At 41.9% G+C, this 72,089-nt stretch overlaps 2 protein-coding genes across 2 annotated transcripts in view; both read left to right on the forward strand.

The window, feature by feature from the left end:
• The window catches only part of CISD1 (CDGSH iron sulfur domain 1), a 6,665-nt gene extending 4,902 nt beyond the window's left edge, over positions 1 to 1,763 (forward strand). The window contains exons 2-3 of the mRNA XM_053388593.1: positions 1 to 68; positions 1,354 to 1,763. The exon at positions 1 to 68 is cut by the window's left edge and continues 138 nt beyond it. Coding sequence (XP_053244568.1) covers positions 1 to 68; positions 1,354 to 1,443 — 158 coding nt within the window. The 3' untranslated portion in view covers positions 1,444 to 1,763. The remainder of the gene's footprint in view (positions 69 to 1,353) is intronic.
• A 5,201-nt stretch (positions 1,764 to 6,964) lies between these two features.
• Positions 6,965 to 28,655, forward strand: IPMK (inositol polyphosphate multikinase). Its single transcript, XM_053388574.1, has 6 exons — positions 6,965 to 7,466; positions 13,093 to 13,178; positions 15,955 to 16,051; positions 17,195 to 17,367; positions 20,402 to 20,483; positions 21,868 to 28,655. Exons 1-6 carry the CDS (start codon positions 7,256 to 7,258, stop codon positions 22,485 to 22,487), a joined length of 1,269 nt encoding a protein of 422 aa, XP_053244549.1. The 5' UTR covers positions 6,965 to 7,255; the 3' UTR covers positions 22,488 to 28,655.
• Positions 28,656 to 72,089: the final 43,434 nt, after the last annotated feature.

A 72,089-nucleotide genomic window follows, 5' to 3' on the forward strand; every position in this document is an offset into this window, starting at 1 on the left:
TTCATGCATTTGATATGGAAGATTTGGGGGAGAAAGCTGTGTACTGCCGGTGTTGGAGGTCTAAGAAGGTAAGAGAAGAAAATGGCAAATATCTTGTAACTTTTAAATTACAAATTAGCTGAACCCTCCACAGCCAAAGTACTTACTTTTAGTTCATCACGAAGAATCAGAAGGAATAACTGAATTAGAAGCAGCCATTGAAGGAAAGTCCAATAATCGGCTATTTCTAGAATCAAAGCAATTTTCCATATGAGGAAGGTTTCCTCCTGAGAGCATGTAACATAAGAGTAAACACCATTGAATATTGATGTTTAAGCATTCATATTTTAAAAGACAACTGAGAGGGGTAGGTTATAGTGGGAAAAGAAATATTGCAACAGGAGAATAGGTTGTTCAATGTTAGAAGCAAAAAAGAATTATTATAGTGTAAATTGTAGAAGTGGTTGTATAATAAAGCAGAAATATTGATCAAATATGTTGAAATACTTTGATCCTGTCCTTGTTTTCAAGGCCAAATGTTGATACTAGTCCTCAGACAAATGTATTTTATTTATAATGGCAGGAATTGAAAATTGCACTTTTTTGATGGTCCTGTGAATGTAAGCATTTTTGCAAGCCAGGCAGAATGACCCTGCTCTCCCCCCCCGCCCCCCCACCCCAATGTGCTGTTTTTGGGATTCTCCTGACTCTCCAGAATAGATTTTGGGGGAGGAGAGGGTAGAAGCCCCATTGCTGGCTTCTGCTAGTGCAGTGGGTTAGTTGAATCTAGGTCTAAGTTTAGTACGGACAAGTCTTCTGTCATATCAGCACAGGAACTGTGATACCTTCTGATGGCCTACTAAATTACTAGATGGTAGCATAGCCAAATTTCTTCAGCATTGGCTGTAAACAGCATTTAACTCTCGACCATGGTTTGTATTAATCATGGTTTGCTTAGCCAACCGTGTGTTGGTTTCACACTTAATACACTGTGACTTGGTTCTCCAAAGTGCAACTTGTTTTCCACCTGTGCTGATCTTGTGGGCCTGTAGTTTGGCAGGTACCTGGGAAGGAATAGTCAAACAAACCATGGTTAAGCAAGGCCGTTGGGTTGAGAAATAATGCCAACCATAGTTTTTAAAATCAGTGATTTATAAGCCAACTACAAACCATAGCATTACATTCTGATTTTCTTGCCAGAAAATAAATTATGGCTATCCACTGGGCTGCATTCAGATTTTCAAGTCAACAACACTTAAGCTAAACAAACCATGACTTGGTATAAATCAGGCCACTCTTAGGTTTCCTTGTTGTTTGTGAATTGCTATTTGCTGTATATAAAAAAGTAAATTTAAGGCATTTTTTCCTCCCTAGTTTCCATTATGTGATGGGTCTCATACAAACCATAATGATGAAACGGGAGACAATGTGGGACCTCTGATCATCAAGAGAAAAGATGCATAAATGATGAATGATCTGGACACCGCACAAACAACCATATTGCAGTGTTTTCTGCTCACTTGTAATTGGTGTAAAAATGAGGTCTTAAGTCATTTCACTGAAGATTTTTAGATGTGTGGTATACAGTATGCTGCAACTGATGTAATTCATGGTGTTTGCCTTGCTTAAACACTACAATGTATGTTAGGAATGAATACTTGTGACCTTGCTTTTGTTTTGTCTTGTAAAATGTACATTCTCATTAAGTGTATTAAAAAAAAGACCTTTAGAATGTACTCGGAACTATGTATGGGAAGATAATACATTAAATTATTTTCAAATAAGCTGTTGTAAGCTGTCTTTATTGTTCACATCCACAAGCAATATAACAATGAAATGACTCATTTTAGTTGTTATTTTTTAACCAAGTGGCATATTTCTTCACCTACTTCAAACATGGTGCGCTAGGAATAGGGCTTCAAAATGTAATGAAAGCATTAAAAAAAACTGAATTTATTTTAAGGAAGCATTTTTGACCTACTAATAGTTGGTATAATTACTTATGCTTTTGCGTAAGACATAAATAATATGAGAGCATTTTCCCCCATGCAAAATTATGTCAGCTTAAAGCATAATCCTATACACGTCTACTAAGAAATTCATTGATTAATTGCATCTTATTTCCCAATGGGTGGGTATAACATTGGATCCATAATGCAGAGTAATCCTACAGTGGTAGTGGTGGGAAATTGCATGCCAGAAGAACTATCATTTCAAAGCCCTTCTGCTTGCTTTTACAGCAGAAGGTGAAGGAGGTGCTTTTCCTGTGCCCCCCAGGTTGTTGTTTTTCAACAGGAAGGGAAATTACACTGGCTCCAGGGCTGGCATAGATTTTGCCCCCTTTCAGGGGTGTGTTGGGGAAATGAAGTGGCTTTTCATTCTGCCCCTGGCACACTTATTTTTGGCCTCTTTGCCAACAAAAGATATTTCCTCTGCCACACTGCAGAAGCCTCCACTTAGGGAGCATAAAACGCCAATCCTGGCCCGACTGCACTGACTGCCAATTTCTGGGCCCAATTCAAAATGCTGGTTTTGACCTATAAAGCCTTAAATGGCCCAGGAATACAATACCCCAAGAACCGCCTCTCCCCGTATGAACTGACCCCACAATCATCATCTGAGACCCTTCTTCATGTGTCACCTACATAAGACGTCTGGAGGGTGGCAACAAGGGAATGGGTTTTAACTGTAGTGGCTCCCCACTTGTGGAATACTCTCCCTAGGGAGGCTCACGTGGCATTTTCATTATATATGAAAAACATTCCTCTTCACCCAGGTCTTTGGCTAATTAAACAATCTATGGCTTTTGAAATGTGTGTGTGGCAGGGGAATTATTTTTGGTTGTTGCTATGGTATGCATTTTTGTGTTTTTATATTGCAAACCGTCCTGTGATCCTCTGATAAAGGGCAATGTAGAAATTTAATAAAAACGAATAAACTGATAACTGTACCCCTAGGCAGAGGTCAATTAAATGTGCTACACAAGAATGACGATGATGTACAGATGTATTACAAAAAGCAGGTTGAGTAAAACAAGGTCGCTTGCAGGATTTTTACATTTAAGTCTAGAAAAGTTGCAGACCATTCCAGGCGAGAGAATTCTGTTTGCACAAGGTGGCATTATTTGGTATGCAGTTTTTAAAGTTATCCGTTCCGCATTGAGAAGGTGGCTACCCAGCCTAATGGGAAACACCCACTGCCCATTTACCTAACAGTTGCTCTAGGGCTCCAACCAGATTCCTTGGACTCTGAACTATTGCTCTCAGTCCTACCTGTGACTATTAGGTTTCAACAGCAAGAAAGCTTCACTCCCAACATACAGCAGACCATTAACAAAAAGTATTCTGTTTAGTAAAAAAATTTTTTTCTGGGACTGAGCTCTTGTTTTGCCCTGACTCTAACCCTTTATTTAGTTGTGGGCCCCTCTATGCTCTGGAGGAAATAGTAAAGGCATTTTTTTTTTTGAGTGCATAAGAGGAAGGCATTAAACACTGAGAACTCTGAGTACCACAGATAGTGTGCGTCAGTATGAGACTGCTGACTCTACAGCACAATTTGTTCACTGCTATTGGGCAGATATTACATGCAGCCTTTTCTTGCCAGTGTGTGACTCCTTTAACAACCTTGAGTTAAATTTATGAAGCTGAATAATTAAATCACTTCTAGTACTGCAAACCTTGTGAATAAATGGTTGCAGGCAGTCATTACTATTTGGCAGCAGCCAGGGTTTCAGCATTGTAGCAACTTACGTTTGTGATAGTCCTTGTTGGCTGTTAGTAACGCTGCAGCTTCTACTGTATTTCAGATATTTTACATGCAGAAGCATTTGTGTCCTGTCTTTTTGTTATGTAGCATCCTGGGGCGCTTACAGAAAACTTTAAAAGACATTGAAACTGTTATTATACAAATGCAATCAAATAAAGTCGAGAGAGAATCAAGAAAAGAGCAAAAAGTAAAAATTGGTTTACCTAACAAAACAATTGCCTAAACAAGGCTTGGGGAACAATTCTAAGGCTAGATCTGCCAGTGAACCAGAGCAGCGCACAGAAATGCCGTTTACCTTCCCCCAGAGCGGTACCTATTTATCTACTTGCACTTCGATGTGCTTTCGAATTGCGAGGTTGGCAGGAGCAGGGACCGAGCAACGGGAGTTAACCCCGTCGCGGGGATTCGGACCGCCGACCTTCTGATCGGCAAGTCCTAGGCTCTGTGGTTTAACCCACAGCGCCACCCGTGTCCATGTAAACTCTGAAAAAGAGGTGGGGGGCAGGACAGAAGGGAGTGAAACCTAGGCTGAATCCTAATCACATCCATGTTGGTTATGTAACCTGGAGTAAATTAAGGCAACGAAAAGAGTGGTGTAACTCAGTTTAAATGCTTGTTTCCCCTCTTCCAGGTTAGGGCAGTTCAGCCTAGTCCTGAATGGCATTTGGATCCGGTGTACGTTTGCTGACTTAGTTTATGTTGGTTCAATTTATACCAGCTTCTTGTGTTTTAAGATTGCTCTCAGTGGTGAAAAGATGGTAAGGTGGAGTCCAGGCAGGGAGTTCCACAGCTTGGGTGCAGTTAAAGGGAAGGGCAGTATTCCTGTCAAATACACCACCTTGATAGGACAGGTTCTTTATGTATTTTGGTCCTAAGCCATTTATGGTTTTAAACATAATATGTAGCATGTTGACTTATGCAAATAAACTAATCGGTAGTCATTGCAACTGGAGCAACAAAGTTATTGACATTAACCCTATAAAGATCCTGCTGGGCTAAGCCTCTCACAAAACAGGAAATTGTTAATTAGGAAAATATGAAGATTTTAATCTGTTGACAGTCAAATTTTTTTTTTTTGGGTGGGGGCGTGGTTCCTTCTCAAACTGAGAGGAGATAATGCCCTTTTCTCTTCCTGTCTTCTGCTCAGGGTGTCCTGTTCAGTTTCCTAGCTACAAAGTCTCTGAATTTTATAGTGTCAGACTTGTGAACTGAACTCTTTATTAGGAAATGGAGATATATTACACATATGGAGCAAAAGCTGGTGGAAGAAACTACCCATATTTCAATTGCCATATTTTAAATGCATACTTGTGGCATAGTTTCACATATCATTCAAACTGATTTTACTTGCTATATTTCTGTCCCTGTTCCTCCAAGGAGCTAAGTGAAACACACAGGTTCCCCTCCCCTTTATCAGATCAACAACCCTGTGAAGGAGATTAGATGGAGATGAAGTGATTGGCCCAAGGTTATCTAGTGAGTTTCAAAGCTGAGTGGGGATTTTAATCACTCCTAGTTCAACACTCTGAACTGTTCTCTCAGAGTGTCCCTTGGTCTGTTGTGTGAACCTTTCCTTCATCTTGCCATCCCACCTGCAGAATCCCTGCTCTCTTGCTATATCACGGTGCTTAATGGGTCAAGTAGGAAATGGTGAATTCAGGACTGTGACTTGGATGCTCTGTGTTACTAAACATATTTACTCAAAGTAAGTCCAATGGGGCATTTACAGCTTAGTAAGTGTGCTTACAGGGACGCGGGTGGCGCTGTGGGTTAAACCACAGAGCCTAGGACTTGCCAATCAGAAGGTCGGTGGTTCGAATCCGCGCAACGGGGTGAGCTCCCGTTGCTTGGTCCCTGCTCCTGCCAACCTAGCCGTTTGAAAGCATGTCAAAGTGCAAGTAGATAAATAGGTACCGCTCCGTGTGCTGCTCTGGTTCGCCAGAAGTGACTTGGTCATGCTGGCCACATGACCCGGAAGCTGTACGCCGGCTTCCTTGGCCAATAAAGCGAGATGAGTGCTGCAACCCCAGAGTCAGTCACGACTGGACCTAATGATCAGGGGCCCCTTTACCTTTACCTTTAAGTGTGCTTACCAGAAATGTATCCTCTAGCTATCTAGCAGAAGTCTAAAGGCTAAAAAAAGGCTACCAGTGTGAGGAGAGCAACTTTGCTCACAGTGAGACTTCACTCATGGCCTTCACTTTGAGCCTTGTTTAAAATTTATTTATTTTAAAACTGAGCTTTGTCAGACCAGGGGTGGGGAACCTTTGATCCTCGATGTTGCTGAACTTCAATTTCCATTATATCTAACAATTGACCATGATAGGCTTGGGCTGATGAGAGCGGAGTTGGAGTCCACTGTGGCAGAGTTTAGTTTGTAGCACAACTTGTGGTTTATTACTAGAGCTCAGTCCCGTAAAAATAATATGTACTGGGACCTCTCTTCCACAGAGCACATACAGAGTGCTTTCTCCCTCTCACCACTCCCTAGACAACAGTAGGACTGGCGCACTCATGGGGTGCATGCCCTCCAACATTTCTCCGATGAAAACATGGACATCTTAACGAAAAGTGGGACATTCTGGGATCAAATCAGAAACTGAGACAGCTTCTGTAAATCCGGGACTGTCCCTGGAAAACAGGGACACTTGGAAGGTCTGCTAATCAGTAGATCCTGGTTGAGAGCTTTATCTCTCCATTGTTCCCATAGGAACCAACTCCCAGGGGCCAAGGTCCCTTTGCCCCCAATAAAATATTGGAGAGGGCCGGGCACCCCCAAAGTTGATGGGCTTTGCCATTCAGATGCTGTGTGTGCACCGCATCAGATGTGGGGCAGAGCTTACCTGTGCCAATATTTTATTCAATATTCAATCGACTACCAATTCAATTCAATATCCAATTATTCAATACCAATATTTTATCCAAGTTGGCACCTCTGATTGCTCCTGATGTAGTAGATCTTCCCTGGCGGAGAAGGGGGCACCATTCTCAGGTGCCAAAAGGTCTTGGGTCGGCCCTGGACCCCTGAGCTTAGAGGGAAAGTCTACCACCGCACAGAAGGGCGCGGCTGTCAGGTAGCGCTGTGCCCTTGATAACAGCAGCGCTGCCTCTTCCTCGCGTTCCGAATAGCCGCGTAGGGAAAACCATTCAGAAGCCGCCCCCCGCACCAGGGACAAGCGGCTTCAGTCGCCGCTACTGCGCAGGCTCGCTGCGAGCCGCGCAGGCCCAGTAACACCGAGGTGCTGCCTATCTCTCTCTCGCTCTCTCTCTCTCCTCAGTGCCGCTTAGTCAGTCGACCCGAGCGGTTGAGGTGGCCGAGGGAAGCCTCCGCTCCGCTCGCCTGAGGGAGTGGAAGCACTGCGGGCGGGGGCGCACGCCATGGAGCCGCGGGCCTGGTCTGGGCTGCGAACGGCGAGCGGCGGCAGCGGAGGCAACGGCGGAGGAGGCCCTTGAAGGCGAGGAGGAGGAGGAGGAGGAGGACGTGGCGGCGGCGGCGGGAGCCTCCGAGGAAATGGCCACCGAGCCCCCGCGCTGTGCGGCGAGCAGGGAGCCCGAGCGGCTTCTTCGGGGCGCCAAGGCGGACGTGCCTCCGCGCTCCGCGGCGTCGTCGTCGGCGGAGGGAGAAGAGGAAGGAGGAGGAGGGAGGAGCGCCCGGCTGCTCAACGGCTGCGTGCCGCTGTCTCACCAGGTGGCTGGGCACATGTACGGCAAGGATAAGGGCGGTAAGTGGCAGGCCTGGGGTGGGTGGGTGGCTGGGTGCGTGTGGGGGGGGGCGGGTCCTAAGGGGAGGCAGGAAGCCGGGACCCACGCCCCGGGCACCCCTTCGGCAGGGAGTCGGAAGTGGGGCTGCTCAGGTACCCCCCAACCCAACCCAAGTCCCTTGGGTCCGCGCTCAGGAATTAGAGTTTGGATCTGGATACAAAGCAACCAAAGTCCGTTTTTTTCTGCCTTGGGTGTTATTCCCCTCAACGTTTCCAAGTGTGTGTGTGTTTATGCACGTTTATGCACGCGCGTGCGTGTTTTTGGTGTGTGGGATCCAGTGCCCTAGTGTTAAATAATAATACCAGGGCGAGTTTTGTTTTTACTTACGACATCGGTGTGTCCTTAATGTTGTGGGTTGCTTGTGTCTCTCTTTCTGACAGCCCTCTCTCTGAGCCGTGTGAGTAATATTCAAGACGTCCCTTGCATGCGTGGGGTTGCTTAATTTTGTCGTCCCCATCGTCCGTCCCCCCCGCCCCAATTCGGCGAGAGACTGCTTTGAGGTCTTCTAGTGACTTTTTTATGGCTGAATGGTCTTTCCAGGCTCCCCCAATCCAGCCCCTGAACCCAGCTGAGAAAGACTACTGGCTGTGGCTCCATGCAACAATAGTATTAATTAAAAATAGGCATGTTAATTGTAAGCCATCTTGAGCAATATGTGTAGGAAGGATAGGGTGTGTTACAGTATATGACAGCTGAAAATGATGCTCTGAAATGGGTTTTCAAAAGTAGAATTTGCAGGTTTTTGAAATCCACGCAGAACTTCAGTTTGCTTTTTTCCTTACAAAATAACATAGTGGTATTCTACTGTCGCTGTTGTATACACCTTGGTGGTTTACAGTAAAAAAAATTTTTTTTCTTTGTTGGGAATGTACTAATGGAGCAATAATGAAATGACACATTCTCCTGCCTAATAAGCTGTTTAAAGCGCTTTCTTTTATGGTGTCTTTGTTGTGTTTGCTGCTGCACGTTTTTGTGTGTTAATTTGGTTTTCTAATATGACCTCCCTGCTCTTTCTAAATCTCCAGGGGTATCTACCTACAAGGTCCCTGCTTTTCTTGTTGATACCTAAGCATGTAGTCTTCATCTGAGGTGTTTTGTAGGTTTAATGTCTATGAATAGGAAGTTTTGAAGCTGGGGATATAACCTGATTCTCTCTTCACCACCCCACCCCAAAGAAAAAAGGAAATTGGATTGGTAGGTTTGGAAAATAATGCCTGCGATTCTGCTCCAGAAATCCCAAAAGCAGTTACTTTAATTGTGAAATCTTGTTTTGGATTTCTACAGGAAACAAATTGCATGAAGAATAAACACACTGATGTACTCCTGTTTTGAGTAAACAGAAGATTTGGCATTCATTAGGGAGAAATTTCATCACTGCAGAAAATGTGTTTATCCTTGTATTCACATTGTGTTTTGTGGCAAATGGACATGAATACAATGAAGAACTTAAAGAGATTGTGCCATTTAAATTGATTTATGTGGCAACTAGAGGGGCTTTACATGTGCATATATAAGATGCCATTACAAGAGACAGATTCTGGTTGTTCTATTTTTCTTTCCTAGCTAGGTTCTTCTAGTCTTTGTATTAAACAAATCAGACATGATCAGCCAGTATTAGACAAATACATCTGCACTAAGATGAAGTGGAAAAGTGCCTGATCACTTAACCATGGTTAGGTTTTTCAGCATACTGGTTGCTTCTCCTCCCATGCCTCTTCTTCCCCTTCTTTGGCAGGTATTTGTAAAGTTGCTTGATACCACCCAAAGACCCTACCCGGGTGGGAGAGAGGAAGGAGAATGGATAATGTTTTTGTTTATATGATAATATATTGACCGAGATGGAGGTGAGTGAATGAGCTGGCTGTAACCTGTGCTTAATGCTTCTGGGGATGTTTTGCAAACCAGAGTTCTGGTTGGCAACAATTAGTTGGGTGGGGATTAGCTGTGTTATGAGTATAGTTAGTGGGAATACAGTGGTACCTCGGGTTACCTTCGCTTCAGGTTACAGACTCTGCTAACCCAGAAATAGTACCTTGGGTTAAGAACTTTGCTTCAGGGTGAGAACAGAAATTGCATGGCAGCGGCGCGGCAGCAGCAGCAGGCCCCATTAGCTAAAGTGGTGCTTCAGGTTAAGAACAGTTTCAGGTTAAGAATGGACCTCCGGAACGAATTAAGTACTTAACCTGAAGAACCACTGTACTTGAGAGTGAGGTTCTTATGTAGAGGAGTGCTAAGGCTGTGTCTGGGGCATGTTACTGTGGAGGTGGAAGTGTGGATACAGTTTCTATCTCATTTTAATTTGGCTAAAACTTTCTAAGTGGAATTGTTATTGTATTTAATTTTTACTTGCATTTTTAAAAATTAGGAACATATTTTGTTTTCCTCTTAATTATGCTGCTTTAATGTCTTTATCGTATTTTTGTACTTAAATTGTCAGTTGTAATATTTATTGAGATTTTGGAATTTGATGTTTTAAGATGGGTTGTAATCCACTTAGAGAACTTTTCAAAAATATAATGTGATATAGAAATGATTTGAATAAATAACCTGGGTGCTGTTGCTGAGAAGGCCCTTTAGCAAGTTGTAGTTCACCTGATTGATGTATGCCCCCTTTTCTTCAGTAAACGCACTAGATGGTTTCTCTTAACTCATTCACACTTGTAGAGTACTCGTACTGAGTTCAAAAAGTGGTGAAAATCAACATTTCTTGTATTTGCACCTTATCCTTTCTTCCAGGAAGCTCATAGCAATGTGTTTTAGCACCAAAACAATGTCATGATTCAGGTTAAACTGATAGAGGGTGATTTGCCCAAGGCTGTGCAATAAATTTTGAAGCTGAGCAGGAATTTGAAACTGGGTCTGACACATGTTCAAGCTCAACATGTAAATATTCATCCCCATCATATTCTTGCATATGCATCTTTATATTTTTATAAGATGTAATTATTCATTTTTATAACATTGTTTACCCATGAAATGCAGATAGTTACAAAAGCATAGGTTCAAATGGAACAACTGAAAGCAAGGATTTCACAAGAAAACTGGTTTGTTCCTGAAAGGAGAGGATTTTTAAGTGAGAACATAGATTGTTTAGCTGCAGTTTTCATGATTAACCTTCCTCACTGACTTCTGCTTAAGCCAACATCCTTCTAAGGTCATAATGTGTGTCTCTTCTCTGGGGGGGGGGGGGGACCATGATTGAGAGCTATCCCTGTTGCAGTCAACTTCAGGAATAACAAATTTGCACGGATTATAAGAAGTTGAAGTTCAGGGCTCTGGCATGTACATGGTAGTGGTTACAGAATTTAGCTTCCAGATTTTTTTAAAAAAGTGTTTCTAGCCCTTGTTGACTACAAATATAGGTATGAAAATGCATGGTTAATGTCTTCTGGAATCTCAGAACCTAAAGTGGTGACTGAATGATATTTAAAACAAGAAAATAAGCAACTTTCACACACTTGCGTAACTCACACAGATCACAAGATATTTTTGCGTGTGTTCTGGGGTTACCTTGGTGCAGATTTTCAGGGTTCTCCCAACTCCTCCTCACTGCTGAAATTTAGATTATAAGCTCTTTGATTTTGTATTGTTACTGTGGAGTGTCATGTATATTAGAGTTCTGTGAATGAAAGATACTTTTTAAACACTTCACATATTCATAAGGAGAAATCTACTATATCATTCTATATTATATTTATACTTTACCTATTCCATAGGTTTTCTTGGGATATAAGAATATCAATGGCTTTTTGTTGTGCTGGCTATATTTCCTCCAGTATCAGAGTTAGTATGTATGCTTCTGAATGCCAGCTGGGTATAATAATAGGATTGAATCATAGAATCATAAAATTGTAGAGTTGGAAGATAGTGCTACTGCAGTTATGTCCTACTCATGGGCTTCCCATAGGCATCTGATAGCCACTGTGGGAAGCATAATGCTGAACTGGAGTCCTTTGATCAGATCCAGCAGAGCTTTATGTATGGTTTCCATACATAAAATCATAGAATCACAAATACAAAAAAGTAAACATGACAGCCTATATATTCCACTATTAAACTGTTGAAACAGTGGAGCACATTAAAATACCCCTTTAAGTTTCCCAGTTAAAAATTTGTTGTAGTAAAACTTTGCTTTCAAAAAATAAACAAACTTGGGCTGAAGTAGTCTTTCATGAGCAAATAATTATGAAGTATTGGGGTCATCACTGAGAAGATCTTACTTCTCTTATCACTGTCCCAGCTTCTTACCTTAAATTTCCTTTCCCTAGTTGCTAGCACACACAGAATTTCAAAAAGTGGAGAGACTCCTATGAGAGTTGCTCTTTTCACTATACTAGAAAAAGGCTGTTCTGACATGTGCTCTGACTACTTAAAATTCTTAATAAAGGGAATTTATAATAGAGGTGGGAAGGGGTAAACACTCACATTTTGCTTGCCTGACAAAGTGGTTTTGATTGTGGCTTCACTCAGGGTTGCATAATGTGACCGTGATAAGAACAAAGATTTATTGCTGAAAATAACATGTTCAATTTTACCTAGAAGCTAAAGTTTTACTTTTACTAATAATAAAGTCCAAAGGCTGATTTTTATAACTATAACCATTACTAAATAGAAACCTTGGTTATTTTTCAACTAGTGGAGATAACATTTATTGTAGTCTGTTGTCCTAATGGTAATACTGCAGCCTAGAATGAGTCTCAATTTTAATTTGTGACGTTGTGGTTGTATTAATATTGCCTGTCTTGAATAACATCATTAGAAAGAAAGAAAAAGACATGATACTGAAGTTTCATTTGGATCCAAAGGGCTTATTCCAGTAGTTGCAAATGAATGTTTAAGGATTAAATTTTAAGTTACCACTGCTGTGAAGAAACTTCAGTGAGATGAAACCGTTCAGAACTAACACTGTTTTGGTGATTGAAAAATAGCAGAGAGGTTAGCTGCAAAATAACAAAACTCTTGCTCCACATTCATCCTGGTTCTTGTATAGCTAGGCCATGGCTCAGCATTACGTGTGAACCCTTCCCAGCAGCTTGTCTATTGTTTCCTTATTGCCAGTCATCCATGATTTGAAGCCATGGCTTGTTGCTTATGAGCCTGTCTTCGTTTAAGCTATGGCTTGGCATTACATGTGAGCTCAGCACTTTCCTTAGCCATAGTTTGCTTGGCTACTCCACTCTAGATGTTCACCAGGGTACAAATGCATGAGACTATAGCAGATGGGAAACAGACCAAACTTTGGAGAAACAAACCATAGTTTGACAAATATGTAGGATAATTTATGGTTAACTACTGATTTGTTAAACAAATCATGGCTTAGCATTACATGCAAACCAGGCCAATGTGTGAAAGATTTGCCTGGTCTTCAGGATAAGTACCAGACTCTAAGGGTAAGGTGTATTTTCTCTGTTTTATTAATTTCATTTAAAGAAAGCTGCTTCCTAACACGAACTCTTACTTTTCCCCCTAACAAGAACTCTTGGGTTTTTTAGAACATTTAGTGTATATACTAGATTATGTTATCATAGTTGGACTCAAAGGCATGCTGAAGTTAAGATGTGAACAAATGTATTTGTTGTTTCCCAGGCATCCTGCAGCATCCTGATGGCACAGTCCTCAAACAATTGCAGCCACCACCTCGAGGGCCCAGAGAACTAGAATTCTATAATAAGGTAATTGTTTTCTAATTCATCCTCTAACTGAAGTTATGCTTTTTTTTGTGCTGAATTGAAGCACCCCTCTGTTTAATTATCATTGGGAACCTCTGTGCATAACCTTACTGTCTCAACTTAGCACATACAGTAAATGGCAAACTCAATATGGTAGTCTTGATCAGTGTCAGAGACTGATTATATGGGAGGAAGATGACATACTTTGGAGCTTTTGACATCAGTGGGTCTTGATTATGACTAGTGTTTGATGTCTTCCACTGTCAGTAATGTTGGTGTGCATCCCTTTATTGACAGTCTCAGAGGTCATCAGCAGACACACTGGTAGTTTCATCATGTGCCTGTCTGGTTGTTGGGCATCTATCCATAACTTTCTCCTTGTTTTTCTATACAGTCATACCTCGGGTTGCGAACGTGATCCATGCGGGAGACATGTTCACAACCCGCAGCGCCGTGTCTTCACACGCACATGACGCGATTTGGTGCTTATGAGCAAAGTGTGATTTAGCGACTTTGCACATGTGCGAGCGCCAAAACCCGGAAATAACCCGTTCCGGTACTTCCGGGTTCGGCGCGGTCTGTAACCCGAAAACACACAACCTGCAGCGTTCACAACCCAAGGTATGACTGTATTCCATAAGTGAGCTTCATGCTAGCTGTGATGTCGCCCCATTGGCAACTGCTTATTTGATTATCTAGGGGACTATTTAGGCATGGAGCCTCTGGAGGAACGAAGACTGGTTTATGCATTGAAGAGGGAGTGGTACATTGCACCAAATAAAGTGTGATATTGGAGTAAAAGCCAGTTTGGTTAAGGGGGTGCTAGAATGCTCCTGCTACCCTGTTTCCTTGAAATCACTGTACAGGAACCTGGGGCTATGTAGCTAGTTACTGGATCTCATGGCATAGGTGGCACATCTTTGAAGTTAAATTTTGGTTGTCAGTAGAACAAACTAATATTGCAAATAAATGTTGAAACCATTCTTGGGGAATGAAATTACAACATATGTTTGGTTGAGTCAGAGTGAATTATGTACTTTCTACCAGAGTTGCCTAAAGTAACATTAGTGTGCACGTGGAGAGAAAATGTAAATAGTTCATTAATATATGAGCTCTTGGAACAGTTTGTGCTGAAACATTTGGTTGCAAATGATTCCATTCCCTATTAAAGCCAAAGACAGTGTGATCCTCATTTAGGAAATGTCTCCTATAACAAAGTATTTTTTTCTGCTAATCAGACCTTATAACTTCTTCAGTATAAGTAATTTGATTATTTTACTATTCCTATAGCTGGATGCCTATATTGACTTGGTTTTTAGGGGGTGGGGGATTTGGAAAAGGAATAAACAATAATAATTTAGAGTCCTAAAATTAACCTGTTAGCAAGCTTCAGCTTTTTCCTGACCTACATAGGAGACAGGCAAGGCAGCCTGTGATCTGTCACCTGGTTTCTCTTGGTGACAGAAAATCCAATAGTTCAGGCAGACAAAAGTTTGAAGGGATTTTTTCCTTTATAAGTATATATAATGGACAACAGTAATTTGTAAATCCAGCAACTCAGTTGTATGGTCTTGTTCATTTCCTTTTTAAGTGTAACTAGAATAACAGGACTGACTGTCATTCTGTCTCTGAAAAGTATTTGCTCAGCATTTTGCCTCTGCAGTTGTTATTGCCAACTAAGGGTCAAAATTTAATATTGAATAAAAAAATTTAAAATTGCATTGGTGTCACATTAGGAATTAGCTGTTGAGTTGCATGTTTTAATATTCTTTCTGTTCGTCACTGATGGTGTGGCTTTGCTGCAATTGAATGACAAGTCATGAACAAAATAAATAATTGCATCCCTCTAACAAAAGCCAGGTATCTTATGGCAGTAGAAACAATGCACTTTAACTGTTTTACAAATTCAGTCAATGATAAAGCTGCTAATGTTACAGTACACAAGTTTTGCAGTCCACTCTACTTCTCCTTCCCCTCCTCCTCCTCCCCTACTTGGAAGCGTAAACCCACAGTTGGTAGGCTATGTTAAGAGTTCCTGTATTTACTGGATGCTTTCTAGGGTTATACCAATCCAATATAATCTTTTAAGGGCCATTTAGTTTAGGAATTTGGGGAGGGAGAATGCAATTGATTAATTCATCACTGAAAGATTATCCTCCTCATACTTGATTTTGCCATAACTGAAGGTGAAAGGGAGACCAGACCTGTCTCCCTGTGCCCCATCCTGCCACTAGTGCACCTAAGAATGTTTTGATTAGATTAGACTCATGCTGCACAGGAACCCTAAGCACACATTTGTGTGCTTTAGTGCTGTCAAACTCTGAATTTCAATTTGGGGTGGGGGTTTTTTTGATAGCAAAATACTTTTTTTTTAATAAAAGACTTAACAGTAGTCAAACGTTCTGGCACAATTTACAGCATTTATTCTGAGAGACACTTTGTTTCCTTTCTAAATGGATATTTCTCATTGAGTGTGAGGTTTTAAACATACAGAGGGTAAGATTCAACTAACAAGTCCTGTTAGTGGAAGCCCTGGGCAAGGTCTTTAGGTTGTGTACCCCTGAAACTGGTTGGGTGCTGGTGGTTGGAAGAAGCGCTGGGACAGCATGCAGGGGTACGAGAATGAATTGTTCCATCTGGCAAGCCGAAATGCTTGTGCTGAAGATTACCTTAGCATGATTTTGAATTCCCCCCCTAAGTTCTAAATATCCAAATGTAGTCTGCCACAAGAGGGAATTGAGTGGTTTGTTGCAGCTCAAACATATTTCTTTTATTTCAGGTGTATGCTGCTGACTGTGAAGACTCTGTGTTTCTAGAACTCCAAAAATATTTGCCAAAATATTATGGAACCTGGTCATCACCTACTGCACCCAATGGTAATGCTGTTAGACAGTGCAACAAGCACTAATTTTTTGGCAACTGCTTGGGAGATGGTTCTGAAAATGCCAGAAACTAAGTACCCGAGCACAGCGTGATAAATCACTATCATGTAGAACATCATGAAACAATATATTGCTATGCTTTGTAGATGGAAAAATGTCATGTAAATAAGGGCTGTTTTCTGCAAACTCAATTGATTCTTCAGTAAGATCCAGTTTAGCATATTTAGGTCTATTGCAGAATTTGTATGTCAAAATACACCTCCTACTGCTCACAGCAACAGGGGTACCACTAGTAGGGTACAGTAGTCTTGCAGGAAGATAATAAGATGACCACCGCCAAGAATTAACGTTGGCAATTTAAAGCATGCTAAAGGGCTTATTTTGGGACGCGGGTGGTGCTGTGGGTAAAACCTCAGTGTCTAGGACTTGCCGATCGTATGGTTGGCGGTTCGAATCCCCGCGGCGGGGTGAGCTCCCGTCGTTCGGTCCCAGCTCCTGCCCACCTAGCAGTTCGAAAGCACCCCTAAGTGCAAGTAGATAAATAGGTACCACTTTATAGTGGGAAGGTAAACGGTGTTTCCGTGCGCTGCGCTGGTGCTGGCTCGCCAGAGCAGCTTCGCCATGCTGGCCACGTGACCTGGAAGTGTCTTCGGACAGCGCTGGCTCCCGGACTCTTAAGCGAGATGAGCACGCAACCCCAGAGTCGGTCACGACTGGCCCGTACGGGCAGGGGTACCTTTACCTTTAAAGAGCTTATTATTATCTTTTAACATTATATGCTTTCTCAGAATGTTAGTTACAATTTGCTTCATTGAAAGGATGGTTACTGTAATTACTTACGTTCTTACACAGGAGGCTGAAGCTGACCTGGACAGCAGATTTCATAATAAAAATAATTTATAAAACACTACTATTATATTAACTTACACAACACTGTCTGATAGTGAGAAGGAATATAAAAATAGACACAATGAAATAAAATCACAAGATGGTTAATATAATGTTTGTTGTAATATACCACCACCAGGAGGACGCCATCTTCGAGCCACTCCTGTGCTTGTGTACTTTCCACTGACCTCTAATGATTAGGTTGGTTAGATTATGACATTGATCTAGTTTATTCTGAATTGTTAACAGATTTGTACCTGAAACTGGAAGATGTGACACACAGATTTAAAAAGCCATGTATAATGGATGTAAAAATAGGCCAGAAAAGCTATGATCCATATGCTTCCGCTGAGAAGATTAAGCAACAAGTCAGCAAGTACCCATTAATGGAAGAGATTGGGTTCTTGGTGCTAGGCATGAGGGTAAGATGCAGTTCTTCATTGGATTTTAAATCTTTTTATGTTCTTGACAACATGGGGGCAACTAAAATCATGTTTAGATGATATTTTCAACAAAACAACACCACCACAAAGTGGTTTATAAGTATAAAACCAAATTTACTAGAATAATAGCTAGAATAGAGATAGACTTATAACCATTCAAACAACAAACATACTAAGGTGCCATGTGCAAGACAAAGCCTGGAGATACTGTAAACATGGAGTGGATAAATGTACAACTCGATCTTAACAAGTTACATGTACAGTAAACTTTATACAGACTGGATAAATGAACCGTTCAACTAGTAGCATAAGTCCAATCACGGAATGGCAACCCCGTGCTGCCACAACGGCATGGGTAGCATCCAGTGCCAGATAACGAACGAGACTCTGGCATGCTAACTAGTTATGCGACCCTAAGCTCCTTTTGCCTACTTGCGTTATTCTCACTGGGGTGGTGGCTTTGATTTTCCTTCCCGTGATTGATCCATGTACACGGCTTTGTGTTTCCAACTCAAGACCCATTGAAGAACATCTCATCCAGTTCAATCTTTGAAAAACAGCTTTGAAAAACCTTTTCATATTCTCCAGTGTGCTACCCTTCCCCTTGTGGCAACATGGGGTTGCCGTTCCATGATTGGACTTATGCTACTTGTTGAACAGTTCATTTATCCAGTCTGTATAACGTTTACTGTACATGTAACTTGTTAAGATCGAGTTGTACATTTATCCACTCCATGTTTACGGTATCTCCAGGCTTTGTCTTGCACATGGCACCTTATGATGTTTGTTGTTTGAATGGTTATAAGTCTATCTCTATTCTAGCTATTTTAGTAAATTTGGTTTTATACTTATAAGCCGGTTTGTGGTGTTGTTGTTTTGTTGTATTATTATCACTGTCACCACATTTGATACTTTGTGTATATAGATGATATTTTCCCCACGGAAAGATGTTACGAGTCAGCATGCTTTGGGTTTGAATGTTTTCTGTCATGCCGTATTCCCTGCTTCCCTTATTGCAGGGAGATGTAGGGGACTGAATTGAGACAATCTGCATCAACTTCTCATTAATAATAATAATGAGAAAAGAAGTGGGTAGGGTTGGCGATCCAAAGGAAGACCTATTATTGATTTCTCTTTTGAGTACAATAATCTGAACAGCATCTTCAAGATTTTCTTTTTTCTTTTTATAAAGAAGATTGTACTTAGTCTAGATGTGGACTTCGATAACATATTTCTTTTTATCTCCCTGGTTTTCTCATACAGCTCTATCCTTCCTCCTTTATCATATTATATTCTCAGTAGTTCCGCCTCTTGCACCCCATACTTACGTTCCATTTTATTGTTCTACTCAATAACACCAGCAAATAGCTGGATTTGTTAACTTGGTTATGATGGGTTGCATTCATAAATTTAAGCTGTTCACAGCAGTCCTCCAGAGAGCTAACATGTTGTGTTGATAGCTTGGCTATCCCTTCAGGCCTTTGGTGCAGCATGGTGATAAACTGCAACAGTCTTGCATAGCATTGTGTTAGTGAAGCATTAATTGACTTTTAATTTGAAAGATTTGGCTTTTAACTGTATAAACTGAATTCTGATGCTGAAGCGCATTCAAAACCTTAAAAATTAGCCTTCAGGCAATAGATTATAATTGTAATTTCCCTAGCCAAGTAGAAGAAAAGAAACAACATGTTTTCTGTTTGGTCCCCATAGAGACCTCAATGAGACTCTAGTTATTAACATATTTTATCAGTATATTACTGAAGGTGGATGATGTTGTTTGGCACTTGAATTTGACAGGCATTTTTGGTCTGTGTTCATAGATGTTTAAGGAGCTATTAATGTTCTGTACTGTATGTGATGTTCAAGTTCTTTAGTATTATTTTGCTGTCCAGTTGCTTTCTTATAGTGCCAAACACATGTTCATTAACATTTGGTGGGAGAAGTGTATTATTCCTTTATCATGCTGACTTCAGTCAAGTGGATTCCAACCATTCCCAGACTCCCTGTTAAAGCAGCCCTATATCTGTGCTTAACTTTCAGATCTGGTGTAGCAGAATAAATGTCCTATGTACATTCTGGATTGGCATAAAATATGTCAGCAAAAAATCTGTTCCTTTAATATAATGAAAATGGGCAGATTTGGATAGAGACATAGATTGCAAAAATATATATGCTGTATTTCCTATGTCTGTATGCATCTCTCTGAGATTTTAATTGGAACACCATGGTCTGAAGCCTGTATAATAATAATAATAATTTTATTATTTATACCCTGCCCATTTAGCTGGGTTTCTGGTGGACCTTGCTGGATGCACTGTCAACTGCTTCTGTTTGTGTAGTTGCTGAGAATGAAAAATAAGTATCAGTTCATTTGCTGTCCCATGTAACAGATATAATTTAAATGTTGGTTTAGTGATCTTATTCTAGATAATTTTTATTTTGTTTCTAAACGTGCTGCTGTTAGTGGTTATATGCACACATATTTTTATATTCATTTGATTTCTATTTTTATGCAGCATGTTTATTGTTTTCCAGACAGACTTGTTTTGCAATGATGTGTGGTCATAAACTTATATGTCTGAGTTTAGATCCCCTGTAGAATACTAAGCTATCCTCTATCACTGGCCTATATCCGAAGACTACATAGGCCAGTTGATTCTGGGGCATCGGAGTAGACATTCTGAACACCCATAACTTTATTTGCACTGGTTTCTTGTTATTGGACTGTAAAGTATAGAGAGGTATATAACATAACATCTCACTGATGTATTATTCCATTGAAAAAGCTATATCTGAATATACAAAGTTTATGATGTTTTCAAGGTGAACTTGCTGAGTTTGGATTGCTAGATAGATCCAGCTCATGAAATAGTTTCAGAGATGTGTGGATAAAGCATTTTGAAAAAAAGCCTTCTTTCGTATGCTGAAGAGTACAGTGGAACTAGTCCTAGGACAAAGACATTTTTTCAGAAATCAGATGGCAAAATTACATTATTATTTTGTGTGTTTTAAGGTTTATCGCGCCCATTCTGACAGCTATGAGACGCAAAACCAGCACTATGGAAGAGGCTTAACGAAAGAGACAGTAAAAGATGGTAATGTTTGGATTTAGACCAGGTTGTAGTACTACTATTTTAGGCCTTTATTACGAGACTGTGTGCTTATAAACTACGTGTAGCTTGTCTCATAGTGAAGAAAATTGAGGACAATATTCTAAAACCCTCTAGCATGCAGGATTGCCAGGGAAGGGAAGGAAGTGGGATCATTCTGACTTGGGGTTAAAGGTGGGAGAGCTCAGATGGGGGAAATATGTGTATCTCTGACTTAGCTTCGGATGAAGGAATTAAGGCAGCATAACCTGCCTATGCCAAGAACCTCCTAACTCACATGGAGATGCACTAGATCCTAACCTGCTCATCCTAACTTGAGATCCTGCTATAGGATTGCTCCCCATGAATATTTTATAGTGCAGTCCCAGCTCTTTAGTTATAAGTTCTGAGCATTGATAGTATGTTTTGAGGGTTTAAAGTGATTCCCATAAACTCTCACAATAATCCTGGAAACTAGGTCACTTGTACAGTGCAATCACAACTCAAGGGTTCTGTTCCAGAAGCAGCACACGCATGCAGAATTGTGCATAGTCAAAAGCTGCCTGCTGGAAGGGGGGCAGGGATCTCACAGAGGAGCTCCCTGCATCCCCACTGCCAGGGGAAGAAGAAATCTTGCCTTGGCAGCAAGACGCGTGGGGAAGCAGTAGAAACAGATGGAGGAGGAAGAAACCTGGTTCCTTCAGCTGCAGAAGGGAGGAGAAAGGCAGACAGGGAAAGAGGCAGGCAGAAGCTGCAACTCTGTTCCAGCCTTTTGCTTCTGCCTGTATGTCTCCGGGTTGGCCTCTCTCTTCCCTTCTGCAGCTGGAATTTTTTTCATCCTCACTTCCCTGCTCACCATGCAGCTGAGAGAGGTGGGTTTCTTCTTCCTCTGTCTGCCTCTCACCTTCTTTCTGTCTCAGTCTCCCCCCACTCGTCTGCTGTAACTGTTACCCAGAAGGCAACTGCTGCCTGAGCTGAGTGTGTATAATTGAATTTGCGCAAGTAAAATGTGTGGAAGATGTGATCATGCTATAGTATTCCCATAGTGCATTGGGTGGATAAAACTGAAAGATGAGGGCTTGCTTAAGTGCATGTAAGAAGTGAGACTTGAGCCAGAGAACACCAGAATAAATCGGACACACTTGCTCTGAAACCTTTAACATTGCAATTAATATTTTGATGATGGGAAATCTGAATTGGGGCATTTGTCTTAATTTTTGGGGGCATATTATCAGCTGACTGTGAATAGCAACTTAAACCTGAATTCTGTTATATGAATAGCTGAGAATTTGTTGTCAGTTTTGCTTTTTGGAAGCTAGGCACCATTGCTATACTGCAGTTTGAACTTTCCAGTCAGTGGCTATTAATTTTACTGGTTTCTTTCTTGCAGGTGTGGCTCAGTTTTTCCATAATGGATTCTGCCTGAGAAAAGATGCTGTAGCTGCCAGTATTCAAAAGATTAAAGAAATACTGCAGTGGTTTGAGAAGCAGAAGCAGCTTAACTTTTATGCAAGTTCTTTACTATTTGTCTATGATGGCTTGTATCCGATGACAGCTACATGGTTAAATGATGGCAGTCTGGTCGAGAAGGGAAGAGTGTCCAAGAGTCAAGTGCCAAGTGGTGGTACATTGGAATATAATAATAACATTCGTGTCATCAGTTCTACAGAGAATGGCAAGGTAGAGACCTCTGTAGGCAAAGGCTTCTCTAAAATGTATGCACTTCACAAAAGGCACCAGAGTCAAATTTCCCTTCAAGTTGAAACTGTGGAACAAGACAACATATGGAAGAGCAGTGCTTGCCTTTCACAAGAACATCTGAATGGAAATGTTATACCTCAGCTGGAAAAAGTTTTCTGCCACATGCCTACTACGCTGCCAGAAAGCATGGAGGTTGAAGTCAGGATGATAGATTTTGCGCATGTGTTCCCCAGCAACACACACGATGAGGGCTATATTCATGGTCTGAAGAATTTAATTACCGTCCTTCAAAATATTTTAGATACTTAAACTTTTTGCTATGATTTCTACTGGGGGCCAATTATAATGAAAAGCAACAACATTTCTGCACTTGTGATTCTGTTCTATGTTGGTTTGTATTGTTCTACATTTTACTTGTCTTTGTACTTTTGGTAGGATGATCAAGTATTTTATAATCTTACTCAGGAAAATTATTCTGTAGTTTCTTATAGTTTAGTAAGAGAGAAGCTAATGAGATTTAACTGGTAATCGTAGGAACCTGCATTTAACTTGTGAAGCTTAGCTAAAATTGGGGGATGATTTGTGTCAGATAAAATGGTAGAGCTTTCTCATACCCTTAAATATTTTTAGCTTAATCAGAGTCCGTCCATGCAGCCAGAACACTGAGCCATATCTCTAAATAACGGGTTATTAGGAGAATATTAGAATATTATCCTTAGGTGTTTACTACATCTTTAGAACTGGAGCATTTCTGAGGGATAAATACTTAGAAATCTATATTCTAAATGAACCAGCATTTTAGTGTGAGGTGATCATACTGCTTCATTCTTAAAACTGGGTAGGTATGTTCCTCTTTTCATGGCTAAACTTAAAAGTATACTCGAACAGTGTAATTTATTATGAGTGCTATTGAAAAGTTTTTCAAAACTTATGAAATAGGAGTTGTTTGCCATGTAAAGATGTTAAATGCTGTTTTGAAACATTTGTGTCAGATTTTGTGCCCTATTTTGTTTATAAGCTTTATATTTAGATATTCAACTAGGAGTTGCTTTGGACATTGCAGAAAAACAGCAAAATAATATATCCTAGTGAGTCTACAATGTCTAAAGTCAGTTATAAAAATAAGGTAGTACTATGGCCATTCATTGTGTGGGCAGTTTTGTAAAATTGCACAACCAGTGGTTAAGATAGTTTTAAGAGGTTGCAGTTGGAGAGAGTATTTAAAGAGCTCTCCAGTCTCTTAAGTTGCATCCTCTTGAAATCCTCTCATCCAAGGAATGTATGAACACTAGAAATAAGTCCATGTTGAAAAATGGCCATTATAAGCCAGGGTCTTCAAAATTATTAAATTGCCTATGGTGAGAATAAAGACTGCTTTATCAGACATAATACTACACATTGATAAATACAAGCAGATGGAAGCCAGAGACTCAAGTAGAGGATGTTTAAAGCTTACACCCACATTTTGGAACAAACCACAGTTTCTGTTAATTCCAAATACAGGATTTTCATTTTTTTTTTTTAAAGCTGAGTTAGTTCAGTCGAACCAAAATTGCACTGCGGCTTAATGTTGTAGTTTCAATAAGCCACAGTTTACTTATATTACAGTATAATGGGAAACTGCATTTTGGAACAAACCATAAACAGTAGCTATAAATGCTTTCTTGTGCTCAAACCGGAGGGGAGAATTTGTTAGTCCGAGGCTTGTGTCTGCTTTCTCTCTTAGCGTTACATTTGAAATGGGCCTTATCGTGCAAACATTGGGCTGATACAAGAGGGCTTCCTTCTGGCAGCATGTGCATCTCCATAAACATAAAAAAGGCAGAAAGGAGAGTATGGACCTCATTCAACTAATGTGTCCTGGTAGTGGAAGCCTGTGCAAGTACTTTTGTTAGCTCCTATGGCTCTATATTGTCAGGAGACCCCCCAAAGCAGTAGGAGGTAGAGTGTGGATGTTTTGTCTGGCAAGCTTAAGTACTTGTGCTAATCAATGATTGGCATAGCTCTACAATGAATTTCTCCCTGGGTGACATAGCATGACACCCCACAGCAATTCTCATGGGCATGTTTCAGAATCTGTCTAGCATGGAAATGGTTGCAGTCAAATCCAGTGATACAAGATGGAAAATTGTACAAATCAGAAAATTTTCTGGAAAATCTTTCAGTGCTTTATTTTTTTTCATGGAATTTTTTCCCCTTTTTGTAAGTTTATTAATAACTAGATGCCAGCTGCAAATACAGTATAAGGCAAGCTTGGCAGTTTTGACATTTTTAGCTTTGTTTATGAAACACAGGTAAATTAGATCACTTTTTATAAGCCATCAGAAAAAAATTCTAGCACAAATTATGCTGTGTAAATTAAGTTTACTTAATTTGCATAGGAAAAAATATCCTCTACCACCTCCTGAAATTCACGTCGCTGGAAAATACTTTTTAACCAAATGTCCATTTTCTAGTTGTGCCGTTAAGGAGAACACTTTGCTTGACTTCAAAACTACCAAGAACCAGAGGCTTCTGTCACTGAGCAGGCCCCACTTGGAAGCACCTTACAGCAGTGCTGTAAGGGAATTATGCAAACAGACACTTTCTCCTGAATTTGATCACCCTCCCCCGAACTTTTTAGAAGGAAAGCTACAATTTTAGGATTAATTTCAATGTTCTGCTAATACTGTTTCATTGTATGGTGTTTTGTAGGCTAATTGGACATAAGAATTTATCAGAGTTTTGTGTTTTCACTTTCTAAGGTTCACTAGAATACTGATTTTAATTGGAAGCAACGTGGTAAATATACATGGACTTTTTATTTCCTGTCAAAACAATTCTGCATCGATAAACAGTTTTCACATAGGTTATAAAGTGAGCCTTAATTAATAAAAGCCTATGTCATACTACCATCTTTAAGACTGATTAGAAGAATTCAGTGTTCTGTGAAGTAATTTAAAGCATATTCTGGAAAAAGTTACACTATTCTGCCCTGTTGAGCTACGTTTGTAACAATTAGCTTATTCTATAGTAGCTTATGTTATCTGTGTGTTTTCTGTTCAACAAAGAATCTTTACACTCACACACACACATATTGGTATGTCTAATGTAGGCAGGTATTCTTGTCCTGTACCATTTCACATCTGTAGGGCAGTAATCTGTGTGCTCTGTAATATTAGTATTATAATTGTTCATTGCTGTGCTGCTTACACTATTTAATGTAACTAGAACATTGTAGGATCACCTTACAGAAAGCACTCCTATCTAATTTTCAGTTTTTATAGTTGCAATTGTAACAGAATTATACTTATTTTTATTCAGTTGGAAGTTAATAGTACTTTAAATTAAAAACTGGGTACAGCTAAAGGTAACCCATTCAAATGTAGACTGCAGAAATGGTGAATTCAGAACTTATGTGACTTTCACGGGAGGACAGAAAAGAGAATAAAAACTCAGAATGGGATAGTATGCTTTCCTTTATGTTAGTATACTCTCACCATTGTTTATGGACTAATTTCCTCGTTTCCATTTCTTGTTCATAGGAAGCCTTGTAGAGTGATGCTTTAATAGCATAAGCTTGGGTACGTAATTGTGAAAGTTCTTATTTCATAGATTTCCTGATTCTGTAGCTTATTGTGTATGTTGGAACTTGGATGTACACAGGAATGCCTGGTACACGCAGGGCCTTCCCTATTCACCTAATGAAGGAGGCAAGTTGATTTTATGTGCAAAAAACAGATATGCCCACCTCTAATTGAAGTGGATATGAAAACCTGTGTATTATGATAACTTTGTGTATATATCAGAGCACCTACAGGGCTTGAAATTGGAGCCCTTGTGTAGCATAAGGAGTATTTAAATGTGTCTCTTTGGAAGGAAGAATGACTGATGTAAACACTAATGAAGATGACTCCACAGCTACAGCCTCTGTAAATGACATTGATTTTGAAAAATTGGCTCTTGTCACAAGGACACTTCTTAGTATTGCTTCTGATGTGTTTGTGAAAATACTCCTTTTAAATGTATTTTGTGGGAAATTATGTACAATCTTACCTGATAAGAATTTAAATTATATAATTTTTTAATAGCAAAACATTTTCATTCTTGGTATTTTTGGATATTAGTGGTTCCTGGTGCATATATTCAAATGAAATTTAAAATAATGGTATTATGAAATGTTAAAATATTTTAACTAACTAGTTTTACAGAACTATGAAATTGTGTATAATTGTGTTTTCACATGGAGGCTGTATTTTCAAACTGAAATTATTTTTGTTCTATTGTACAGGAGAACTATTTTTGCGTATCCCATACATTACATACCATTCCATTTGAGATGCTTAAATTTTAGGAAGAGACTATTTTCACTTAAATTGTGGATTGAATGAACAATTTGGCAGGTTACAAGTAGGTCCTATGCATGCTTACCTGGAAATAAGTCCCTCTGCGTTTTGTGGCATTTCTTAAGCGTGCATAGCACCGTGGCCATAGTTTGCCATAGCAGAACTGAATAAGGGTCACTTAGGAATGTGACTGGTTGTCACTAAGGGTGCAAAATACTGCACGGATTTTGAGGGAAACATATTTCAGTATTAAATACTAATCTAGAGAGAGAGGAGGGCACAACCACTATAGACCATGAGCCGAAACCCTTCTAAATTCCTTTATATTACGGCCCTTTTAAAGGACTGCAACTGATACAAAACACTCCTTTCGACCTGTCCATATTAGCTATTTTAATTTTTCTTTATATAGTTTACACTATTTGCAATAACCGTCCCTGCTGAGTGCCTTCTGCTTCAGGTTTGGTACCTTTTAAATGACCTCACGTAGCATCTATTGTGATGTAATGGAATGCTTTAAGGGAGAGTTGAATGACTGTATTGATTATGTCCCACTAATGTTGGAGAGTATGGTTTCAATAGTTAGCTTCTTTTGATCCAAAACAAATTCGGAAAACTGCCACGCTTTGTGCTTAATTCCACAATAATAGTAAATTGTGAGCCATGCTTAAAAACCTATGAGTGAATCACATAATGAATTACTGAAGCCCCTGCCCCCCCAGTTATGTTGTCTGGCTCGCATGTTACCAAATAAGAAGCCAGAAAGGTTGAGGAGGCATCTGTAGCAACAGGACTTGGGAACGGGGCATTCTGTAGGGGTGGGAACTGTGGCTTTGGCTCACCCACCCCATATCCCTTCTCAAGTGGCCCTACCTCAAAACTTTGCTTTCTGTGGACATACTGCCTTTACTCAACAATGACAAAACCCCGGGGGCTTAATACACAATCATATGCATCCATGTGCCTTGCCGGTACTCAAAAGAAGCATTGGATTTCAATTCCTGAAAAGAGGCGACCTCATCTGTGTGGTTGTGAACCAGTCCTTAGGGTGCTTGAATCTGGCCATATGTGAATCTTTTTGAAGAGAGCCTTCTGTAGCATATTGTGTGGAAAGGAATTTGAATAAGAGTTTAGGTGGGAGATGCTGAAGAAGGCAGCAGTAAATAATTTATTCACTCAACGTGTAGCTTTTTGCAGATCGTATCCATCCAAAAGCCTTACATTCAGTTTTGTTTTGCCTGTTTTCTATGTACTGTTCATGCTGGTAAACCATTGAATTGGAGCATAGAGTGATGAACTCATTCAGCTGTGAAATATTATTACATTATATATCCAGGAGCTAAATACTGCACATTTGTAATTGTTTATTGTGGTTTTGTTAGCTGAAGTTGATGCACACTTTAAAAAATGAAAACTTTCATACTATGAATATTTCTACTAATCTTCCCTAGGTAGCAACTCTGAGTAGTTTTGTATGTAGGTATAGAAAATTAATTTTTGTTTGCCATTTAGAGAAGTGACGCCTGTACATTTAGAGTTTGTTGGAGATTAATCTTTACGTGAAATCCAGCAACAGGAAAGAGAAAGCAACAGTGGTTTTGGGAACAAACGAACATTTACACACATTGTCTAAATCATTGTCTAAATATGCTTTTGAAACATGTATAAATGTTGGCACTGGAAAAAAAAATCTGAACTGGCTGAACTGACTTTGAACTAAAATGTCCAAATATGATTAATATTGCACATCTGCATATGAATGATACCAGAGTGCACATAAGCACTTTAATATTCTGAGAACTGTACTGGAAAATATATGGAAGCATGTGAAATTGCACCTGGAGCTGGATTAACTGGTGGGGGTGGGAGGGGGGATTTTACAGTTTAAATGTACATGAATGAATGAATGTAATCTGGCCTCATTTTCTCTAGCTCAAAAAGTTGAAATTGTGTTGTGCGATGTCCTTTTTTGGTGTTTGACTGTAACTGATATTTTGGGAGGATTGTTGTTGGACTGCAGAGGTATGTGTTTTATAGTTAAAAAAATCTATTATGCTATATACCAATTCTTTTGTAATTTATGTGATATTTAGGTGATTCTAATAGCTGTATATTAGGCTGACTATTAAATTGTCTTTTAAGTTACCTTGAATGCATTGTCCTTGACTTCTTAAGCAATGTATTGCTTCAATTGTGAGAAAACATTCTCCCACTTTTGTAGTTTCTGTTGCCAGGTGAGTTCTTCCCCTCTTAGCTGTTTAGTTCCTCCAAGATACTGATGAAGGTGTGTACTATCAAGCCCCTCATACTTTTGTTACTAAGTTACAAGTATTAATGCACTTCACACTTATTAATGTACATCACACTTAGGCAGTATTATTAAGCAAAAAAAGCCTTTGGCCTGAGGAGCTTACTGTCTAAAACTGTGTGTTAGAGACAGAGGTATGTAGAAGTAGATTGGTTCTCTGTTCCAGCATTAGCAAAGATCTGACTGATGGGCACTAGAAACAGGAGGAGATTTTTTGTAGTGATACTATAGTTGTGGAATTCTTTCTCCAGGGAAGTCTGGCGAGCCCCTCTGAGGGCACTTGAATTTTTATTATCATTATGTAAGGGAATTTACGATTGACATTATTATGTTTCTACTGCGTGCTTGCTGTGTTTCGCTGGCTTTTAATCTTGGTGTGTATTTGTATTCGTGGTGCTTTGTTTGATTTTTAACACTGTCTTTTCTTCTAATGTTTCCTTTGAGCTGTTTTAATTACCGTATTTTTCGCACCATTGGACGCACTTTTTTCCCCTTAAAAAGTAAGGGGAAATGTCTGTGCGTCTTATGGAGCGAAGCCAGCAAGAGCCGCTGCTGCCGACAAGCTCTGCGCAGCTCTCCCTTTAAAGCAAGAGCTGCATAGAGTGTGTCTGCGGCTCTGGCTGGGTTTACAGGGAGGCGGGAGGAGGGACTGCCGTCTGTCCCTCCTTCCGGCTCATTGTAAACCCAGCAAGAGCTGCGGCTGCTGAGCTGAGCCGGGGAGGAGGGAGGGAAGGGGATTCCGTTGGTCCCTCCCTCCTCCGTGGCTCGCTTTGAAGCAGCAAAGTGGGAGGGAAGCCGCTTACACCCGTGTAAGCAGCTCCTCTCCCACTTTCCTGCTTCAAAGCAACCACGGAGGAGGGAAGGAGGGGACCCATGGATCCTTCTCGCTGCTCGCGGATTCCCTCCTCCCGGGCTCCCTTTGAAGCAGGAAAGTGGGAGGGGAGCAGCTTACACTCGTGTAAGCAGCTCCTCTTCCACTTTCCTGCTTCAAAGCGGAGGGAATCCCTTCTGTGGCTTGCTTTGAAGCAGGGTTCGGGGGTTCAGTGGGGAAAGAGGGCAGGAAATAGATGCTGGGCAGGAAGACTTTGACCACTGGAAAGTCCACCTCAGCCTCCCCAGATTTCTACTGAGACAGCCAGGCATGGCCATAAGAGCTGGAAACTTGCATGGGCTGTTTATTTAAAGACGAAAACATGCATTCATGTGAAGGAAATCCTCCCAGGTTCCTGGACACAACCCACACTTGATATTCACACAAGGTTACATGGATGGCATTGGCAACTGGAGGAGCAGCATGGTTAAAGAGCAAGTCCTGGTTTCAAGTTTAAGATCAGCTCTTTCGTGGTGGCCTCAAACAACCCTTTGGCTGCAAGGGGAATCCCTCCCTTAATTCAGGATGCTACAGTCTACACATGCTGTGGCTGCCTGCCCTTTTCCCTGAGCTGTAAAAGCACCTTCAAGAGGGTGATGGGAGGTGACACGGTCATCTTCCAGATGTGCAAAGAACCACCCTCGCCACACTAAACGTGACAGCAAGCCTCACACCCAGATCTGAAGCATTAATGGGAACCTAGGAAGCTGCCTTATAAGGAGTCGGATCCACTACTCCATCTAGCTTAGTAATGTCAACACTGACTGGTAGCAGTTTGCCAGAGTTTCAGGCCTGGAGAGGCTGGGGATTGAATGTGTGGTGTTCTGCATGCAAAGCCACTGAGGTTACAGCTGTTCCCTTTAAAAACAAACTAAGATTGTAGTCCCCATGGTTCTGAAGAAAGGGCTAATTTAAACAGGAACAGAGGGACCTTCCCTGTACCATGTCAGGACCCCTGAGCCCATTTAGCTCAGTTTTGTCTTCACTGATGGGCAGAGGCTCACCTGGGTTTCAGGAGACACACCTTCAGTCCTACCTGGAGAAGCTTTCAAGGACTGAACTTGGGATCTTCTCCATGCTCTCCCTATTGAGCTATGATGGCTCCCTCTCTTCTCCTCCCCTCCTCCTATGCAGGAGGCCTATCTCGGCTTGTCATTATAATGTATATATGTCAAGGGCTTTGAGATGCATATAAAATCAGGCTCAGCATTATTAACTGGACTTAGATAAGCCATGGTTTCCCTTCCTTCCCTCCTCTGAGGCTCGCTTTAAAGCAGCAAAGCGGACAAGAGCCACCCGCTTTGCTGCTTTAAGTAGTTTAGTACAACATTTGATTCAGAATATTTTTTTTCATGTTTTCCTCCTCTAAAAACTAGGTGCGCCTTATGGTCAGGTGCGCCCTATGGAGCGAAAAATACGGTAGTTCTGAAAAGCAGCCTGTATATAAATGCATAAATAAGAGTAACAGGAAGAATATGTTCAAAGGCAACTAGATGTGCTTGGGTTTCACCTTTGTAGGAAGAGAGAGCCAAAGGTGGTATCCAGTAGCGATTTCCTATTATGGAAGGAATGTGTCTGCAAGACTGGGAAGGAGGGAATTCATCCTCCTCCTTGAAGTGCCCAGCACCCCCTAAAATCTTCTCTGGAAGGGCTCCCAACTCTCTGGAGCAGATATACAGGGGTGAAGGGGACTGCACTGTGGAGGGGGAATTGCCAAAAAATACCTGCTTCTCAGTTTTACTGACAGATTCCTTCTGTCAGTGAATAGTCACCCTTAAGGAAGTAAGCCGTATGCCTGGTAAAGAATTACGAGAGGTGATTTTTGAGGCAGTTTTGGTTTTCATTTATTACATATACATCCCTACTTGTAATCTGGTGAACCGGGTTCGCGTCTTCGCTCCTCCACATGCAGCTGCTGGGTGACCTTGGGCCAGTCACACTTCTCTGAAGTCTCTCAGCCCCACTCACCTCACAGAGTGTTTGTTGTGGGGGAGGAAGGGAAAGGAGACTGTTAGCCGCTTTGAGACTCCTTCGGGTAGTGATAAAGCAGGATATCAAATCCAAACTCTTCTTCTTCTTCCAAGCACTGACCAGACCCACTTAACTTTAGCAAGGTGGCTGTGTCATTTGCCTTCAGATAGTAATCCTACCCTACTTGTGAATGGAAGAGTTAAGTTGCTACAACAGAAAGGCAGGGAAGAGGGGGCCATAGTATTCGAGGTGGAAAATGACAAGAGCAAAAGAAGTAGTGCTTGCCAAGGAGCTGAAGGAGGACTAGATTTCTGGAATATTGTACAGGGAGAAGCAGTTTAAGATTATGTTTTTACTAAGTTAGGAGTAGCAGCTGAAAAGTGTGGCAAATGGAAAATTGCATATTCCTGTGCAATGTGTGTGTGCTTCTAACAGCACATTTTGCTGTTTTCCTCATGTTTTTTCTCACCAGAGCAGCATGGAGGCAGAACAGATCTACACATTTATTGTAAGAAACCTGTTCCTATTTTACCCTCTTAAAATTTGAATGATTTTTTTGACGAAAATTTAAGATATTTTCCCATTGACCTTCAGTAACAATATATCTATATCTATCTATCTATCTATCTATCTATCTATCTATCTATCTATCATCTATCTATCTATCTATCTATCATCTATCTATCTATCTATCATCTATCTATATCTATCTATCTATCTATCTATCTATCTATCTATCTATCTATCATCTATCTATCTATCTATCTATCTATCTATCTATCATCTATCAATCATCTATCTATCATCTATCATCTATCTCTATCCCAGGGTGATTTACACAAAAGGGAAATAAAAAAGATGTAAATAAAACAGACCCCAATCTTGAACTACCTAGAGGTATGCCTCAACATCTGACTGACGAATGCTTGGCCAAGGGGTTTTGGGAAACTTGAGTCCAGCTTGCTCAACATTTCTATTAAATCAATGAGCCTGGTCAAGGACTAGTTGACTGCTTTACCAAAGTGAAGAAGCAAATACTTTGGTTTCCTCTATACACACACACACACACACACACACACACACGCTCAAGTGCAACCTGTTCAGACAAGTTAGAAATGTAAGAATTGTTGGAAAGTCCCCTGCTGTTTCCCTTACTACAGCTCTTCTGATTCTTAGTGGAAGTTTGATTTCTATACATTTCAGATGCAGTAGCCCGCAGGACAGCACAGCATGCACTATTTCAGAGGGAATGAATGTTTAAACCTCTAATTTTTTTGCCAGTGGGAAATACAGGAGCTGTGGAGTGCCACTAATGTATCTTAATTGCCATAACTTTGGATCTCAATGGAAAAAAAAAAACAGTTTACAAAGTATTTACAACCCCCAGCCCACCCCCCAAAAAAATAATCTTGAAGAAAGGAGAAAGAATGAAGTTCAAGGATGACTTCTCAGAAGTGGGAATGGCGGTGCTTCTCTAAAAAACAGACTACAAAGGTGAAGGAAAAATGTTAACACGGAAAAGATTTCTGCTCTGGTGGTTGTTTTCGACACAAGATAATACTACCTTGTGTCAATTGCAGTAGACATTTGTATCACCACCCTGTTCATTATTTTATTGTTATACTCTGGTGGAAGTTTGACATAATCTAGCTACCTGGGAGAAAACACTGCTAAAACTGCTTTACATACTTGTTTAAATCCTTTCTATCTTTCTGCAAGAAAGGAATTTACAGATATGCAAGTTTTTCTTTTGAGTCCCCTATTACCCTTATTGTCACATGCATGCATGGTTTTCAGAACTGATTTATTATTTCCTTCTACAATAAAGATGTTTGGGTTTTCCCTCCCTTTCGGAGAATCAAGATGACATTGGTGATCTCCTTCAGCCTGTTCTGTTTTGATGGTATTTGTAGTCCATTGTGAAATTGCAGTCACGGTCACGGTGCAATAAATTCCACCTGCTGCCATAGGGGTGCTAAAACCCACAGCGTTTTCATCTGATTTAGGGCTAGTACACGCAACCTGCCTACCAAGTGGGATCTACTTGCAGTGTCTCTCATTCTTGTGTCCATTTTGGGGTCTGACTTGTTTGCATTAAGCAGAGTGAGCAGAACTGCACATTAACCACAGATCTTTTCAATGTGTGGTAAATGATGCCGTGGAACAGACAGGTTGCCACGTTCTTGCTAACTCAGCTGAGAACGGTCAAAAAGTGGAAAGACTGGCCTGGTCAGCATCACCACATGTAGCCAGTGGTTTTTTTTTCTGGGGGGATTTTGTGAATCTGTACTTTTCTCCATTTACTGTATTTCCCCCGATCTGATCTTTAAAATGGTGATTTTCTTGAGTCAAAATGAGAGCACCCCTAAACATTTTCTTTAGGGAAAAAAAGCACTGCATGTAGCTGTTGGAAAATTCAGTTCATCAGCTCAGAAGAGCACACTCGAACACTCATATATACAACCTGTTGTTCTTTTATCCAATACGCCAACAATGGCATGTCTCAAATGCACCCGCAGCACACCTCCATCAGTTGCTGGTATAACCCTCACAACAGTAGTATCCCATATTTGGGTCACCCTGATTCAGTGCTTCTACTTAAGTAGATAATACTCAGGGCCGGATTTAGGTTTGATGAGGCCCTAAGCTACTGAAGGTAATGGGGCCCTTTATATGTCCAGCTGTCCTTTGTCAACAACAAATTGTCACTGTTTTTTGTGTTGAATATATGCTATATGGTCACTTATGGACCTAATAGGTCTCTAAAGCCATTTTATTTGTTTTTTATCTTATATTTTGGAAATATACATCCGGTTTTTTCCCCTTTAAATTTTTTTGGGGCCCCCAAGAGAGTGGGGTCCTAAGCTATAACTTGTTTAGCTTATATGTAAATCCGGGACTTATTAATACTTTATCTGTACTTTGACTGAAGATTTTCCATTGTGGGTTTTTGTTTGTTTGCATTCCTTGTTTTCTTCTTTACATTAACACAGCTGCTGTGTGGTGATTAAGAAAATGGTAGGTTCCACGGAGATGGCATTCCCACTGACCCCCACACCTTTGCCACAGTCCGGGAGCAAGCACATGTCCCAGGGTTCCTTGTTAATACATACTTGCCCACAAGCTATTCAAAAAGGTCAAGGGGCATGGCCTGCCTTGACTAGACAATTCCTCCCTGTGCCAATGCTATTGTTACATGGACACAGATACGGTATTTCTACTAGGAGAATTAACTGTCCAATGTGGTACTTTCTGTTTGAGATCAAGCTTCCTGCTCCTGTACATCCTAGCAGAGAGATCAGCATGTGCTCTTTGTCAATCATAAAAATGCCCTTGTAGTTGCTGTTAAAAGTTTCTATCAAATAAGGGAGTGTGCAGTGTAAGATTGGCAAACAACCACCAGATGGTGCTGTGTTCAAAATTTGCTACCTAGAGACTATTACAGCTAGTGGAAATGCTATACGTATCTTTATTAATGATGCAGTTAATTCTGGAAAGTTTTTTTTGTGCCACATAAATGTGTTGCCTACTTAAGTTTCAGTTTCTTCCAGTATGATGATCTGGAGTAACGGCTGAGCTGCTTCCTAAAAACAAGAGTTATTCTGCATCCCTCTAAATATAAGACAGCACATTAAAACCGCCTTGCGTTAAGTTTACTGCTGTGCATTCTCTGACCTTATAAATATGACTCAGACCTCACCTACAATAATATAGTTTTAATAGGGTTGCTGCAAAAGCAAAGAATAATTCAGCTCCTGCATAATGAGGAGTTGGGATAATTGGCATACAAGTGAATTATTAATTGGTGTTTAGAGAAATTGTGCCCCTGTGAGGACAAAAATAGTGGCACATGTCCCTTACAGAGTCTCAAAGTTACATTTAATAGCCTGGTAAACAATGGCTGACCATTGTATACTCATCTGTTCAGCAGTTGATAGTGCACTGGAGTAAACAGAGGTAAGACTTGATGTGAAATACTTCCATAAAAACAACCTTAGACAAACAGACATTACTTGTGGAAATAAGTGTTGTCTGTTAGACAGCTGGTGTAATGGAATTCCACCGAGCCCCTTCTAGACAGATGTATTTAACAAATTTAGAATCTGCTTTATGTTATAAAATAAATGAATACATTGTAAAAACAAATAAAACAATTTCTACAAACTAAATTCTACATTCCTGCAGTCTTTAAAAACTTACATACGTAATTTTATTTGTAGGCCGCCTTTCCATAGTTTAAACCATACTCAAGGCGGCTTTTTGTTGTTGTTGTTGTTTAGTCATTTAGTTGTGTCCGACTCTTCGTGACCCCATGGACCAGAGCACGCCAGGCACTCCTGTCTTCCATAACTACAACATAACAAAAAAACAGTCAAACATTAAATAAAACATTAAAAAAAATACAAAACCAAACTCAACAATTTCCACGCAAGTCACAACAAAATCTAAAAGATGCAAGATATCAGCGACAACACCCCCTTCCCCAGAAAAACAATACTTCAGCCCAAAAGTCTGTTCAGCAGTTTAAGGTTTTGTAGCTGTAGTCCAGCCCCCTACCCTCGCAAGCCAGGTCGAAAAGGCCTGCAAGGCAGGGAACAGCTCTTCCAGGACACACAGCCAAGATGGTTTGTAGCCTCTTTAGCAGCCTCAGTTTCAGCAGCTATATGACTGATATTCCTTATTAAACCAAAATTTCTTCTGTAGGTGCCAAAATAGCATGCTGCTAGGCAGCTTTCTAATTTGGGTAAATGTACAGTGTGGGCTCCTTCAAAGAATCATGGGAACTGTAGCCAACCCCTCACAGAGCTATAGCTCATAGCACCCTTAAAACCATAGCTCCCCCCCCAAAAAACCCCCTACATTTTTGATGTGCTTTTAATTGTAAGGTGTGTCAAGCTTAGGCTTATCTAGTTTCAAGGTGCAACCTGAAACCTGCCTAGGTTTGCTGTGGGACAAAGAAATGCACAGTGGACGGTTCCACATTGTTGAAAATAGAAAATCCAGCAGCAGCTGCCTCTAGCCTTAAATGAAACACAAAGGTTCCTTGTTAGGTAAGGAACAGAAGACTGAATCTATCACCCATGACTCACCCAGGCGAGTTCTGCACAAACAGCTTCCCAGAGCTCAGTTAAGAGGCACAATGAAGTCCAGGTCAGCTTGACCAGAGTGGCAGAGGAAGGCAGTGAAAGAATTGTCTGTTCTTAACCAGGTGATCAAAATCTTCTTCCTTTGCTCTATAGCTTTTTCAACAGCAAAAGAATGGACTCCTCATGTTCTTACATGTAATTTGCTTTCTGTTGAAGTTAATGGCCAAAACCTTCATTGATTTTTTTTAATGCTGTGGGTTTGCTCTCCTGAAGCTGACATTTCTTCCAGGCTGCCCTGATAGCAGTGAGCAAATGTAGTTTCATTTTCTTATTACCATATTGCTACTCTCCTGGGCTCATCAACGACCTCTTATAAACGGCCCTTTTAATTCTGAAAGAGCTTTGTAATCTTTTATTGAGGCCATCTTCCTACTGGTTCTAGGAAGCAGGCAGGTGGTCGGCGAGAAGTTGAAAGGGAGGGTAAAGACAGAGGCAGGAAAGGAGATTATTATTTTAACAGATTATATGTGGAATTTAAACATAAAGTAAACTGGTCCCAAGCTTTTAAAGGCTTTATATACCAATAGCAACACATTGAATTTGGCCTGGTAACAGACTGAACAGCTACTAATATTCTGTGACATGCAACTGACCACTCTCTGTGTGAAAAATGAAGTGGCCGAGTTGGTGTGCATGGGCTTCTCACACGTGTTTGGTAACAATGGGGCTTAAGGTATGAAAGAGAAGTCGCAACACAGAAGGAGAGGGGCTTGCGTCAGAAGCAGCTTTTCCACAGAGTACAGCCATTTTTGTTGAGGAGGCTGGTGCAGTTGCGAAGACATGAATCTCCATGAGAACGGTGGTCTATTTTAGGAACCTTCCTATATCTTGAAAACAGAAGACAAGATTGTGGCACTGTTGCAGTTAGCTTTTCTGTGCAAGATTTCAAGTTTCAGATGAGTTGAAAATTCATCCCCTGTTTTTGAGTTATTTGTTTTTCATTTCCTTGATATAACCCCCTCCCCCCCGGACTTTGGACTGTTGATGATAAGATTATTAGTTTTGATTTAGGCATTTAATCTATGTATGAGGAATCTTTCCCCCCCGCAACTACACTTCACCCTACAGAATACACATTTTCTGCCATTGCCCCCTTTCCCCTGCCATAAGAGAAGTGTCATTTATTAGTTGCTTCAGACATCTTGTGAGAACATTAGCTTTTTGCCCGGGCTTTTCCTGACCCATAAGATTGGACTTTGCTATTTCTGAATTCTTCATTATTATTTTTTTAAAAACTGTTCTTGTTTTTATAATGCTGTTGTCTTATGTTTTTAATAGGCTGCTGAGGGATTTTTAAACAAAAATATTAAGCAGCTTAGAAATGCTTATACGTACATACATAATATATATCTTTGATTTTTAATCCTTTATGGGGGCTAAGCTGGATCAGGACAATGGCAAAGGAGGGTGGGACTTTTCTCCTGCTATAGTTTACAATGTCTGTTGGGCCTCATACTTGCCACCTTGAGGTGTGGCAGAGGATGTTTTCCTCTCACAAGTCTTGAAGTAAGATGTAGCTTCCACTCCCGTATGTAAGGGCTGCCATATACACAGCCAGGAAACGGGCTTTCAAATGGCGTCTGGGCAGACTTTCTTTGAATTGGCAAAATGTCCCAGAAAAGCCCCTCCCCCCATACATCAAATGGCCACCATCTTGTCCTTTGCCTCAGTCTTGGTCAGGCCCTCATGCTCGGATGTAGCCGCACTACTTTCAGACAAAAATATTCAAGACAACAAGAGCCATGAAAGGATTTCTCCTCAGGGAAGGCCATGATAAAAATGCTGGTCATCATGGCTCCCTGTGAGCTATTCATCAGCGTGGGGAAAATCTTGACAGAGGTATTTACTGCTTGGCTTATTGTTTTGTATTAAGGTTTTCTACTTAGCCCCAGGAATAGAGATTCAGCTGAAAGTGAAGCCTATTAAGGTCTTTAAGTAAGACGCGGCACCCTAATGCAGCTCTGCTTTCTTTTGCCTGCAGCTGAAATAAGCTTTTAAGGAGGTAATGCCTTGAACAAAGAATAATATGAAATAGGTTATTAGATTCCCTTCCCTCTTCCACTCCACCCTGCTTCCAGAGGAGAAGCTCTTCTCTACAAAATGCAGTTCAACTCCCAAGCTATGCCTCTGCATACATTGCTGTTCTTGCTGATGCAAAACCTGGGTGTAAATGCTAAAATGTGGACTTTTTGTTAGTGCATGCTTTGGGACTGTTTCAGGTGAGGTCGTTCTAGAACAGAATTGATTTAAAAACAAGACTGTTTTTATTGCTATTAATTTATAATGTAAAGTAATACTGACATTCCCCACCCACCTGCCTACAACCCATGCCCAAATTTCATTATTACAGGTGTAAGATTACAGATAAAGGCCATCTATATCAGGAATGGTGAATTGCTTGGGTCTCTTTTCATTGCATCTGTAGTGGAAGACTTCTATGAGGAGGCTGGCTTCTTAACTCTTCCATTTCCTGTGATCCCCATCCCCCTAGCTGCTAATAAAACCAGCCCTCCAAGCTTTCTGTAATAGATGTGATATACAAAAACACATTGTGAATCTGCATTGCATGCAGGTTTCCTTTCCCTTTCCCTTTCCTTTTCCTTCTTGTGGTTGTAGTTGTTCAATTTAATGAGAAGCCTTGGGGGGAAATGTTACATTTTGCTTTTCCCATTTCCCAGTGGCTTTGCGTTTGCTTGAATGAGACCCAGTAACTTAACAAATAAATAAACCCAGTGGCCAAGTAACACTTCGCTCAGTTGCTAAGCAGCAGATAGATTATTTAAAGAAATGGCCATCCACCACTCTGCCCATGCAATCCATAAAGGAATTCCAGGTCTCTTTTATCTCCTTGTCCTCTGCCTGTCCTGTTCGACACAGGCCCATCCATATTTGTGGTGCTGAAGGATAGCAGGTTAGTTGTATTGCTGAAGGGATTTTACAGTTCTTAGATCTCTATCTGTAACTGCATTGGCAGACAGCTGCATAGCTACCTCCTTGGTTGTTCCCACTGCTGGACTTGTGTGTGTGATATCATACCCTCTAACAACCCACTGATTAAAATTGGGATGCGTGTCTTTCAGTGTCGTGCACCCATGCAAGCCAGCTGTGGCTTCCTTGCCCCAGCCTCCTGCCTCCTGGCAGCAGTTCCCTCAGTGAGCATCGCACTGGCACCTCCAGTTCTTCCTCCTCTTCACCATTGTCACCCTTGCCAGCTTCTCCTCCTCCTCTGGCAGGGGAGGCGTTGGTTGGAGGAGGAATGGCCTCTGGGTTTGGCTTATACCACCCGCAGCTCCCCCTCCCCCCTCCCCGGGCTTTGGCTCGGGTGCCTTCTTTCACATTTCAGCACACACGTCTTTTGGGGCCGAGCTCTCATGTGAGTGAACTGACTTGCGTGAGAGCTTGGCAATGAAAATAGGACATCCAATCAGAAGTCGGGATAGCTTCTGTAATTCCAGGATGTCCCGGTCAAATCAGATACATTGATGTGTGTGTGATATTTTCTTTGGCCTGCCAAGATGCTTAGACTAAGACTTTATGTAGTATGATGTTGTGTGAAGCCTATATGCAACAGTGTGTGAGAGAGACAGAGAGCAATGTATGTTTTCCTCCTCTGGTTCCCTCAAACCAGGAGTCACCAGTCTTTTGCAAACAGGAACAAGTGTCTAGTGCAGGCATAGGCAAACTCAGCCCTCCAGATGTTTTGAGACTACAATTCCCATCAACCCTGACCACTGGTCCTGCTAGCTAGGGATCATGGGTGGTCCCAAAACATCTGGAGGGCCGGGTTTGCCTATGCCTGGTCTATGTCACCACTTGTGCCCACTAGACCTGATGTAGCTGCTAAAATCGCATGGGGAAATGGCCAAGTTTTGGTCCCACCAACCCCTGCAATTTTTGATAACACTAAATTGGGAGCCGCCCAGAGTGGCTGGGGAAACTCAGCCAGATGGGTGGGGTATAAATAATAAATTATTATATTATTATTGCAGTCCTTGCAAGCATGTGGTGACACTTTTTTGCACATAGCACCAAACAAAATTGAAAAGGGTCTTATTTTGTTCCAGAAGGCGTCTCTGCTGTCACAGTTGCTTCTCTGATGGGAGAAAAGTTGTGTGCCCTCCATTTCTTTTGGTTCTTTCCCTAGCCTCCTCCCTTTGGAAAGAAACAGTGGTCCCTTAGACATTGCAATTTTATTAATACGCAGTACTTAGCAGAGCGTAAGTCCTATGCTTGCTCTTATGAGTGCACACACAATTAAACCATACCTCCTCAGTTGTGAAAAGAAACATGGAACTCTTCTCTCGATGCTCTCTGAATCCTGTTTTTTAAAAAACACATATACGAACCAAGTTCCCCATCCCTACAACATTTCAAGTGACATTTGCACACTCCTGTATATGCTAGAGAAGGGGCAGAAATCCTTTTATGCAATGTACATTGGATTGAGCTATTGGATAAATGTTTGGAAAAGGACATGCACAAAACTGTGGTGGTGGTGGCAGGAGCCGGGGGGGGGGGGGACCGGAATAATGTTCATGTGCTGGGGCACTCATTTCATGAAAAATATGGTTGTGTATATGAAGCCTGAAAGTAAAATTTCAGCATGGGAAGATCTGGATCTTTTGGACACAGATTCTGACTAGAAGAATGAATGAGTTGGCTTGCTCACAGACACTGTCACAGGAACCCAAGTAAGAATAAAATAGAAGTGATTATTGAAACATAAGCATGCAAAAATATGAACATATGTACAGTCATACCTTGAGTGGAATGAGCTTCGGGTTGAGCGCATTCGAGTTGTGCTCCGTGGCAACCCGGAAGTAACGGAGAGCATTACTTCCGGGTTTTGCTGCTCATGCATGCCCATGCACTCAAAATGACGTCACGTGCATGTGCGGTAGCGACGAAACGCGACATGCGCAGACGCATCGCCACGTCTTGCCTTCCATTCGGGATGTGAACGGGGCTCCGGAACGGATCCCGTTCGCATCCTGAGGTACCACTGTATAGAATACAAAATGCACTTTGTCCAAGCTGTGGCAATTGTATTAGCAACAATGAAGTTTTTGTCTTTTTGTTACTTTTTGTTGTCTTTGGGCACTCATATTTCTGTTTTTTAAAAAAATCACAGGGCTTTCCCCCCATCTAGAACTCTCTGGGACTCAGTTCTGGCACCTCTCAGGTGGGCACCATTGCCAATTTGAAAGAATGAGGGAAGTGTTCATGGTGAGTTCCTGCACTTTTTTTTCTAGAAAAATAGCACTGATCACATATCTTGCTATGAACATGAAGACTACGGAGCTTGACTCCTTGTCTGTAGATGTTTAATTTCATTGTGGAACAGCAGACTCCAACTGTGTTTGAAAGCACTCTGAAAAGATGCTAGCATGTTGAGAAAGATGGAAGTATATTTGTGTGGGTGGGTGTGAGACGGTAGATGATCTTATGTTGTATATCTACACAGACAATCTGGTGACACGGGAAAAGGAACGCTACCCTGCTAGCATTTTGACAACATATCCAACAATAACCAATCAGCTTCACACATTCACAGCTATCTAATCTAACAAGCAGCATGGCCTATGGCTTCAAGGATTTTGGTGGGTGGCATGGTTTGTTAACAGATATCTGTGCATATTATCACCTCTACATTAGATAGATGTTTACATTCTGCTGGGAAACATTGAAAGATAACTTGAAGGTGCTAGCTTATCAGTAGGGTATAATTTCTCCCCTTAATATGAACGGCAGTTCCTGTTGTATCTTGCTGCTCATGCCCTTTCGATTCTCATTTATTCTGTGGGTTCTTCTGCTCAGTTGATTGAAGTGTGCCTCAAAGGCTTTCACATGGTACCTCACCCAACCCCCATTTTCAGTGGCATAAAGACATAGGCTACATTCACTCTATACATTGAAAGCACTATGATACCATTTTAAACAGCCATGACTTTCCACCAAGAATTCTGGGAACTGTGCTGAAGGTTATTATTCTCCTCACAGAGCTACAATTCCCAGAGTTTCAAGTGGCATGAGGGCACTTTAAATGTCTGGCGTGATGTGAACAGAAGCAGACTTTGATCATCTTTTGTAATATTGTGCCCTGTGTGAGGTCAAAATTGGGCACCCCTGAACGGATCTTCTCAATTATGGATTTTCTCAGTTTTGTGCACCCTCGGCTCAGCACCTTGTGTGGCGGAACCGTCCACACCACCCTAAATCTGTTGCTAGTGTGAAGGTGGCCTAAGTCTTGCTGAACCAAACCAAAGGTTCTAAGGACAACAAGCCAGATTGGGCATTTGCAGTGGAGTTCAGAGAACAATGCAGCTATGGAATGGAAAGAACTGCTTGCTGCTTATAACTTACGTTCAACTCTTGCTTCCAAGTCATGAGAAGTACCAGTCTATTCTGCTCTATTCTGAACTTCAGCTGAAGTTCTATTTCCTTTTCTGGGCAGTACATTCCTGAGAATCTTTTTTTTGGTTGCTGTAAATGGATTTGGATCTGAATCTCGAGAGCTTTTCTAATAGCCCCAAAGTATTAGATCTGAAGTATTATAGTCTGTGTGGAAATCAATAAAACATATTTATTACAGTTTAAATGTTAAGTTTGAGCAAATTCAAAGCTTTACTTGGGCATTTATTTTTATTGAACTGCTAGTAAACATTTTAAGACATGACAGTGGTCTAAAACCAAAGAATGGGGAGAATGTAGGAATAAGCCATCCATTTTATATTATATTTAATATACTACCATAAATATAGCAGTATATTTATACTATTTAAATATACAATTGTAGCTTCCTCCTTTGGCAAATGCAGTGGTTTTTGCTTTGATTTTTTAAAAAGATCTTGATTAATTATATATGTGCAGACTTTTTCAACACCAGATGTCAGTAGTGTCTCAGTTATTTCTTCTGTTCCATGTACCTTTGGTAATGCTTGCTACTCATATATAAGAAGCATATTATCCTTCTCAAATGTTTTTCTTTTACTTTTTTGTATGGGTAGTGGATTTTGTGTGGTTGTCCTTTACTTTTTATTCATTGTTTATTAGGGTTCCCCCCACCACCACACTAGCAGCACAAAGAGAAAACAATAAAAAGGAGTGAAAACATACTGGGTAAAGCATGCCAATTCACAGCACCATCAGGAAAATCAGACACCTGCAGTCAAAGCCTATAAATATAAATATATCTGTAAGTAAATTTAAAAAGTGGTACTGGGAGAGAAGGGGCCAGAAAGGGAAGGGAAGAGTCGGAGATAGGATCCAGCAAAAGTCCACATGGCACAAACAGCTGTGAGCAGGGTTTCCAGATATTGGAGTATTAAGTCTCTTTACACAGATGAGCAAAAGCTGCTCTTTCATATACCGCAAGGGAATAAAGGTTCTCTGACTGGTGAACAATATGGTGAACTGTTAGATCTTTCCAGCAATGTGAGACCAATCCCTTGGCCACCAATAAAGCATGCAATGAAATTCCAGAGCATCAAGATATAATGAAAACAACATGAACATCTGAGTATTTTAGAGAAATCCTAGGACCAAGTTAATATGCGTATGGACTTCTACCCCAAACAGGGCCACTATGGGGCAAGGTTTGATCATATGTTTCAGTGCTGCTCCTGTCTCGTCACATCACCAACACACATCTGTAGACCTAAGATGCTTGGGACAGAGGTGATGGGCCCAATATACCCCCCAAAAACAACTTTCCCTTGGAAAAAATGCCACCTGAGGTCCAGGGAGCAAAACTGTACAGCATTCAATATTGATTGCCATTTCCTCAAACATATGGGATATTCCAGCTCTCTTCTCAACCCTTTGGGTGTTCATGAGCTCTGGTTGCTGAATAGAGGAGCTTTTTATGCATGAACTGCATGAAATATACTCTTAATAGTTAGCATACCCACTGTCTAGGTGCTACTAAAAACCCTCAAATCTAGCTCCCTTCTGCCACACCAAACATGTGAGCAATAATTACCTGAGAGAGAAATTAATCTGGTCTTCCTGATGCAATGAAACAAGATGTTATCAGTGATCATCCGCAGAAACATGTAGTTTGGCAGCTGTGTACAGCAAAACTAAAAATAGCTGGAGGTATTCTAAGGGGGGGGAAGAGTAATATATCTAAATCATGTTTGACCCACATTTCTTTCCCACTTTATTGAGTTTAAACTGGAACAGCTGTCAATCAAATGAATCAATCAAATGCCCTTTATTACACCATAGGAATTCATATGTGGGGGAAAGAAAGTGGTAAATAAATTGTTGCTGACATTTAGGATTCCCATATTTCCCAGGTGATCTCAGCTTAGTACGCTTTTGAAACACCATGGAATAGACAGGAAATATTTTTTGTTTGGATTCTGAGTAATGAAGGAGATGTTTTGCAAGTGGGGATGGGCAAATCTGCCAGTTTTGGTTTAAGTTTCACATTTTCCCACTCTTAAGTTTAATTCTCCAGATTTCTGGAGAATTAAAACAACTATGGAATTTCTCCTAATATGCATAATTTTTGCAAAGCAATTCCCCCATTTTTTGCTTTTTCTGTATGTTACTTTCAGTTATATATGCATTTAATTTCAAAACCTACCCTAGTATAGACTTTCTCATACACATTTCTTGACTGGAGAACTGCATTGGAGAAGTGTGAATTTTGAAGGACAGCTGTATTTTGGTTCACATAGTGTTTCAAAGTGTGTCAACAGTTTTCTTGCTCTATAGTTCAGGCGTTTCTAGAGCAGGCGTGGCCAAACTTGGCCCTCCAGCTGTTTTGGGACTACAATTCCCACCATCCCTAGCTAACAGTTCCAGTGGTCAGGGATGATGGGACTTATAGTCCCCAAACAGCTGAAGGGCCAAGTTTGGCCATGCCTGTTCTAGAGAGTGGGAAAGTGAAAAGGCATCTCTGCATAATGCAGGGATTTGTTGTTTTCAACCCTACAGCACACATCCTCTCTCTACCCCAATGTAATTTGCTGTGCAAATGTAATTTGCTATAAGCTATTAAAGGTTTTACAAGGCCATTTTGCTCTCCTCTCTGTCTTTCATTTTCTGTGATCTCTAGCAACTGGTATTCAGAGGCATAGGACCTCTGAGGGTGGAGAAAATAGCCATTGTGGCTAGTAGCCATTGATCTCCTTGACCTCTATGAATTTGCTTAATCCTCTTTTAAAGCCTTCCATGTTGGTGGTTGTCCCTGCCTCCTGTGGGAGCAAATTCTGGAATTTAACTATGCTCCATTTTCAAGAAGAAAGCAGACTTAGGTGGCAGCTGCTGAGTTGAAGCTCTGCATGAGATCCAGCCCCAGTGGGGCTCTAGTAGCATAGGGAGAGAGAATACAGAACCATGGGGATTTGCTTAGGGAGTGAGTAGAGGAGTAGAGTTTCTTCCTAGCTTTTGCTGAAATCACAGAACTCCCTACAGAAGAAGCTTAGAAGGACCACTAGGGGGAGAAGCAGATCACTCTTCAGGGAAGACTTGGTATGCAAACTGGAAACCAGTGCAGTTCTCCACAGAGTGGTTACTGGTGTTGCCAGTAACTTGCTCCTGTGAACAGTCTGGCTGCTGTGTTGTGCACTAGCTGCATCTTCCAGACCAGATACAAGGGCAGCCCCACATAAAGCGCATTGCAGTAGTCAAGTCTTGCTGTTAAGCGGGCTTGAGAATGTTTCCCTGTTCGTTCCGCGGCTTGGCGAGGCAACTTTCCCATCACAAAGCGGGAAGTGCTGAGGCAAGCTGATGCGAACTTTGTGATAGAATCAAGATTCTAATTACTTCTCAGTGGGGAAGCTTGTCATAAATATTCACTTTGCATTTGGGCAAATATTTGTTCTGCTCTAGTTTTAGGCTTGGAGATGAAGCTGTTTCAATCTCATAAGCACATTTGACATGTTTACAGTTTCCCTTTCAATGGGACACAGTGGTTCATAGTGGTAGTACTGCTGTTCTTAAATGGCTGGCAGTTTAAGCTAAGTGATGCACCCTGGGGAGGATGGAATGCAGAAACCATTCAGAATAATGAATGTTCCATTTAAGAAAGAGTTGTACTCTAGCAGGCTTGAAGATGCTAAAATCAGGCCCTTATTGAAGTAGCCCTTTCTAGATCCTCATGACTTGAGTAATTATAGGACTCGCCTAACTTTTCCTTCCTAGCCAGGATGATCAAGTGGACCAACATCTTGCTCCTGGATGAAATTGAATATATCTTGATCTCTTTTAATCAGAGTTCTGGCTAGACTCAGGAGGGAGAGAGACTTAGCTGTCCTGATTGAAAACCTTCTCTGGCAGAGTGACAAGAACATGTGTGACCCTGCTGATTCTCCTCAACCACTCGGGTAGCCAGTACCATTGATCATGGCATCCTTCTCTTGCCAAACAGCAGTATTCTGCCACCATTTTCCATGCTTCTTCCAAATTTAATTGGCTGCATTTTAAGCTGGTAAGGTTCTATTAAACTAGGAGGAAGCTTTGTGTATGAACAGCCAAATCTATTTTTCCTGTATTCCTGTGAATACTGTGGCAGTCTCCATTGCTGACTAATTGCTTGTAGAGGTTACCAATGTGCTGGATTAGGGTGAATAAATGGAAATCAAATCCAGATGGAATGGAATTGCTTATGACTGGTGGTCTCTTGATCAGGCAAACGGAAATCAGCTAATTCTGCATGAGGCTAGCCTTCTTCTGGAAAAATAAATAAATAAATATGCAAGCTCAGCATTTGAGGGTTTCCTGGATCTCTGCCTCCTTCCGAATGCTCAAGTTGAGGCTATTGGCCAAGAGTTCCTGAGCCTATTGTTTCTTAGTGTAGCAAATGACAGCTTCAAGGAAGGTAGGATAAGTTGGGGAATTGCCACTGAGACAAATGTTAACTTCTCCTCATCACACATTATAGCCCTGAGATACGCAACTCGCTTCTTTTGGGATGGAAGAAAAAATCCTAGCCCACCCCCCAGAACTCCATATAGCAAGCAAACTGGCCTTTATAAGCTCATTGCACAGTGACTGCTGCTCCAAGTTTTTAGTCCTTATTTGGGTCACATCCACACTGTGCATTTAAAGCACCACTTTACCACTTATCCCACAATATTGGTTTCCCCTAGAGGATCCTGGGAGCTGTACTAGTTTGTTAAGGGTTCTGAGGTTTCCTAGGAGATCCGTCATAGAATTGCAAGTTAATTTCCAGCATTCTCAGGGGGAAGCCATGCTTGTTAAAGTGATATAAGAGTACTTTTAATGTATGGTGTGACCTATTCAGACACACATCCCTTCATGAGATTACAGTGGCACAAGTGGGTACTGTGGAGCCCCGTCCCCTTGCTGTCCACCCCCAGCACACATGTTTTGGCCAGGAAAGTCTGAAAGAGGCAGCCTTCCGGGTATCTCCAGGCTCCTGACATAATTCAGAGCCCTAGGTTGATGATGAAGAGGCAGGAACCATGGGGAGCCAATGGCTATGGCAGGTCTTTCAAGTGCAGCCCCACTCTCCTGAGGAGAATACTGAGGTCCAGCGCTGAGGGCCTTGTAGTGGTTCCCTCGCTGCAAGAAGCCAAGTTACAGGGAACCAGGCAGAGGGCCTTCTCGGTAGTGGCACCTGCCCTGTGGAACGCCCTCCCACCAAATGTCAAAGAGAAAAACAACTACCAGACTTTTAGAAGACATCTGAAGGCAGCCCTGTTTAGGGAAGCTTTTAATGTTTAACAGACTATTGTATTTCAATATATTGTTGGAAGCTGTCTAGAGTGGCTGGGCAAACCCAGCCAGATGGGCAGGGTATAAATAATAATAATAATAATAATAATAATAATAATAATAATTATTATTATTATTATTTATCCTCAATGGCCTAAAACTGTTTCCTTTATGACCACATGTTGGTTCTTAAGTTCAATCGCTATTCATTATGGAGGACCCCCCTTCCCTGATAATATAATTCTGCAACTTCACCATTCTTCCATAACTTGTGGCATGCATAGGTTGCTGTGCTGTCAGTGTCACTGCAAGTTTATGTACATGGTATTGTCATGTTACATCAGTTGCATCATGTCAGTGAGAGCCACAAAATGGTGCATGATGTAGCCCATGCCTCTCCACACCTGGCTCTTGGGACTTTCTCCCAGGCCTTCTCCTCAGGCCACCCCCTTCATGGGCCCTGACCCACATTCTCCTCCTGTGCTGAACGTCTCCTGGATCTGTAATCATGTCTCTTCCTTGCCTGGATAGTGAATGGAGGGATTGTCTGTGTGGGGTGCACATGGGGTGTTGTCTGGAAACATATGATCTTTTCTTCATCTGGTAACAAGCAGCAGAGTCTACAAAGGTCAGAGCAACAGGTCTTGCTCTGCTCATTTTGGCCTCTGGCCCTGCCAGGGCCGGCCCAGGACGTTTTGCTGCTTGAGGCAAAAATGAAAATGCTGCCCTGTCTTCTCCTTCTCCATAGCCCTACCTGCTGCCACCTGTTCCTCGTCTCTAGCTCCTCCTGCCACTGCCACCTCTCCTCCTCAGCCTGAGGAAGCAGCAGAGGAGGCAGTCAACAAGTGCAGTTCACTCCTCAGAGTCAAGATCAGCCGCTCCTCCCAGAGCCTGGGAGCCTGACGCCTGAGGCAATGGCATCACAACGCCTCCTGAGTGGGCCGGCCCTGGGCCACATCCACTGCTTGCATGTGGCCTCTGATAGATTCCTCACAAAGGAAGATCGCCCTTGAGTTGAGAAGGTTTTCCCCCATCCCTGGTGTAGCCTGAGATGAAACAAGAGTCAAGGCCTTCTGTGTTTTCCTGGGCAGGTCTACACACCATATTGAATGCAGCTTGTCAGCCATGGAATTGAGTCCACTGCATGCTTGACAACTGGCCTGTTTTTGCAGATGTAAGTGGTCAGGGGGGGCTTTTGGAATTCCTCCTTGGCTGCTATGCAGGTTGCATTATGCAGACCTGACTGAGGGCTCCCCCCCCACTCCCTTTCACCTTGCATGTCTTTCACATTATTCCTTGAGCGTTATACACAAATCAGAGGCTGCGGTGATTTAAGAAGTGGCTATTTCGGGAGAGCTGCTCATATAAGCAAGCCTTGGGTAAAGTATGAAATATCTCGCTCTGCATAATCATCTGGAGCAGTCCTGAAGAGTCGGCTTGCTAAGCGTCGTTCACCCCCACCCCACTTACTAAGGACGGCACATATTATGACTCGCCCCAAAATTAGAGCCGTTTTAAAAGAAAATAATGAGTCCATTGAACGCTCTCTGTGACTGGAAAAAAAAGATTAATTAATTCAAAAGCGAGTGTTCTTCACTCCGGCAAGCAATCGAAGGCTTTCTCCCAAAGAAAAACATCTCACATTTCCTTCAAGTGCCGGAATGATTCATGTTAAGATGAAGCCAAGCACAACCCCCTTAGCAACTGCTTCACTTACCCATTTTAGTACATGAACATGTTCTTCTAGTAGGATTGATGGCTCGTGGTTGACAGAACTTAACCATTCTCATGCAGGCAAAATAAAACCGGCAAATTCGTCTGTTGAGCAGTCAGGGAGGAATTTTAATCTACTCCTAACCTTGGTTTTGAGCCTTTTTTTAAGCAGATCAGATTATCCACCACAGCCGTCAGTGGGAGCTGGGCTTTAGGATCACAGCCTCATGTTAGAAAGAGGCAATTGCTGCTGTTTTTTGTTTTTAAGAGAGTTGAAAATCTTGTGCGAGAGGTTTTGCTTCCTGTGGTGTGAAGTGGTTCTTCTACTGCCCTGTCTGTTTAACCCTTCCAAACAATGTGAAAGACTGCTAAACCTGTTCATCTAACCTGAAAACTGGTGACCCATCTTGAGCAGCAATCAAACTGCCTTCTACTCTGTTCAGCTCTGTATGTGTGAGAGTCAGGACTGGAGTCAGTCCCAAGAGATAATAATGCGAGACCTGGGTCTGAAGTGAGCGATTGACTCATGATACGAGATATCTCTGAGAAGACGCAGGCCCCCCATCCCTTTACCGCCTTGTACCATTTGTAAGTTCCTCTAATTGGAAATTGATCTATCCTATTTATGTGCCTTTTAGCTGAATGTGATCCATTGCATCAAGATTTGCATTGAAGTGGTGTGCTAGCACGATGCATAATTGCTCTTGACATATTATATTGACTAAACTAAAATCTGGAAGAGTAAGATGAAAAAACAAGTTTTAATCAGAAAGATATCACAGTGGCTGTGAAGTCCTAAAGCCTTTTAATGTATTTTTAAAACCATTTCTCTTGTTCCCTGTTGTAACTTTTCCACCTTAACTTTCTTTCCTTGACCTACTTATTAAAACAAGATAACTGCCTTTGAGCCCACACAGATTTTTTTTTTTTTTTTTGCCATCAGGTAATTTAATTTTAATAGAGGCTATGAATCAATGTTATTTAATTGTTTCATTGTCAGCTTCCTGTGAGCTATTCATAGGGACTTTCTGCAACATTGTGGAACAATGGTGAACTTTTATCCTAACCTCTAGAAAAGTAGCATCCATCCATCTAGGTCTGAGGTCACAACCCCATCTGAAGTTACAAGCTAACTGCGGCTCAACAAAGCATATGGAGAATCGGAGTCCTAATGGCATGAAATGAAATTGCCCTTAAAGCCAGCATGTTTTCTCCTTGAGCAAGATCATGTGAGTGAAGTATTGGGCCGGCCCTACCGTTTAAGCAAGGTGAAATGGCCACTTCGGACAGCAGATTTCAGCATACCATGAAAGGAAGGAAACAGGGGTGGCATCTTGCCCTCAGGATTGTGGGTGCCCACCACAATAACATGAACGTGCGATGGCACACGTCTGCATGTCACACGCATTATGTGCAGGCGTGTGCGGGTGATGTTCCACATCCACATGGCAATGCTGGTGGTTCCTCTTCCTCATCTCTGCAGCCAGCAAGGCACCCTTTTCTGCCTCTGCTTCCAAACCCCCTCTGGAACTGCTCCTCTCTCGGAGGCAGCATCACAGAAGCTGGCTGGCTGCCTCTCTCTCAGAGGCAATGCTGCCCACTAGCTTTGCTTATTGACTTTGTGGGTGCCCAGCCTCCACAATTATATTATTGTGGGTGCCCAAGTACCCACAGCCCCCTGGAGTTGGCTCCTATGGGAGGAAATAATTGATTATTAAGGCTCAGGCTACCTGTGGCACTGACAAAATCTTCTCCAGCAATGTATCAAGCAGGAGTAGATGGGGTTGTTGTTATTTAAGAATAAAAGAAACTCTGCCATGGGTGTCCATTTATATAGATATATAAATCCATATTTTAAAAACTTTTTATCATATTTTGTGCATTGTCTTGAGATACAGTGGTACCTTGGGTTAAGAACTTAATTCATTCCAGAGGTCCGTTCTTAACCTGAAACTGTTCTTAACCTGAGGCACCACTTGAGCTAATGGGGCCTCCTGTTGCCGCCACCATGCGACTTCTGTTCTCATCCTGAAGCAAAGTTCTTAACCCGAGGTACTATTTCTGGGCTAGTGGAGTCTGTAACCTGAAGCATCTGTAACCTAAGCGTCTGTAACCCGAGGTACCATTGTATATATTTGGTTACAGGAAATTATCAATCCCCTTCCAGTTTCCCCTTCTGCCGCCATTTTGCCAAGGCCACTCTGTCTTTGAGGTTTGCTTCTAATGCCTTAAGAGTACTGGATCAGCTGTACTCTTAAGATCAGCTGTACTCCTAAGACTTTAGCTACCAAAATATATCACTGAGGATGGCAGCTCAGAGCACTGTGGGTCTCTATCCCAAAAGAATGAGGTTGAGCACTTTCAGTTAATAACACCAGTGCAAAGTGTTACCGGACATAAAAGTGGATGACAACGGTGCTAAAGACTTATTGATGCCCCACAAGAGTTTCTGGTACAGAGCAGATGCTCCGAATTGAAAGCCTCCCCCAGTCAGGAATAAATCCATGCAGATAGCTTCATAGTGGTAGCAGCCCCATCTGAAAGCCATGTAGCGTGGTCCTTGAAGCAGCAACCCAGCAAGTGTTAATATCCTGCCATTCATTTGTTCATTGATTCTTACTCATAGAGCCAGATTTCACAGAATCTGGTTGTACAAGCTGCAATGTATTTAGAAAAGTCTGCCTTATTCCCTCTTTTTCTCCCCCCTTTAATGTGCTTTAAACAAAACACAAAGAAACGCAACAATGAAAATGAAACAATCCTATAATTTCCCCTCTCTACTAATCCCTTGGAAATCTTTTTAATCTTGCTTTCTTAAAAATTGGATTAAGATGGCTACATTTATTTCAGTGCCCCTAATGAATGACAATGGGCAATTATTATTTTATTGTTTTTGTTCCCTTATCTTAAATTCCTGGCCAAAAAGAGTTAAAAAAACCCCTCTTTGAACTGCTAGCAACATAATTCAATCCTGTTACAAGATACAATAAATATAAAATCTACTTATCTGTCCAACATTTCCACTACTATGATAAATTTCAGTAAGGAAATCAGCTGGCTTGTTAACATATGCAGCAGGATGTTGTGACACAAGTTTAATAAAACCACAAACAGCAAGGCATAGTTCGAGCTGGGGTTCAACAAGACTAAGTCCTTCAATCTATTTGTCATTGTCCCGCGCTTTCAATACATAGCCTAACAAAAAGAGAGGGGAAGAGCCTCTAATTGTAGCCTCCTACCGTCTAAATCTACATGTGTAAACAATGTGTAAACAAAAGTGCAAGTAGATAAATAGGTACCGCTCCAGTGGGAAGGTAAATGGTGTTTCCATGCACTGCTCTGGTTAACCAGAAGTGGCTTAGCCTCAGCCAATAAAGCGAGATGAACGCCCCAGAGTCATCCATGACTGAACCTAACGGTCAGGGGGTCCCTTTACCTTTTAAACAATGTTAAACGTGGGTCAACTATCTTTACTAGTGCCCCCATGAAAATGAAGAGGGCCTATTTAAATATTTTCAGGTGGGAAATTAATGGGGAAATTTCATGGGGGAAATTTGGCCAGGGAAGGCTTCTGACCTTAAGAAAATAAGAACATAAAAAGAGCTTGCTGGAGCAAGCCAGTGGCCAATTTAGTCCACTATCCTGTTCTCACAGTGGCCAACCAGATGCCCATGGGAAACCTGCAAACAGGGTTCAAGCCAAGAGCTCTCTCTCCTCTTCTGTGGTTTCCGGAAACTGATATATCCCCCAGCGATAGAGTTCGGGCCCTAGGACACTTTGTGCTTAGCCGTGCATAGTTTCCCCTGACAACATGTTCTCATCAGACAATATGCAGCCAGAGAAGGCAGCAAAGAAAAACCAGTGAGAAGAACAGGTTTTATAACTCTTTACTTTTGTGATTTCCCACCCTCACTATGCCCTGCAAGTGAACATAGCTTGACTTACGGAACTGGCAAACATACCGGGAGAGACCATAGCATTTCCCAGGCTCTTGCTACTAGGAAACACCCTTGTGTGATGCTGCCTCTTAGGGTAGAGGATTGTGGTGCTGTAGACAGGCTGTTAATCTGAACTGGTTCTGAGGTCATCAAAGGGAGACATCTGCTGAAAATCATTTCTTTCAACACCGAGTAACCATGCAGTCAGCCTTTCCCTAAGTCTTGGATTCAGGGGGATTCAGGGGAACCATTTTCAATTTGCACAGTATTACTTTTGTGCAGGGTGCATGGGACAGGCTGAGCACTCTCAGCTAAGCTCTCTCAGCTACACAACACATTTAAAGCATCTCCCTGAATCCAAGGAACTGCAGTTTGTAAAGGGTGCTAGGAACTGTAGTTCTGTGAGAGGTAAACTGCAGGATTCTTTAAATATATGGTGGTACAGCATTGCACGGGAGGCGGGTGGAGCTGTGAGTTAAACCACAGAGCCTAGGACTTGCTGATCAGAAGGTCAGTGGTTCGAATCCCAATGGGGTGAGCTCCTGTTGCTCGGTCCCTGCTCCTGCCAACCTAGCAGTTCCAAAGCATGTCAAAGTGCAAGTAGATAAATAGGTACCACTCTGGCAGGAAGGTAAATGTGTTTCCGTGCGCTGCTCTGGTTCGCCAGAAGCGGCTTAGTCATGCTGGCCACATGACCCGGAAGCTGTACGCCGGCTCCCTCGGCCAATAAAGCGAGATGAGCGCCGCAACCCCAGAGTTGGCCATGACTGGACTTAATGGTCAGGGGTCCCTTTACCTTTACAGCATTGCGCAAGTGTACTTCCCCATCTGCAACCTGCACCTCCCCAATCTACCCTTGGCACTGGAGGTAATATAGCCATTGTGAGTAGTTTTAGCTGTGATAGTCTTATCCTCCAATCATTTTAGGCATATGTGTGCCTGTAAATATATACTGAGCAACTCTCCTTTGTGCACAGAGCAGAATTTTGTGTTGAACTCTTCTGATATCCCACAACCTTTTAAAAAAGACACTTTCATACAGAATCTGACCCTGAAACAAAATGGACTTATCTCTGTAGTTTTTGTCAGTACTGAAGAAGGAGAAACTTTGCAGGCTCTGTGCCTTTAGGGATGTGATATTCTTGGTTAAGGTGATGGATGTTAAAAAAAGCAACCCAGCAAAACAACCCCCAAAACTTTCCTTCATCTGTCGTCTTTTCTCCAAACAACTTCTGAACCAAATCTGGGGGAAATCCAAGATTTTAGAAATACCATCTCACCTCCTCCCAGCTCTTATTATTGTTGTTGGAGGAACAAAATTGACAACATCACAGTTGGAAGCCTTTGTGGCCTCAGCCTGAAGCTTTCGTAAAGATGGAGCAGTAGAGCCAGTCTGCCCTGAATAAATCAAACTCCGTAAAGCCAAAGGACTCATGGTGCAAAGCTAAGCATAAATGCAAGACCCTCTTTCTGACAACTGCAGGTAATATACCAGTAAGGACCCTGGAGTGAGTGACTGACACCTGCAGGGATTTTCGGATATAATGCTGTCCCAGATACATATAAAGCTGCTAAATCCTGCCTCTCAAGGTCACCTAAGGTCAATACCTAAGTGGTCTCTCCTCACAAATTTTCCTTCTTCGCTGAACACTCAGGCACTCCGATTCACTGCCAGCATCTCCCTAATGTTTTGTGGCCTTGAATAATAGCCACAAAGATAAAGCAGGTAGGAGAAGAAGGTGGAAACTGAAACTGAGCAAAGAAGCCATTATATTTTAAAAACCAGAAGCACATAGCCCGGGATAGCTGACACCAGAGAGAGGGAGAGGTAATAGCAGCAAGATGCATGGTTTAAGCGTTGTGAAAGGAAATAAGTACTAATTGGGTGAAGGAAACTGAATTCCATGAAACATTGGGTTTTCAAAATGGAAGCCAGGCCACGTAGTAGACAGAGGACTGAGGAATGGCGCATCTTATTTTATCCCTAACTCTGAAACTGATGTGTGTGTGAATTTAGGCAAGTCATTCTTGTGGTATTTTATTGTTATTATTTAACTACGACGACTACTACTATGCTTTGTTATTTACGGCTTTTAGTGATTTACCTCACACATCTTGCCTTCACGCAAAGTGAGACATCTTGAGCACTGAGGAGAATGTTGAGGTGAGCTATAGTGTCCCCCCCACTCCTATTCTATGGATGGGGGACTGGAGTGAGGGTTTCTTGCCCCAGGTTCCCCACTGGGACAGAGGTGGGGTTACAAGATGAGTCTCCAAGATCTGAGTCCTGCTTCTATCTTCTGTGATTTTCAGCTTTAGATGAATGTTGCACTTTCATGTAGCAACAGGAGATTAACATTCCTGCTAGGCAAAAAAATACAAAAGTGCTTGACAAAACAAGGAGAGACCGAACTCATGTGTATTGGTGAAAAGTAATATAGCCAGGAAGCAGTGCTTCTGCAAAGAAGAAGATGCAAACTAGGAGAAACTAAGGGTGATGTTGAAATCAGTGAATGTCACAATGGGTGGTGTGCCTAATAGCAATTGTTTGTGTTAATGCTGGCACAGTAAAAGCCAACACAACATTGGTTGTGTTGTTTCATTGTCTTTTCCCCCATGAAAATATCCGAATACCCCCTCCTCATTTCCATGGGGGCAGGAGGAAAGATAGTTGACTCATTTTTAGCATTGCTACACTTGTAGATTTAGAATGTAAGAAGCTACAATTAGAGGTTCTTCCCCTCTCTTTTTGTTGGGCTATATATTGAAAGCATGAAGCAGTTGTTGAAAGCCATTGCCCGTGGTCACACAGGGATACACACAAAGGCTGAAGAATGGGCAGGGACTCCACAAGGCTAATATGCCAAAAAAAGAGAAGGTTTTCAAACAGGCTTTAGAGTAAGACACAGAAGCTATAATTACCTGCAGTAAAAGAACTGAGTTTATGTGCTAATATGAAAGATAGAGGTTTTTTTTAAAAAGCCCCACTGAGGTCTTTGAAGCTGGAAGTTTTAATTTGAAAGGAATTCTTATCTCGGAATGTAACAAGAGAGAACAGAGCCAGCATATTACAAGTGAAGGCATCCAAGTGTGATCAGCCCCCAACCTTCCGCTATATATACAGAATTCTGTGCAGAATTATTGTCTTAAACACCTCGAGGCTGGACCACTTTTGCTAAACATTATATTGGCCAACTATCAACCAATATTGTTCCGTTGTAATAACTTCTTGATAGAAGCAATATGTGTATTTTTAGATTCAGGGTGGGTATAGGGATATAGACCCAGTTTATAGATGACAGTGGTATGTTCTAGAAGGCAACTATCTGGTGAACAGATGAGGGACAACAGAAGGAAGAGTTCAGGGAAGCTATTTTTCCATCTTGAACATTGACTTGATGAGTGGTAGCTATAGGGATATGGGAAATGGACACTAGCTGCCTAGTTCTAAGAGATCCCCTTCCTTCCCTAGAGAGGATTGCGGAAACCTCGTGCATTGTGGAGCATGCTTTGAATCTGCCACTAGCCTTGGGTACAGGAGTCCAGATTCTTGGTGGCATATCTTAAGAAGAGCCAAGGCTGGCAAAAGATTGCATTGATGCAAGAAGCACTGCAGTCAAGGGGCTAAGCGGTGAAATTGGGGGTTTGTGCTTGAAAAACAAAGAACTTATTTATGTATGCTACAACAGTGGCAAGAGTCTTGTTAGCACAAGGATGGAAGAATGAGGAAACCCCAATGAAAGAACAGTGGCAAGAAAAACTGATGAGTTATGCGGACCTGGCCAAATTGACATACAAATTATGTCAGAAGGACAATTGTGACTTCAAAGAAGATTGGGAACTTTTTACAAATTATTTTAAAAAACAACAAAATGACTTGGACTTGTTGGCAGGTTTTGAATAAACATACACAAATTTATTAATAGAATATATGACAGATAAGGTAATGATATGTACAGTTTTTAACATGCAGAGAATAACAAGTGCAAACAAATTGGCGAAGGGAGCTGAGGGAAGTCTTGGGAGGGATGGGGAAGGGGGGATAAAAAGGGGGAAAAATAATGTAACTGATTATTTGGATTGGTAATTTGTTTTGTTGAAATTGTATATATATATGTGTGTGTGTATATATATATATGAAGAATGCTTTAAAAAAAAAGAATAGATAGAAACCTCACCTCTCAATGCTTAGTTTTTACTGAGGTATTTTTTGGCTCCATCGCTTTGATTTAAGTGTGAACTCTCTCTGTATAAAACATTTCCCCTGCATAGAAAATTGGATACTACTGGCCCCTATCTGGAAGTGCCAGGAGCTGAATCTGGGATATTTTACATGCAGAGTATGTGCTCTGCTGCTGAATTATAACCCTTCCCCAAATACCCCCTTCCCCCCCAACACTGCTGCTGTGAGGAAATGGACAGACCCTCCTGCATAGATGCCTTCAGGTTTTTTCTTTTTTAAGGCAGAAAATTCAACCCCTGTTTTTGTGATATATGGGGAGTACAGATACCTTTGGATGTATTAATTTAACACCCAGGTTAACCTGAGTGGAGTAGACAGTTGTGGATTTATACTTAAAGGCACAAAAAAGGAGTCTGTGAATCAGATGGAGGCACCATTTCCCTCTGCTCATGGCACCTTTAAATGCCAAAGGAGTCAGCTTCGCACAACTTGTCCCAGAAGAGCGACGTGCTGCACTCCCCAAGGGAAGACTTGGCTGCCTTGTACTTTGCTTCTTAAATTTCTCATGAAGCATCTGCTTCAGGAATCTGCATAACATAGTTGGGGAGGGAAGCTATGTATCTCAAAGCAAGGGGAGGAAAAGCTTGTCTGAAGATTCAAGCCCTTTCCCCCCCATTGTTTAAAATCACCCTTGTTTTAACTTCGACATCATTCTCTCCCCCTCTTCAAGTAATTAATGCAAGTTTGAAATGGATTGCTGGCATTGTTTTTTGGACACAGCAGTGTCATCTTAACCTCTGAATGTATCTGGTTTGCTAACTCCCGTCCAGATGAACCATGGTGCTAAATATATTGCCAAGGTATTTGTTCCGTTTCCATAGCAATGATATATGCATTGTTAAAGTATCACAAATTGTTCTTAACCAGCACACACAAACACACAAGCACACAGAGAGAGCTGTCATCCACTGCACCTACTCTAATGTGTGTTTTATGAAGTCCCTGTAATGGTGGCAAGAGTGCAATGGAGCATGACCAGTTTCACCTAATGGCTGGATTCCAAACAACTTGAATCTGATTTCCATAATCTTTGTGCTTTTGTTTGTTTCCTTCAAACACAGATGATTATTTGTATTTCGCAAGCCGGCAGCGCCGAGACAGAGGTGCCTTGTCAGATGCTGGATTACCGCAGCGAAGAGCACTTGCTTTTACAGGTCAGAAAGATTAATTGCTGTCCCCAGTGACTCTGGTTCACAGAAGGTGGAGGAGACGCTGCTGGCGCTGAGGACCCCTGCATCTGCTGCTGTGCCCCTTTGACACTGCCTTGGTGGAAGCTGCCCTTGGCTTCCTTGTGCCTGCTACTAGTACATCTGCGGTTGTTAGGATAATTTGGTACTGTGTTAAATCCACCTGAAAACATCAACTCTAATCCACGAACCAAGTGCTGGATATAGATAGGATTATGCACCTAGTGCCAACCCTTTACAAACCCTCTTCTTTCATGGTAATAGTAGAGCCTGAATCAGAAAGTTGCAGCATGGAGTGTTGCTCTTCAGGAGTCCGCTCTGTTTCATTCCCTCTCCCAACTTCAGCTTCCTATTTTTCTTTTTATTTACCCTGGCAGTCAAGGACAGAACCACACCATACATTTAAAGCACACCCAATGCATCTTTAAAGCACTTGGCTCCCCGCAAAGAATCCCAGGAACTATAGTTCCCCCTCCACAGAGCTACAATTCACAGTACTCCTTACAGACTATAGGTTCCAGGATTCTTTGGGGGAAGTTAGTAAAGGTAAAGGGACCCCTGACCATTAGGTCCAGTTGTGACCGACTCTGGGGTTGCGGCACTCATCTCGCTTTATTGGCCGAGGGAGCCGCCGTACAGCTTCTGGGTTATGTGGCCAGCATGACTAAAACTCTTCTGGCGAACCTGAGCAGCACACGGAAATGCTGTTTACCTTCCCGCTGGAGTGGTACCTATTTACCTACTTGCACTTTGACGTGCATTCGAACTTCTAGGTTGGCAGGAGCTGGGACCAAGCAATGGGAGCTCACCCCGTCGCAGGGATTTGAACCGCCAACCTTCTGATCGGCAAGTCCTAGGCTCTGTGGTTTAACCCACAGCACCACCCGCGTCCCCTTGGGGGAAGTTATTTGCTTTAAAAGTCTATTGGATGAGGGTGGACCTGCCCTCAGACAACATGCAGCACCCATTTGAGCATGGAAAGTTCTCATTGACCTATTTGGGGGATGGGGAAGGGTATGCCCCCTTACATTTCCCCCCTAAATAGTTTTTTTGTTCTTCTGCTATGAACCTTGGGATTCCCACAAACATGTTGACAGCTCCCTTTTTTTGCATCAACATTGCCACTTTGGCTACCTATTAAGGACTGCAATGTCAGAGAACAGAGATTCCTTTCTCTCTTACATTTCTATAAACAGATAGCATGTAGCATTCTCTTCTCCCCTCTATTTTCACTATAAACAGGACTCCATTTTTGCACCCACCACTTTTAATTTTTCTCCGATATGTGGAGAGAGAGAGAGAAAAAAAAAAGGAAAACTGGGACATTCTGGGATCAAATCAGAAACCAGGATAGCTTCTGTAATTCTGGGATTGTCCCTGGAAAATCGGGACACTTGGAGGGTATGGCATGGTATAGAGGCATGCAAGAGCCATCAAGGCTTGCTCTCCAAAGTTCACATGATCCAGGTCAATCTCTGATTCTGGAAGCTCTAATACAAGAGTGGGAAAGCTGCAGACCCCCAGATATTGTTGGACTACAACTCCCAGCAGCTGTGACAATCAGGCTTGCTGGCTGGGGCTGATGGGAGTTGTTGTCCCCAGATGCACCTGGACTCCCAACTTCCCAGCCCATGCACTGTGTAACTTGACCCAATGTGTTGCCATTTTGGCAGCTAATGGGCTAACATTGATTTAGCTGTTCAAGCTAAATTGGCTTTTATGGTGAAAGGAGTTGCAGGGAATTATCCCATCACAACTTTAATAAGATTTACCCCATGAATATTTTGTCTTGGTCTTGCTTCATTGTTTGCTCCGGAAATGTCATAAAATAAGCAGAAAACTCTCTGCCATTCACTCGTTGTTATTATTATGTTGGCTGCTGTCTCGTAGAGGGACGACTGTTCTACAGAACTATTAAATTACAAAGAGGTTGTGGTGCTTTTCCTCTAGGACTTGACATTTCTGGAATGGCAATACAGATAAAATGACTGAGAGTGTAGGTGGAATAAATACTCTACACCTGATTTGAAATGTGTGTACAATAGTGGCTGTGGTCTCTTTTAGGCTGTATTGCCTTTGCCAGCCCAAAGGCATTTTATATGGCAAAAGATGTGAACTGAAGCTTCTTCCATGTGCAAGGCATCTTCTCGGAGTAAGTACCCTTTTATAGTAAGGATCAATTATTCTATCCAGGAGTGAGCCCTTCACCTAGACTATGACAGGGAAACCTCCCACCCGGGGACCTGAGATGGCCTCTAAGAATATTTTTCTGGCTTCACCTATTTTGGCAGTAGTGGCAAAAAGAAATAGATAATTGAGGTGGTCATGGCACCAGAGCAGGCAGAGAGGTTTCAAGTTCTCCAGCTACTTCAGCACCCTGAACGGAATGCAAATGGGCCTTTCTCAGCTATCTGAGGGACAAAGAAGGGATAATAACCCCCCCCTCAGATCAGCTGAGAAGAGGGTCTGTGTGTGACCTCTGAGTATGTGTTGATGAGTGTGTAGATGACCAAACTTACTTTTGTCCGCCCGCTACTCTCACATGGCCCCTGGAGGGGCGACTAAGGTTGAATGCAGCTGTCTGGTCAGAAAAGATCAGCCACTCCTAAGACACACAAAAAGAACTCTCTCTCTCTCTCTCTCTCTCTCTCTCTCTCTCTCTCTCTCTCTCTCCCTCTCTCTCCTACAAAGCTGAAAATATTGTTCAATCTGACCAGTCTTGTGATGAAACAACTTCAGGGAAGGTTCTTCAACTCTGTAAAAAAAGGTTCTCAGGACACAAAAGATTACCCAGTAAATAATACTAAGTGTGATACAACAACAACAACAAAAATGGTGCAGCTCTGAAAATGAATGCTGGTCTATTTCTAGACAGTTGGAATTGTTAATACAGTTCTTTGTGAAGTATGTTATTTTTGAGGTCCTTTTTTCTGTTAGTTTTTCATTATTTAAAAGGCTTACAGAATCCCACAGAGAGAAGCCAGAACAAACTATTATTTTATAGAACAGAAGATCTAACTTGCGTGTCATTATCTCTTTTGTCAGAACAACAAAATCCCTTTTCTGTTTTTTATTACCCCCTCACCCTGAAAAAAAGCCACATCGAATTTTGGCTAAGGTTGATATTTCATGTTGTTCATGTTGTTCTTGTCGTTGTCATCACCATTATTAAAAAGTCTTTACTCTCTTGCAGATGATAGCCCCCCCGTCTGTTTCTTGGTGGGTAATGTTTGTTGTTACCAGTGGGGGTACGTAGGGGTATAAATACCCCTAAACATTTTGTGAATTTAACGGGAGAAGAAACTTTTTTTTAAAAAAACAATTATTTTCTTCTTTAGCATGGTGAATTGTCAGTTCCATTGAATAGCATGGTGAATGGTCAGTTTCACTGCTATCCCTGATGACGGCCTCATTTCCTGTCACGGTGTTTCCTGAGTCTCAGACGGAAGCGAGCATTTAATGTGTGAAGCAGTGTGGAATGTGGATGTGTGGTGTTTTACTGATGAAAGTTTGGCCTCATTGAGGGGCAGTATTTCAATATGAGTAGGAAAATTACTATTTTTCATCATCGTGAGGTAATGCATGTTCTTTGTACTTTTTATTTTTCCCGATTTGAACTATAAAATGGTGGATTTCTTGAGTCAAAATGAGAGTACCCCTAAACATTTTTAAGAAAAAAAATTGGTTGTTACAATATATATCCTGGTCATGGCAATTTGCCATGGTCCACCACTGGCTTGCTTGCTCTGATGTCATGAAGGGTTCCTCCAGAGGACCTGTTTACTGAGCATTCATCTTGATTTGCTTCCACAAATCTGACACAGAAGTTAGAATTGACTGGTCTTTATTGACCCTTCATGTTGATTTGCTTACAGGGTGTTACTATGTCATATTTAATCATTTCTTTAGCCCACATTTTTTCAGTGCATACTGTGGTGGGCTTAAAACGACATGATTTAACAATGTTGTTTAAGAACCAACAAAAAATAATCCCAATAAATTACAGGGGACTAGAAGACCCTTGGGGTCCCTTCTAACTTTACAATTCTATGATTCTATGAAATTTTGAGAATGTGATTAAAAAAAGAAAGATGAGTGTCAGAGATTCTCTGAATGGGTTTTTTTTAACCCTCTCATACATCACTTTGCTCAATATCTTGCACACATTTTACAATGTTCCAAAAATAGGCTCTACCCTTGAGCTTGATGCATCTGAGCGTGTGTCAATGGGTAATGTTTTCACAGCAGAATCCTACCAGTTTTGAGCAATGTTGCCATTTGCTGTAGCTCTTTACATTGCATGCTTACACCCAGTTGCACCCAATTTCACCGATCAGTAGCTCTGGCTTAGCTTTAGCCCTCATGAATTTAATAATTCAGCAGCTTGGTGATGAACAGAGGAGAAAGTTGCATCTTGTACAGGCTGGAACGGATAACGTGCATTGAGAACTACTGCTTGCTGATACTTAATTTGTCCATGAAAGGAGCAAACCGTAGCAATATTAGTTTCTTTCATAGGTGAGCTATTTTCAGTAAGGAGCAGGAAGTTTGCTGTTCCATGTATGGACTTTCTGTTCTAAGGCTCCCCAAGAGCAGGAATAGCCAGATGTTGAGGGACCACACCTCCAATCTTCCTTGACCATTGACCATGCTCGCTTGGGCTGATTGGAGCTGTAGTTCAACAGCATCTTGGGGGAGCACCATATTGGTTGTCCCTGCACTAGACTTTCCTATGCCACACCAGTAATGTGCCATCGCATTAATAAATGCTGTGATTCAGGGACATTGATGGGCACAGGCCTTTGGCACACATTTGCATAACATTTGCATAGGCTAATGTATATGGATAGATGTCTGGGAAATTAGTCTTGTCTCTTTTGTCCTAGCCAAGTACTGAATTAGACTTCAGGGTTTCCTAATCTTGGGTCTCTAGCTGTTTTTGGACGATAACTCCCATCATTTCTAGCTAGCAGGACCAGTGGTCAGGGATGATCAGAAGTGTAGTCCAAAAACAGCTGGGAAACCCTGGGCAGAGGCTCTTAAGGGTCTTGGGAAGAGGCTTCTTACTCATCATGTCCTTGGGATCCTTTTTACCTGGAGATATCAGGACCTGAACTTGGGACCTTCTGCATGCAAAGCATGACATGTACCAGTTGTGGTCCCTCCCTGTGCTATGCTTCCAGTTGTTGCTGAACTACATTTCTGGTCATTTCTTAACTCCCATCATTTCTGGTCATAGGGGATGCTGGGGGTTGGACCCTGACAACATCTGGAGGGCCACGGGTTCCCCATTCCTGGTGTATGGCAGGTGGAGTGCTGCAGTGCGACTCCTTTTCACACTCTTTGCATAAAATGAGCCGTCTCGGTGTGGGATGGGCTACATAAGAAGGAAGCCATGCATCAAAAACTGGGATGGGGACAAGCTGTGTGTAATAGACTTCTCTCAAGAGATCTGAGCTTCTCATACTCCCCAAAGTGGCACAGGGGAAAAAAAGTCAATTTGCACACCACAAATGTAATAGGAGAAGGCGCCTTTGGTGTTTTGGGTTGAGTGTGGAAAAGGCAGCAGGTGCTCCCTGCAGCCAATTGTTACCATTCTCTTAACTCTGGGTTCTTACCCTTCTGAGGCTATAAAACTAAGCACAACCCTTTTGTTCTTCCGTTTAGAAGTAAGTGAATGTAAAAGTGACTAACATCAAGGCTGATTTTTTTTCCTTACGAAAAAGAAGAGACAGCTGAAACACAAAAAAGAATAAAATTTTTAAATCAGCCAGCTGGCAATTTTACTGTACTGTAAGTGAGATGAGGAAATAGGATAGATTGGGCAGTTGGAGTCTCAGCACACAGCAGTGAAATGATAGCGCTGGTTTAATATGCAGATGTTCTGCTACAGCAACTCTTCACTCGAACCGGCTCTGCATGTGTTCAGTTGCAGGGTAATTTCTCCTTGAGGCCTGCCATGCTCTGTCTAGGTAAGGGAAAGTAAAGGACCTCTGGATGGTTAAGTCCAGTCAAAGGCAACTATGGGGTGCGGCACTCATCTCGCTGCGGCAGGAAGGTAAACGGTGATTCCATGCGCTCTTGCTACCTGTCTGTTGCTACCAGCGCCAGACGCTCCCACTTTGCAACAGCCTCCTAAAGAAAACTAGAAGATTAAATAACAAATAGAACAGTTGCTGCTATTTTTGTTTGCCATCTGTTTTTTAGAGCCCGAGGTCACATTCTATAGTGCTTACAAGTGATGGAAATTCTTGCTAAAAAATCTCCCCTCCCCAAAATGCTCAGATTTATGATAATAAAATGTTCTTTAAAGGGCAATCAATTGGTATTTGTATGGGTGCACCAGCAGCAATGCCTTTGAAATAACATCAGTGTTTTTAGGACCCCAGGCAATTTTTGCTCCTCTGGGTACTTCCAGCACTTTCTCTTCTTTAACGTAGAAAGTCAGCATATTCTGCTGACTGTGTTAGGATTCACGGTTTGTAAAGCTGGTGTGTGCACACGCAAAAAGTGCAATTTGCGTAGTAAATTCAGCCAGTCAGAAGGTCCTCAGCTCCTTTTTCAGGGTATATGCACATAGAAGTCCATGCACCATTTTTTGAGTTCACTAGCAGTATGCTTGTGGTGCAGCAGCTGATACACGCAGTCCTGAGTGGACCAGAGATGTAGGAATCACTTTGTTTTTCCTTTAGCAAATAGCAGGTATGAAATGTGAGCAAATTACTAAAGTAGGCAAAACTTGGTGTCCATGTATGTGGAGGGAAGCCACAGGCCTGTGAGAAAACGAATCTAAGAAATACATGCAAGAGGATGGATTGCAGCCAGTACAGTGGTACCTCAGGTTGAGAACTTAATTCATTCCGGAGGTCCGTTCTTAACCTGAAACTGTTCTTAACCTGAGGTACCACTTTAGCTAATGGGGCCTCCTGCTGCCGCTGCACGATTTCTGTTCTCATCCTGAAGCAAAGTTCTTAACCCGAGGTACTATTTCTGGGTTAGCGGAGTCTGTAACCTGAAGCATCTGTAACCTGAAGCGTCTGTAACCCGAGGTACCACTGTACCAGTAGGGTTGTTATTATGTCTTTGAAGGCTTTGTGCCTTGTCCTTCAGTATTTCTCAGTGTGGCATTCAACGAAACGAAGACATGGAAACCCAAGTTAAAAGAGCAGCAGAGAGGTAGTGAGCATAAAAGTGATCAGCAAAGATAAAATAGGTCAAAGTCTGGGAAGGAAAGAGAAGCTTCTCTAGATGCCAAAGTGACATCACAGTAGGTGCTAAGTGAGCATCTCCCGGGAGAGATTTCTACCTTTAGGGTGCCACCACCGAGAAGGCTGTCCCCCCTGTTGCTAGCTACCTGTTCTGATGGCAGGGGCATCTGAAGAAGGGCCTCTGTCGTAGATCTTATGATATGGGCAGACAACTTTGGAGACAAGCAAGTGAGTGGTTTAAAAGTTGAGTAAATCATAGGTTTGCTGTCTTTTTGCATTCTCCAATTGGCCCGACTCAATGACTGCCTATGTGTGGCTCACAGTAAAAAGCTCAGCTTGTGTTAGCGTGGAAGGTTCTGCTTTTGCTCCCTCTGACTTCTTTTTGGGAAGAGCTTTGTTGTTTGGCTGCTCTTTCCTTTTGAGTGGTATGAGATTCGTGCAGGTTCTTGCTGTTGGGAGTGGAGGGTTTTGTCTACTGCTGTGGGGGGTGGGGGTGGGGGAAGGAGAGCAGAGGATTTCTCATGCTGCAGCAAGATGTTGCACTCACCTGGCAGCGGCTGACCTGCAAACTATTGGCTCGAAATGACCAGGGCAAGCTTTGTACGCACACTCCCCATGTGAAATGAGGCTAAGGAGGAAACTACAGGCCTGCCGTACAGATTTCTTCCCATTTCTATCCTGCTTTACGGTCATGGCTCTTAAGAGACTGTGGAGCATACAATGCTACGAAAGGGTCTGGACCTCTAGCAACAAATCATTCTCAGCATCTTGACAAAACTACAACTTTCAGGCTTATTTAAGGAATGCAATCGTGTTGATACTTTCACTGGGGCAAATCAGAGTGACTCAGTTGTGCCCTTTTCTCTTCTGCGTACGTGTATGTGTATTCAGGCTACTGTATTAACATTGGTGATCCAAATGAGTGTGTTTGCTTAGCAGTCTGATAGGCCTGTTTTGATCCTGGGCATTTTGCTTGAAGAACCACTTTTGCCTGCCACCTCCTCCCCCTCTCCACCCAGAGATGAAGGCGTTTAATGGAAAGCCCTTTTAAGGAGCACCTATAACTCAGTTCAGATGGCACAGTGTTACTGGTGTCACAATAAAAACAGTGGTGTGCTTAAAGCCGGGGGTGCTTCCTCACTTTTATGCTGTTTTCCTGCCATAAAAAGCATACTAATGGAACTATTGCTAATTGCATTGCTAGCACCAGATCAACGGCAATCTCTTCAGCACATTGTGTCTTTGCAGAAATCTGGGAGCCACGATCGCCGCAGAGCAGCCAGCTTTGCTGATTAGACTGACCGCTGAGAGCAAGAAATTATAAGTACTGTACAAAGGGCTCGTGATAGCGGGGCCAGTGACTGCTGGCATTTCAGATCTGCAAAATTTAAAAGTGCTGGTTTCCAAAGAGGGATGGCTGCCATCAAACAGACGGCAGTGTTCTGTGCTAGCAATCTGCCTCTGAGAATGGGCTGCGGGGCCTGTTTTAAGCAGTGAAGGCGGCTTTCTGCAGTCGGAGACTTCATCTCTGCTTGCTAGCGGTGTTAAAATTAGAGACCTTTGCAGATGTTCCTGACAGTGGTCTTGGAAGATGGGAATGAAGGGGGGGGGAGCAATTTGAGAAGCAATGCAATGAAATGGATAGGCAGCAGGGTTAATGGATAAACTAGAGGAAGCACGAATTCAGATGCCAAATAATTAACTCAGTGAATTTCTCCAAGATGTAGGAGCATGGATTTTTGATTTTATTTGTGACACTTGTCTCTTCTGCATCTTTTTTCACCTGGTGCACCGGGAGGGAGCTAAGAAGGGAGCCACTTAAACCACAGTGCAGTGATTCCCAGGGTCTGCACTGGAATGACTCTTAGGGGAGGGATGAAAGAGCTCAAGGCTCTCCAGATGCTGTTGGACTTCAACTCCCATCAGCACCCTAGCAGCATGGCCAGTGGTCAGGGATGATGGGAGTTGTAGTCCAGTGACCTCTGGAGTGTCACCGCTTCCCTATCCCTATGCTAGAGTGCCTTGAGAGGAGCTGAAATGTGCCTTGAAAGAAAGGAAAAAAATAAGCCTCTAAAGTTGGGTGCTATCTACCCCTATGCAAACCTTGGAGTTGATCTGCTCCATAGAACCACCCAGCGCACTCTGCCACTATGTAATGACTTCCAGAGGGGCAGGAAGAAGGATGTGCTGGGATTCTCTGATGCAGTTGTTGAAAGGTTCAGGGGTTGTTCACAGAAATATGGCGCTTGCCCTGAAAGCATGGCTCCACCCCCGAGCTCTGATTCACTGGGTGGAGAGTGAGGTGGCTTGCCTAAATGCAAGAGGGAGGCCTTCTCATTCCCGCAGATCTGAACGATTATTTCTTTCTCTCTTGAAACACGTGTGGAAGCAAACAAACGAAATCGTTTTGTGTGTGTGTGTGTTCAAGCAAAGAGATGTGTGTCCCTGATTTTACTCCAGCAAAAGCTGCGTCCCATTAAAAGGTTGGGAAACCCCACCCTAGCAAGTACTGTGCACAGTAAGGTATCATTGCGATTTCCCCTTTGGAAAGAAGAGTGACGAACCTATGGAGGGATCTGAAACTGAAAGTCACGTCAAAGCCATGGGACTCCTTTGTGAACGCTAGGTGGCACTCTCAGACTGCAAGGAGCCGATTTGTCACCGATTGCCAGGGTGGCTTGTCATTCTGGTTTTAACATGCAAAGGCCGGGGGTCCATTTCAGGTTTATGCTCATCACCCAGGTAATACGCTATTTGTGTTATTTTGCATGATATTGTGCTGAAGACTAAACACCTAGCACTTTATGAGCTCATGATATTAATGGAGAATCTGAAAGTGTGCTGCGAATGATAATGCCCACTTAATGAAGCTGACCTTGACCCTGCTTGGGAAGTAAAATATTGCAGACTCTTTCTCCTTAGCATATGAACATAGTAGACCTTGCTGAGGCTTTTGATATATAAATATATTTCTTTCAGATCAATCGCCAGGCGCTGGGACAAATAGTTACCAGCAATTCCCCAGCAAAGGTGGTTCCTCTAGTGGGACGCCTGGTGGTTCCACTGACTCACTTTGGGGAATCCACGGTTCAGCTTCTTTTGCAGCTCAGTCTTCAGCACCACCGTTAGGAGGTGGATGGAGCAGGGGAGATAAAGGCCTTTCATGCTCAGGAATCATTGCCATGCAATATGCAGGTGATGCAAAGGCAGTAAAGCATCTTAACATCTGACACCAGAGCTGCCATTTGGGTTGGGTTTGAGTATGCCCAATTGGAAGCGAAATGATAAACAAAAACAGGAACGTGGGTAACTTTCTGACGTAGGGACGCTGTGCTGGCAGGTGTCTTTACAACATGTAAACACCACAGCCCAACTGAGAGGTGTTTTTTCTGCTTCTGATGTACAGCAGGCTGGGTCTTAGGCCTTATTGCAGCACGTGTTCAAAAAGATGGATGCTGGAGTGACATTGGGGATGGATAAGGGAAGATCAGATTTGAGTCCTTGCTTTGGCCTAGATCCAGAGAGCTGAACTGTGTCAGGTGCCTGGGAGCTTTGGATGTGTGGTTCAGACACCATGCTGCATTTATTTATGTGCTTATGTCCCCACTATTCCAAGGAAATAGCTTTACCTTATATTATAAGTTTAGCACAAATGCATTTTAACTTCTGATTAATATTTTTGTAAAACCCAGTAGCTGGTAGGGTAGGGTGAATAGGTCGATTTTACTTTCTCACTTCTCAATTCTTCAGTTCAGTTCTCCACATTCCCAGGTCAGCCTTGTGTTTTAGTTTTCATGAAAATTCACAAGCATTTTGGTGTAATTTCTTTTTTCTAACGTGCAAATCTTTGAGAAGCCATTCCCCCTAATCCCATTCATTTTTCTATCTTATCTTCATTAATATGTGCATTTAAATCCAACCTAGTATATGGTTTCCCTCCCCATTGCTTGGCTGGAGAACTGCATTGCAAACTTCAGAGAAGTGCGAATTTCAAAGGATATCTGCGTGTTGGTTCTCGCATTGGTTGGGGAAGTGTGAGTATGGCAAGTTTACCTTTAAATGTGAACTGAAATGAATTTATTTCCTGTCTGTAGTTCCCAGTGACCTGCTTGTGATCAAGTTCAAGGTCTTTATTACAGTCATAGACCAGCATAAGCAAAACATCTAAATAAATAGCATAACAGTATGAATCTAAGCGAATAATTATTAAATAAATGGGAGCAAGAACCAAATGTAGGTTTAAACATACACATAAAATACTTAATTAAGCATAGATAATGGGTGAGTAAAAATTTATAAGAAAAATTAAAAGATCGGTTAACACAGCTATATGGGGTGGGCTTCAGAAGTGCGGATCTAACAATATGGGCCTTCACTTTAGGATGGAATTGTAGCAAAGACCATTTTTCGTTGAATATCTATCATGGCAGTGCAAAATCTGGTGACTGAATATGTTTTTTCTGGGCTTTGTCCTGTAATAATAGGGAGATGTTATGTTGTTCTCAACGCCCAGGAAACTTATATAAGATGGGTTGGATAAACCTAGTTTGAATGTCTATATAATACTGGCAATGAAAAAGGGCATGCTCCGTTGTTTCCTGCTGCCCTGCTTTTGATATTTGTCCACTGTTGGAAGCTGGATATTCTACTAAAATGGCCTCTTGGTCTGCTCAAACAGAATTCCCTTGTTTTTTCACTGTGATTTCTTTTGTTTTTGTTGCTGCTTACATTATTTTTAGTTTAAGGGGTCTCTCTCTCTCTCTCTCTCTCTCTCTCTCTCTCTCTCTCTCTCACACACACACACACACACACACACACACCCACCATTGAGGAAAGAATAATCTATGTCTTCTTTTATTTCCAGAAAGTGAAAAGAGCCGTAAGTTTGAAGATGACACATTTGATGTACTTCCTTTCGCTACAGCTCAACTATATAAAAAATAAATAAAGGCTGAATAATTCTCTCTGATCTCATTAGATATGTTTCTGAAAACAGTTGGTTGCAAACTTATCAAAAGCCTGGGATGTCTTAAAAACCAATAGCAACACAGTCCCATACTCAGTTAAAAAGCCCAAAACAGATTAGGAAGGTTGTTGACTAGTAAGAGATGAGCGATATGAAAGGTCATAGACTGCAGTGGAACCATTCTCTGGCATGTTGCTTCTGCCTGCATTCCTGTATTCAAAGATTTAAAAACATTTTGTGCACTTTTTTGTGCCTTCCTACTTTTGCAGCCTCATCCACAGGTTGCTAAAACTGGAGGGTGTTCTTCAATGAGATGCTTTGGGAGGGGCAGATGAAAATTTAA

Source organism: Podarcis raffonei, chromosome 5, assembly GCF_027172205.1.
Source record: "Podarcis raffonei isolate rPodRaf1 chromosome 5, rPodRaf1.pri, whole genome shotgun sequence".
NCBI lineage: Eukaryota > Metazoa > Chordata > Lepidosauria > Squamata > Lacertidae > Podarcis > Podarcis raffonei.

Bases quoted from the DNA above. Each gene is read 5' to 3' on its own strand.
- IPMK (XM_053388574.1), top strand. From the start codon at position 7,256: ATGGCCACCGAGCCCCCGCGCTGTGCGGCGAGCAGGGAGCCCGAGCGG. The intron at 16,052-17,194 runs GTAATGCTGTTA...AATTGTTAACAG, and splicing joins ATCACCTACTGCACCCAATG to ATTTGTACCTGAAACTGGAA. The intron at 17,368-20,401 runs GTAAGATGCAGT...GTGTGTTTTAAG, and splicing joins TCTTGGTGCTAGGCATGAGG to GTTTATCGCGCCCATTCTGA.